Source organism: Urocitellus parryii, chromosome 5 (genome assembly GCF_045843805.1).
Source record: "Urocitellus parryii isolate mUroPar1 chromosome 5, mUroPar1.hap1, whole genome shotgun sequence".
Lineage (NCBI taxonomy): Eukaryota > Metazoa > Chordata > Mammalia > Rodentia > Sciuridae > Urocitellus > Urocitellus parryii.
Window position 1 is genome coordinate 120,315,754 of NC_135535.1, and position 56,013 is coordinate 120,371,766.

At 40.4% G+C, this 56,013-nt stretch overlaps 2 protein-coding genes and 1 non-coding gene across 4 annotated transcripts; all 3 read left to right on the forward strand.

The window, feature by feature from the left end:
• Positions 1-1,726: 1,726 nt before the first annotated feature.
• Pex26 (peroxisomal biogenesis factor 26) lies at positions 1,727-11,513 on the forward strand. The gene is made up of 6 exons (XM_077798711.1): positions 1,727-2,063; positions 2,170-2,538; positions 3,849-3,989; positions 4,423-4,718; positions 6,195-6,341; positions 8,589-11,513. The coding sequence occupies exons 2-6, from the start codon at positions 2,273-2,275 to the stop codon at positions 8,690-8,692; spliced, it is 954 nt and encodes a 317-aa protein (XP_077654837.1). The 5' UTR covers positions 1,727-2,063; positions 2,170-2,272; the 3' UTR covers positions 8,693-11,513.
• Positions 11,514-26,419: 14,906 nt separating this feature from the next.
• Tuba8 (tubulin alpha 8) lies at positions 26,420-48,810 on the forward strand. Of its 2 annotated transcripts, XM_026380147.2 has the most exons (5): positions 26,420-26,566; positions 41,975-42,197; positions 43,224-43,372; positions 45,206-45,886; positions 48,499-48,810. In XM_026380147.2, exons 1-5 carry the CDS (start codon positions 26,564-26,566, stop codon positions 48,790-48,792), a joined length of 1,350 nt encoding a protein of 449 aa, XP_026235932.1. In that variant the 5' UTR covers positions 26,420-26,563; the 3' UTR covers positions 48,793-48,810. The 2 variants fall into 2 exon arrangements, with proteins under 2 accessions (XP_026235932.1, XP_026235933.1); XM_026380148.1 differs by lacking the exons at positions 26,420-26,566; positions 43,224-43,372 and having other exon boundaries at positions 42,109-42,197.
• A 4,323-nt stretch (positions 48,811-53,133) lies between these two features.
• Trnai-uau (transfer RNA isoleucine (anticodon UAU)) lies at positions 53,134-53,206 on the forward strand. The gene has a single exon. It is a non-coding gene; the product is annotated as a tRNA-Ile (tRNA).
• Positions 53,207-56,013: the final 2,807 nt, after the last annotated feature.

A 56,013-nucleotide genomic window follows, 5' to 3' on the forward strand; every position in this document is an offset into this window, starting at 1 on the left:
TCTGCTGCTCTTTCTGCTTTCCTGTTTTTTTAATGGCAGACTCCTGAATTCAGTTCTGAGAAACAGTTCTGGTTTGGTGTGGCTGATTTTGTTGTTGTTTGTTTTTGTAGTTCCAGCCTACTAATTATATTATTACCTACAATCTTCATGATTTAATGTTAAGTCTGAGGCAGAACTGATTAAACATTTTGGCATGCTCAGTCTTAGAGTGACTCACACTTTCTAGGAATCTCTGCTTTTTCTCTAGAGTTTGCTGTGGGGGAATGAATATTGCCTGGTGAGGAAGAAGGACTACTCACAAAAATACTGAGAATTTGTTGGTTCTAGGGCAGTGTTCCAAAATGAATAGTGACTCCAATGATAGGGCTATTGTTGAGCACAAGGGACATATTTTCTTTCTATTGTGTCCTCACCCCTGAATTTACTATTAAAAATGAAATTAAATGCAGATACCATTTTTTATCTCCCCACTGTTATCACTTCCATTCTCTCCTCTCTATTTCATTTATTTCTCCTTTTCATATACCACCATTTGATATTATTCTTTCCCCTCCCTTTCTTCTTTCTTCCCTTTTTTTCTTTCTCTTGCACGTGTTAGTCAAGTGCTCTACCACTGAGCTATACTCCCAACCTTATTTATTTATTTTTTTGTTTTTTTTTTCTTCCATGATGGTGTAAGCTAAGTAAAAGAGACATTTTTGTTTCTTTTGTTCACTGTGGGATCCTCAGGGCCTAGAACAGTGCCTGCCACCTAGTATGTATTCAGAAAATATTTGTGGAATATTTATATTTGTGGCATTTTATATGGTCACAGTGTCCACACTTCTTTTTCCTGAGTCTGATGGACTTGATGTTTCTGCCTTATTACCTTTCTGCAGAGAGCTGTAAACCCAGAAGATGGATAAGTCTATACTCAGTGACAAAGGAAGGAAATATACATGTGAACAAACACTTACCCTGTGCCTGGCCTGTCTGATCTAATCAATAGGGGAGCAAATGATTCTAGGGACGTTTTGGAGAGCATTCAGAAGGTAGAAAACCCGGGAGAAACTGAAGCCAAGTGGTTCTAGTATAAATGTGGGAGGTTAGGCAAAGCCTGGGTGAAACACATACTATAATAATAGATGTAATTTGTGTAACTATTCAGATTAGATAGTTATTATAGCTACGATCTATCAAATATCTTTTCTGGTCTTAGCATTTCATCGTAAATTATATTACACACCGCATGACTTTGTTTTTCACCACATACTTAAATTATGTGGGCAACGAGGGTTCAAGGAACTTACCTAGCTTGTTTGTGTGATGACTGCATCCCCTGAATAGAAAGTATGGACTCAGTTCGGCTTCTGAACAACCGACAGTGGTTAAACACATGCCATCTACCCAAAGTGCCTTACTTTGACAGTATTTCTGTTACTTCCTAGTTGTGTAACCGTCAGCAAATTATTTAATAGGGTCCAATGTCCTCACCTGTAAAATGGGGAGGGAAGAATTAAACGATAGCACACAAAGAGTGTTGTACAATGTCAGGCCCATTTAAAACATTGAATGAACTGTGAGGTAGGTTTGGGAAGGCTGAACATATTCTGAAAAAGCCAGCTTTGCTGTTTTCTTTCAGTAATTTCCCTAGACTTCCTCCAGCAGTTCTATTTGCCACCCCAGGAGAAACTCAAGAGTTAGAAGCGTGCAGGTCGCTCCGCCTCCGTTAATGGAATTTCTTCCGTTTCGCCTCTGCCTAAACTGGCTAGCGAGGGTACCTCCCAAGACTGCTGTGGTTTTGCTAGTCGTCCATTTGCCCTGATTTCTCAACCCCTGGGCGCAGGTGTTTTCTCCCAGGACCGTGACAGCCGGCGCGTGGCGTGCTGGGAGTTGTAGTACAATCTTTTCCCCGTTTCTAGAGGGCGGTTCAGTCGAGCGCTGGAGACTACAACTCCCAGAGTCCCGGAGTCCGGAGCAGGCGCGTGTCCACACGACCGCCAAAGATGTCGGCCCTCGCTGCCCCATGCAGCTGCTGCCGGGCTCTGTGAGCCGGGAGAGCTCTCCGGAGTTAATCAGGCCAGGTATTCCATAGATGCAGCAATTCTGCAAACCTGACGTGTAGACTGGTTCTCAGAGTGCCAGGCTGTTGGCGAGCTTTTATCTTGCCCCCTCCTCTTCCTTCTCCAGAACCGACCTTCGGACAGGTTGTGGGGAAGGGAAGGAAGACTTTCCCCTCCTCTCCCAGGCAGACCCAGGATATCGCGGAGTCTCTGGAGAGGCGGTCCTTTTGATGTTTGAGGAGACAGGCTTTGAGCCGAGGCTGGCGATGAAGAGCGACATCTCGACCTCTGCAGCCCCTCTTAAGGGTCTCGGGGCCCCCTTGCGGAGCAGCGAGCCCGCGCGCTTGGTCCCGGCAGCGTCTCCCTCAGTGCATCTGCTGGAGGAGGCTGCCGACCTCCTGGTGGTACACCTAGACTTCCGCGCGGCACTGGAGACCTGCGAGCGGGCCTGGCAGAGCCTGGCCGACGACTCCTTGGCCGAAGAGCCCGCGGGCACGTACGTGCTGGGCTCGATTCTATTCTGGGTGCTCTTGGGGAGGGACTTTTCCTTCCTCCCTCCCTCCCTTCCTTCCTCCCTTCCTCCCTCCCAAATTGCACATCTGGCTTTCCTATGGGAGACTGTTTGTGCATCTTGGGCCCATGCTACAGAGGAAGAAACCGAGGCACTGCATAATGAAGATGCGGTGGTGTAATCGAACCTATTGGCAATCCTTACTCCTGGTTCCAGCGTAGAATGGCATGGTGGGGAGGTTGAATGTGTATCAGGTGTTCAATAGTTAGCTGGTTCAGTAATCAGGAAATCCTTCTTTAGGTACTTCCAGCCCCCATCCCACAATTGTTCACCCCAGACTGTGGCTGATCTTGGAAATGGTGGTGGTGGGGGGTGTCAAAGCAGGAGTAGTGTTCTGGTCCTGTTGAAGGATTGAAATAAAGAATTAATCTGGGGCTGGGATTGTGGCTCGGCAGTAGAGCGCTCGCTTAGCATGGGCGGGACCCGGTTCGATTCTCAGCACCACATTAAAAAAATAAAAAAAGGCATTGTGTTGTGTCCATCTACAAAAAAGATCCTCCCCCCCCTCTCCCCCCTCCCTCTCTCTCTCTCTCCCTCCCTCCCTCTCTCCAAAAGAAAAAAAATTAAAAAAAAAAAAAAGAATTAATCTGGAGAAGATCTTGGTTCTACATTGTTCTTTCTAATCCCACAGCCTACTCTGGCAGTTAAGGGCACCATTTCTCTATGGATTGTAAATTGGGGTTAGGGCACACTTGGAGGGTAGAAAGTCAAAGCTGACCTCAGAAAAGGATAAACTGTGGGACTCTGGTTGTGCTTTTAGGGAGCAAGAGAGTTTGTTTTAGTGAATGTTGAAGGCTTTGCTTCTGGACATCTGGAGGTACTTTACTAGGTAGTTCTCAAAGTCCAGTTGTGGAGTTCCTAAACCTATATGTAGCCAAAAGCTTTGCTCCAAGCCTATTTCTTCACTAAGCATACACTTAGTTCCAGCTCTCCTTAGATACACATGTCTGTGTTGAACCTTGATATTTTCCCCTCAGGATACCCTTTATGTTCATTCAAACTTGATTTCACCTCCATACAAAGATGCATGTTGGTCAACAGCTGATTTCCCTCTATAAAGTAATGAAGGGCAGGGAGGACCACCCATGAGACCAGTTGTGAATCCCCCAGGATGACTGGGATGGGAGAGGTAAATGGCTGTTAAGTTGGGAGCAGGAGAATAGTCCCAGGGTGTAGGTGGAAATGGAACTGAAGGGGAACTACTTCTAAACCAGAATTGGTCTTTCTGCTGACAGCTACTTGGAGGTGAAATGTTCTCTGTGTATTGTGGGGATCCAGGCCCTGGCAGAAATGGATCGGTGGCGGGAAGTCCTCTCCTGGGTCCTTCAATATTACCAGGTCCCTGAAAAGCTACCCCCGAAAGTCCTGGAGCTGTGGTAGGTCCTTTTTGTTGGCACTAGATCAGTACTGGAACAAGAGGATTTTTCTCTTCTCTCCTGAATCTGGATCTAATACTTCTTCTTTCTCCTTCCCTAACCATTTCCCTCCAAAGCTAATCCTCCCTGCTTTTGTCAGACCTCAAAATAGCAGTAAAGGATGAGGAAGGGGGATTTTAGGACTGGGATAGAGGAAAAGAAGAGGGGACAGGGAATAGGAGTGAGGTGGGATGACCAGTAGATAGAACTGAAGGAGCTGCTTGCTACTTCCTAGGAATTCCTAATTCTTTAACAATATCAGCATTCTATAGGGAATGGCTGGAGGACTTGGGAGGGGTTTGATAGGAGAAGCATAGTGGTTATGAGAAATAACCAACTATGGAGCACTGACTCTACTTTTTTGGGGGGGGAATTGTATTATTTGGGGATGCAGTATTCTTTTATACAGCAAAATGCAAGAGCCTGGAGCAGTGCTGAATGTAGTCTGTTCCTGGCTTCAAGACCCAGACAACCAGTGCCTTCCAGAATATGGAGCTTTGTGTGAACTCCACCTACAGCGGGTGCTACTGCCTCTGGGCCGCTTTTTGGAGGCTGAAAAGCTTGTGGTGGGCTCTGCAGCCTTTGGTGAGGAGCAGCGACTAAAAGTGCTCCAGACCATTCATGCAGCGATGCAACAGCAGAAACAGGAACATTCAAGCTCCCAGGAGGTCCAGAAACTAAACCAGGAAGGTAGGATTATACCTCTGTGGTCTCTATAGAGTGGAATTGCAGACTTTGCCTCCATCTTGAGTCCTTCAAGGCTTTCCTAAGACCTTGGGAGCAATTCTTTGTATGAATAACTCTTGAATCACAGAAACTTGATGAATTGCTTAAAAAGCCAACCAGACCCTCTAAAGTTTGCAATGAAATGAGACTCTCCATAAAGGGTTGGGGTTTATGGATCTCTGAATTGTGATTCTGGTCTTCTGAAGGTCACCTTCCTTTTGAGGGCTGATCAGTCATCATCTCCTTGAGGTCCTCTCATTAGATATCTTGCTTCTACCATAATAGCCTGGTGGGATGTCAGTCCTCCTTTAAATGCTGGCCCCAACACAGACAAATATGAGATGTACTCAGGATAGCTGAGAAACTAACATCATAATTTGGTAGCTTGACTTTATGAAGTAAGTATTACTTGTTTTCAGCTTTTGGTTCCTGCCCAATTCCAGTCTACCTTCACTTAACTAGAGCTTTTGAGTATTTCTATTTTCTTGAGGTCTAACTTGCTCATTTGGATGCAGTTTTACACAATGGCTTCTAGTTAGCATCATGCTAGGATCACCTACACAAAGGTGAGTGTGGGGACTGTTCTGTTACAAGAGAATTTAAAGGCCCTGTACTCCAGATCCTGCCCCTGATCCTTAAATCCTTTCATCTCCCTTTCCTTGAATTTTTGTGTGAATACTTGCAAAGATAGAAAATTCATTATCTCCTGAAACAGCACATTCCATCTCTAGACAGTTGAGCAGAAAAATTCTTTATTATGCTAAATTTAAAAATTTCATCTGGGAGTCTTTTTGTTGTTTTTTAATTAACAAAGGTCCTTCAGTTTAATTAGGAGACTGTAATCCTGTTCTCAAAAATATTATTCTTGGTGTGCTTAAAAGCATCAACCTGCTGAGGTAGAATCACTTCTTTGCAAGCAGGTTGCTGGCTTCAGGGATCATGTGTGGCTGCCTTGGCCCTCTACCCTGCACCTCCTGGGAGGGAGAGGGTGAGAAGATATGTTTGATGGCAAGTCCAGATTCTTCTTTCAGGACTGATACCGCTTGCCTTTGTGCTGGTAGTATTCAGCTTATATTCATAATCCAAGACTATTGAATTCTTCACTATATATATTAAGTGCCTTTCATTTCACTGTGTTAATATGATAGTCAGAATTGTGGGTCTGTGTTACTCTTATGTATGTGTCATAAGCCAGGCTATAAATAAGGCTATAAAATAATGAGACCATTAAAAGAAACACCGTATATGCTGGGCTTACTCAGCTAAGTAGGTGTTGTCTGCACATGACAGTCAGTTGGTGATGTAGTCTGTCCTCAAAACATTTTAGAAGCTTTTGGAATTTCCTTTTGAATAACTTCATGAGGTAACTCTTATAATTTAGCTCAGAACTGAACCTATTCTCCTAACTTACTCTGAAGTTACACTCTGTCCCCTGACCAGGCTCATTTTCCCACAAGTTCCTGTCACTACTGATGCTGCTTCGTCGGCTTTGGGACTGTGCTCTAAGCTACTTTCTTTCTCTATCCTTCAAGAAGAGCCTCCTTGCCACATTGATCCTTTGTCTCTTGGTGGTAAGGTTTGATCCAGGTAAGTGAGAACATTCCACACCCTCCTTCCTGGGGAAGGGGTCCTTGACAGTGATTGGGCCTGTGGGAACAGTTGCTTTTCTGTACTCCCATCAGAGCTCTGCTGGGGATGGAGCCATGGACTACAACATTGTTCCCTAAGCCTCTGCCACAATGAGGATTTAAGCAGAAGTCAGCCTTACCTGGAAGGAAAGACTAGCTATAGAGTCTATGGGAGCAGTTTGGAGAAAATCCACTCTGCAATTTGAGTGTTCTCCTGAACACTGATGGAGTCATGTAAATGTCTGCTTTATTTAGGGGTGAAATCTGACTAGCACCTCAGAATTAAAAACAAAACAAACCTTCTTCATTATGAATATTTAAAAGAGTGTTAATCTAAGTATAATGTCTAATTAATGTTTATAAAATTGTTAATGTTACAAATATTAAATTGTAAGTGAAATACTTTTACATTTTAGAAAAATGTGGAGATAGGCACAGTGGTACATGTCCATAATCCCAGCTACTTAGGAGCTGAGGCAGGAGAATCACAAATTCCAGACCAGCCTCAGCAATTTGCCCAAAATTAAAAAAATAAAAACAAGGCTGGGTACTATGACTCAGTTATAGAGTGTTCCTGGGTTAAATACCTATTACTGCTAAAGTGGGGAGGGGAGTGGAAAACAGAGAAAAGCATAAAGAAGAAGAAGAAAAAAAAATCACCTATGCTTACTATTGCAGTGGTTAAACTTGCAGTCATGGTTATGGATATGGTAGTATGGTAGGTAGTTTTATGTATCATAAGTATTCTTTTAAGCATGGCTTTAAATAGCCTAAATAATATTTCAATTTATAGAAATTCCCATAATTGATTTAAATATTCAACATTCTGATGACGATTCTGTTTTCTGTCTTACTACAAAGTAGAAAGTGATACTTTGGACACCATTGATTATTTCCTGAATTAACTGTTCAGATGTATAAACACTGGACCAAGATTAGACAAACATGTGTTTAGATTATTTTTTTCTGTTACTTTCTGTGAGTTATGATCTAATTTCCACTCTGTTTATTAACTCAGACTTAAAGTTATATGACTTTAACCCTTTTGCTGTATTCTGAGTAGAAATTTCCTCCAGAAAGTCCTATTTGCTGTACGAAGTCACTAGGTGGCTCTCAAAACTGGTAAGGATAGGGCTGGGATGTTAGATTGGTGGTGGAACACTTGCCTAGCTTGTGCAAGGCCCTGGATTTAATTCCTGGCACCACAAAAAAAAAAAAAAAAAAAAAAGCTAGTCTGTGTTCTTTCTTGTTATCTACCCTTTGACTTTCTACTTTGTACTAGAGACTTCATAAAAACTTAGAAATTCCTTATGGTTCCTCTAAGCCCTTTAGTCTCATAAATGCTGATCTGAATGGGGATAGCAGGCCATTTGAATTTGCTGTTTCCAAGGCTGCTCAGAGCTTCTTCAGAAGTGCCTTGGCCTAAAGGAGGAGAGGATCTGCAAGTGGACCACAGTTAGAACTGCTAGAAAGGATATAAGAACAGTTGACTATCAGTAGCTTTCAAAACAAAAAACATTTTTTAAGGGTGGAGGTTGAAGTTCAGTGGTACAGCATGTGCTCAGCATGATCAGAGTTCTGGGTTCCATCCCTAACGCCAGACAATTTTTTAAGTTTCTCTTTTCTTGTTTTGTTTTGTTTCATTTTTATATGTGGTCTCACCATGTTGCTCAAACTGTCCTTGAATCCCCGGACATAAATGATCCTCCTACCTCAGCCTCACAAGTATCTGGCCCATTTTTTTTTTCAAAGAAAAAAATGTATATTCCCTGTTAAATCAATCAGTAATTCAAACAAAGAAAAGAAAAAACCTGGTAGGTCTTATATTATTTTCAGTATAATTAACTTTTATAGTAAATTATCATGTGGCTTCAAATTTAAAAGGTACAGAAAGGTACAAAATGTAGTGAAAGATTATCCCCAAATTATTCTTCCAAAGACAGTCACTATTGCCAGTTTTTTTAATATTAAAAAGTTAGATTAAATCCAGATCTTTTTCTTAGAAAATTTAAGGTCATTGTAATTCAAGTGGAGAAACCATATCCCAGAGAAAGTGAGATTCCTTATTATTGAAGAAGATGCAAATAACATGAAGCACCAAGTACATATCCTCAGGTGGCAGAGCTCCTGAGGACCAAGTAATGGGTGGAGTGAAAAGGGGTGTGTGAGAAGGGACACTTACCAGAGTCTTTCCCTCTTCCTGCAGCGTCTCCTTCTTCCCTGCCCTTCCTCTACCAGCTGGCTCAGCTCTTCCACCGGATCCGGAAGGCCATGTTTGCTCGCCTCTACCAGCTTTCCCTCCATGACTGAGTAGTCTTCCACCTGCACCCTGGCCTCTCATTTTCCACCTTTGTAGGAGAATATTCTTTTCCCTGATGCCAGCCAGGCCCCTGTAGTAATGGGGCGAGCCTCATTCCAGGGGGAACATTCTGGATTGCTGCTCTTATGCCCTTCTCTCTGCACCCATTGCCTCTCCTTGGTGGAGAATGTGGAAACAAAGTGGGGCCAGAGCACACAGCTGTCAGAACTGCACCCTCTTATACTCAGGCCTCTTGGGAGGAAGGGGTTTGGGAACGGGGAATGTGTCCCTGAAACATTCCATTTTCTTGGCAAAGGCAGGGGGGTGAACTTCTAGGTCAGGGTGTTGACAGAGCAAAAAGTTCAGAAACATCCTAGTGGAACTTCCTTGAAAAACTTATTTCTGAATATCCTCTTACAGGGCAGCACCTTAATTAGAGTGAGTGATATCAGAGAGAACTTCTCTCTTTTCTCCTCTATTTCTCTCCACAGACCTGTTATAATTGTGAATCAAGTCATTGTTCCCCTGGTCCTACAGTGGGTGTGAAGGCCTCCTGACTCTTGAGGCCTCTCCCTGCTTGGAATGGGGCATGGCTTTCAGAATACCAAGGTGACCACTGAAAGCAAAGTGAGCCCACTCAGCCTTTATCACTGGGTAAAGTGATCTTGCTTGGTGCCTCTTGGTCTTCAGCTCACTTTTCCAACATGTCAGTGGCCAAACCCTGCTCAATTACATTCAGTGTCCTTGCCCACTCTTTCAGCCTGCCACTCTCTCTCTCCTTCCTGAAAACTGCCCCATAGTTGTTTATCTAGATTCTGTCTGTATCATTGTGACTTTGGTACATGCAGTGGCAGATCCTCCCCATCATGTCTGTCCTAATTATGTTCTATCGTTTGTATAATGCCCAAGTTTTTCTGCTTCTGTAGGCTTGAAAAGTAGGCCAGCCTCAGAGGCTGATGAGCCGAAAATGGAACTGGGTAATCAGGTGAGCTGGAAGGAATGTGTGGGGGGCTGGGCTGAGGTAAGATGTGGTCTTTGAAGGCAGTGAACAATAGGCTTTAGAGGAGGAAACACTGGAGCCTTGGCATTGAGGAGTTGAAACATTTCAGTTTTTGTTTTTTTTTTCTCCTTGGCCACAAAAATCGTACACGTTTCTTTGTAAGTAAATGTAGAGTACTACTGTGTGTCAGAATCATGAAAACTTTCAGCCAGGGCTGGCCTCTTCATCGAAGTCCAAGCAAGCTGCCCATACTGGGACCCCAGTCAACATTGATGCCAAGGATACTTACTAGCTTGTGTTGGTCCATTTTCAGGGTTTGTGAGTTAACAACTTCTCTTTAGAGAAAACAAACATCACAGACCCTTGGAATTAAATCTAAAACTCTAGGACATGGTCCAACTCTTTGCAAGAAGCAAATCTGTGCTTTGTATAATAGCCTTTAAATTGAACTTAGAACCCCAGAAAGACAAAGGGAATCAGGCGAAGTGTGAGATCCCTCCTTTGGAGTAAATTTTTCTTTGTTTTTGAGGTGGAGGTCTTGCAGTTTTGCCCAGGTTGGCCTTAAACTCCTGGGCTCAAGTGATCCTCCTGCTTCAGTCTCCTTAGTTACTGGGACTTATGTACCTGGCTTAGGATGATTTCTCAAAAATGAAAATCTGGTCCCATTCACAACCCTAGAGAAAATCTTTAGTGGTTTCCATGATCCCTAGGATAAAATCCAGATTCTTCATGTTTGTTAAGGCCTGGTAGGTGTAGGTTTCGGTGAAATACCTCCATGTGTCTGGGGCCTCTATTCCTTAGACATGCTGCTTCCAGCCACCAGGCAGTCAGGGTTTCTTCAGGCCTCTGTAGCTTGATGCTCCTGCTGGAAGGCCCTGTATTTGTTCTCTGTCTGGGGAGCTCCTCAACCTTCTAGTCTTGTTCCAGGGAGCCTCTAGGAATCCTTCCCCAAGTCCTCCGCTTCCAGGCCCTTGTTTCTTTTCTTTTTTCCCCTTGTTTCTTATCCCTTGTGCAGTCATGACCTATAGTTGCATAATTCCTCATTGCTTCTGGTGCGCTGAGCTGTTTGAGGCTGGGGAGTGTGACTGTGGTGGTTTTTAAGAGTAGGGCTCAGATCCTTTATGTAATCTTATCTTTCTCAACCTCAGGCTCTCATTTCTTAAGTTCTTATCCCACAAGGACTTTTGGATGAGTAAAGAGGTTGTTCATAAAGAAGCACTTAGCACATTCTGCCCTAGGGAGGAGCTCTTGTGAGTGATTGCAGTTATCAGGTCCAGCTGTATCCCAGGGCCCAGCAAGGAGCCTAGAAATGAGAAGGTGCTCAGAGGGGTTAATGAGTGGATTGATGTGACATAAGAGGGCTACATGCTTTTGGTAAGTTTGTGCAATTTTGTGTTGTGAAAACCCTGAACATAAAGACCTGATCATCCCCAACTCATTGTTTTGCTCTCCCTGAAGCTCCCCAGTGTCATTCAGCTTGCAGGTCTTTAAGGTCTCTGTTCTGAACTCTGCAGTGCTTGAGGGTACAGCCGCAGCTACCTGTCTAATCAGGTGAGGAACTATGGATGTAGACAGGTGCTCATATGGGTCTTCAATTCTGGGCTTAATGAGGTCAAGTGAAGAGAGGGCTTTCTTGTCAGACTTACTAAACCTGCACTATTCAATACTTTGGCCATTAGCCAAATGTAGCTTTTGAGCATTTGAAATGTGGCCAGTCCAAATTGAGACATTCTGTATATGTAAAATACACACTGGATTTTGAAGACCAAATTAAAAAAAACAAAAAACAGAAACTCAAAATTATTTTTATGTTGATTGCATGTTTAAATAATAATTTTGGATATATTAGATAAAATAAAATCTATTAAAACTAATTTCATCTGTTTCTTTGTATTTTTTGAACTGAGGCTCCTAGTCTGTTTAAAGTGACCTATGTGGCATGCACTAGGGTGGTGCTGTTCAACACATACAACACACACCAGCAATTTAGAGGGGGATCAGAGAAGTGCAGTGTATGGTGGGATTTGGAGGATGTTAGAAGTGGAAAGAGCCTCAGTGGCAGATCACATCTTATAACCCTCTTTTTTAGCTAAAGAAATTTAGACCCAGAAAGGTAAAGCCATTTGCTCCAAGTCACAGAGCCTCAATAAGACTTATTGTCTCTCAACTCTTGGGCCTGGTGTTCTCACTTGCTCTCCAAATCCTCACTGTCACTGCTGGTATAAAGTTCATTATAGGCAGATGTATCCGAAAGGGGAAAATTTAGCTAGAGTTAGTTGGTTAGTTCTATAGGGTTCTGAAGGAATGCAATATGGGAGAAAGATTTTTCACTTCGGGGGTGGTTAACAGGGGTATGGGGGTCTGAGAGGATGGAGTATAGTGGAGAAGAAAAATTAGGCTACTGTGGGAAATCATGGGGTGGAGGTGGGTAGGCAACAGAATAGCTAGTACCTGGAGGAGGATGTAGAATTCTTCTAAAAAGGTGATCAGAAAGAATGTCACTTCATGGCCTCATGCAAGTGATCCCCACTCTTGCATGTAAGTATCTGCATGTATGTATATGAAGACCATATAGGGTTTTATACATACGGTACAGAATGCAAAAAGGTACAAAATTTATGGAAAGGAAAGTTTATTTTTCTACCCTATTCATTCTGAATCCCCCATTTCCTGCCCAGAGGCAACCACTGCTTTGAGTCTGTTTCTCTTTCCAGACATAGTCTCAGATGTTAAGTTTCTCTTTCTCTTTAACAAATGATAGTATACTACACCCTTACACACAACTTTTTTTAAACTTAATTCGGAATCTTTGTTCCCTGTCAGCACATGTAGAACTTCTTAATTCTTCACTGCTAAGTCTTATTTCATTGTGGGCTAGGATCACAGAGCCTATCCCTTTTCTGTTTTTTTCTAATTGTAGAGATAGGTCTTACTATGTTGCCCAGGCTGGACTTGAACTCCTGGGTTCAAGTGATCCTTCTGCCTTTTCCTTCCAAGTAGCTGCCTTTTCCTTTTAAGTTTGCTGACATCTCTCATACATTTTTATTGTTACTTCTCTGTAAACACAAAGCAGGCTGCTCTAACTACCCAAACTGCATTGGATTCGGGAAGAACTTTTCACACTCTGAACATGCAACGTCCCCCCCCCCCCAAAAAAAATCTGCACTCAATCTGTCCTTCCCACCTGGTTAAAACAGCCAGAAGAAATAGCAGAGAGAAGTCCTGATCTGACTGCAAATAGGGTACTACCAAGAACCTCACCCTTGCTTCCCTCCTTGCTTGGAAAACCTCAGAGTTAATAGACTTTGACCTCAGCTGCTCAAAGGTGTGGTTGTAATTCTACTGATTTTACCTTAACCTTAGTTAAGCAGCTGCATGCAATCTGGCCAAGGTTGGCCTCCCTACCCTGCCCTAGCACCTTGTTAGAACTATACCACTTGGAGTGTTTACTAAAAAAATGTAGGGCCCTTTTGCTTCTCTCCCTTTGGAAACTAGTATTTAGGGCTGGAAAGAAACTAAATTAAAGGCCATGGGTGCACTGCTTCTCTTGGCAGCTTATCAGTCCCCTCTGTGTCCCTTCTTCTCCAGTGATGAAGAAAGGAGGAAGTAGGGGGTCCTGATACCATTTGAGTCTCTAGGCCTCTTGATAAAACAGTAAACAGTTTCTTTAAAAAAAAAAATTATATATATATATATATATATATGTAAATATATTTGACATAAGTATATAAAACAAATATATTTTAATTTTTTACTTTTTGCAGTCCTGGGGATGGAACCCAGGGCCTTGCTAATGCCAGGTACAAGCTCTATCACTGACCACATCCCCAGGTCTGTTTTGCTTTAAAGGAGTCCCCACCTATGCCGGGATTTGCTTTCCATAGTTTTAGTTTCCTGTGGTCCACACTGGGTAGTATTGAACCTTTATATAGTTACAGTAAGATTTTTTGAGAAATACCATATTCACATATCATTTATTACAGTTTATAATCGTTCTACATTATTTTTGGACATTGCTAATCTCTTCCTCTACCAACTTTATAAATTAAACTTTATCGAAGTTATGTGTGTATAGGAAAAAACATAGTAGACACAGGGTTTGCGATTTTCTCCAGTTCCCGGTACTAAATTCAGGGTCTTGAAGTATCCCCTTTGAATGAGGAGAGGAGGACTACTGTAATTATATTTTAGAAAATATTAAAAGTTAATGATTACATGACTAAAGATTCTGCAACATATACATTCAGAAAAATAAGAAATTATATTCCATTTATGATATCAAAGTGCATAAATGCATTCTACTGTCATGTGTAACTAATTAAAACAAAAAATTTAAATAAAAAAAGTTAAATAGAAGAAATATAGATAGGCCTTGTGGTTCCATTCATTGATGATCACTGTTAATATTGGTTGATTTTCTTTTTTAAATTTAAACACCCAATCCTGTAGACAGCCCTGACCTTTTGAGAATCTTGTGAAAATGGCAGTTTGCAGACAGAATGATTTGTGCATTTATAGGGACCAATAGGCAGCTACCCCAGGGAGAAAAGGTTATCTCAGAAAGGGAAGACTGGGGACAAGGAGCTGGGCAGAGTTGCTCTTCTCTGTGAAGCTGAACAGCTTGTGCTACACATGGAATCATGGCATGCCATTGCGTGCCTGCTCTTGCCAGTAGGCCAGATCCAAATACATGGCTGGGATTTTATGGCCCACTTCTAATTTTATTGCTACAGACCCAAGTTCATATTTAATTTTATTTCCCAGTTTATGTTTCCCAAAGTTTAGGAACTTTGAAACTTTTAATATCTCCTTATCACTTTGTACCATTTGAGGTGGAGGCAGGGGATCATTAGATTTGATGGAGACTGAAAATATAATGTTTAGAGACTTGATTGAAAACCCAAAGGAGTTTTGTGGAAAAGTGTTAGTTTGGGGGTGGGGGTGGGGCACTTTAACAATAATATCAATGCTATTTGTATGGAAAAGTTTCTTAGCCAGAAAACTGATTTGTAGAGCCCTTAGAACATAACCAATGGATTCTCACCTTCAGAGATCTTAAGTTCTGGGAAAAAAAGTCTTCAAATTTTATTTTACTTTACTTTTTATTGTCATGTTGGGGTTGGAACCCAGGGCTTCACACACACTAGGCAAGTACTCTACCAGTAAGCCACACCCTCAGCCCCTATATTTTTTACAAAAAGGCTTATTTTCAAGTGCAATAGAACACCATTCCTTGCTTGGCTCCTTGCTTCATCTGTAGCCTCATTGACTCCTCTTTCTCTATTTCGTTATATGGTTTCTCATTTTCTTTGGGCCTTCAAACTTGAAGTGAGTGAACCCTCAAGGTGCTTTTCTGTTTCTACATGTTATTTCTCTCGGAGAGGGTTTTTTTTTTTTTTTTTTTTTTACTTCCATGATTCAGCTGTTTCCTTTATCTGAATGTTTCCCCATCTTTAGCTCCATCCTTGACATCTCAGGGTTTGTCTAATTCCATATCCAATTGCAGAGAAAATTTGGACCCACACCCTTCTTGCCGTGTTCTCCATCTGGCCTCTTGGCCTTTGTTCTGGTTGTTGGTCAGCTTCATCCCCATACCCACTCAGGCTGTTCCCTGTATTTCATTTTTCCATACTCTGTTAGATATCAACTCACTACTTAGCTAGATTTCTGTGTAAGGCCTTTGCTGGCCACTATCATAATGATATTTCTCTTTCTAGTCATTCTCTTGCACTTATTAGTCAAGCCACTTATTTTATTAAGTCAGTAGATATTTGTTCTTAAACTGTTTTAATGGGTCATATCTTATCTCTCCAGCTGGATGGAAGTCTTTTAAGAGAGAGAAGGAGAGAGAAGAGAGAGAGAGAGAGAGAGAGAGAGAGAAATTTTTAATATTTATTTTTCAGTTTTTGGTGGATACAACATCTTTATTTTTATTTTTATGTGGTGCTGAGGATCGAACCCAGCGCCCCGAGCATGCCAGGTGAGTGCGTTACTGCTTGAGCCACATCCCTAGCCCCTTTTTCAAAGCACTTTACCTATATTAATGAATTGAATCTTATAATAAACCCATGAGGTAGGTATTATAATCTTTATTTTAGAGATGACAGAACAGACACAGAGGGGCTTAGTAACTTGCCCTGCATCCCACATTAAGTAGTAGAGCTGAGATTTTAACCTAGTTTGATTTTAACTTCTAGTTTCTGGCACTAGAAGTCTTTTTCTTGCCACCTCTGCAGCACCTAGAATGAACGCCATGTATGGAAAAGTCTATGTAATAAAGATGTGTTGAATGAACTTGAATTTGGGCTTTGGATATTAGAAGAAGGAAGAAATTGGGGAAAGAAGCAGCAAAAATTGGGGAGCAATAAGGTAAGCATCAGGGCTGATGGGTGAGGGTGGAGAGAAGGAGGGACAATGGCTTTGGCAACTGCTTTAGCAGTGGCATTCCTCAGCCCATCAGAGAGAAAGAGCAGCAGGTGTTCCTTTTCACATGTACCAGTGATGACAAAGACAGCCTGGCAGGCCACGTTCTGTAGATATAAATACAAGCTGATGGTTCCATTAGATGATTCACCGGATGAGTTAAGCTCCTGATTACCAGCTACTGTAGCTGAATTCAAACCAATAGGCTGTTTTCTCTGAAAGAAGCCTCTCTATTATCTCTGATCTTCTCCAAACAGTTGCCTGAGAGTTTTGCTCATCTTCACTAGTCTAGTGCCAAGCTGGAAGCTTATCACCCTGCAGGAGACACCCAGCCCATTCCCAGTCTTTCTGAGTCTTTGGACTTAGGCAATAGATGACAATCTCCTTCTAGCAGGTAGCCACTGCTCTGGAACATTCTGAGGGTCATACCCCTTCCCATTTTAGCGCTTATTTTGTATTCTATCTTATTCGTGAATTTCATGGTCTCCTAGGTGACATTTGCCTGTTTTCAGAGATGCTAAAAGACATGCCCCATTAATCCTCCCAAAAGACACATAAAGTCATTATAGGGCTTTGTTTTGTTTTGGTGCTGAGGGAATCTACGGCCTTGTGCATGCTATGCACTGAACTATATTACCAGACCCTGCAAGACTCCTTGAGAAATAAAGGCTAAACCCAAATGGAATACTCTTGCTATTCAAATGATGGGCAGTGTGAGACGGTATATAAAAATGTAGACTCTGAGTCCATAATGCTCAAGTTCAAATCTTGGCTCCCTTTCTTTGACCCTGGGCAAATCACCTTTTCTGTGCCTTAATTTCTTAATCTGTAAAATGAGGACAATATGGTATTTATAGATTTATTGAGAGAAATAAATGGTACTAAAACATATGAAACAATAAAAAATTGCATGAAGCTGGGCATGGTGGCACCCATCTGTAATACCAGCTATTCAGGAGCCTAAGGAAGGAGGAAAACAAGTTTGAGGCTAGCCTAGGCTGTCTCAAAATAAAATTAGAAGATAAAAGCATCTGGCATGTATTGAGGCCCTGGGTTTGATCCCCAGTACTTAAAAAAAAAAGTGCATGGTGTTCCATGAAGAGAAGATAGTAACTTATTTATTTATTTTGGTGGTGGTGGGGGGGTTGGTACCAGGGATTGAACTCAGGGGCACTCAACCACTGAGCCACATCTCCAGCCCTATTTTGTACAGGGTCTCACTTGAGTTGCTTAGTGCTTCACTTTTGCTGAGGCTGGCTTTGAACTTGCCATCCTCCTGCCTTGGCCTCCCGAGCTACTGGGATTACAAATATGTGCCGCCACGCCGGGCTAGTTATTATTGATGTTAAAGGAAGAGTGAGATGGGGAGGACTGAGCCAGTAGTGGTAGAACTCAGTATCAATACATATGCATCATAGCACAGGAAAGGGAACCTTTCTTTGATTCCTGATTCTCAGCATAGGAACTATGCTCTGCAGATGGCTTTACTTAAAGAAGTGCCAAACATTTTTTAGATGTTCATTTAAGAACATATTTATTTTTCTAAATATGCAATGCTTTCATATGGCCTTTTTAAAAGTATGAGGAGATGTTAGGGATATGAGTCAGAGGTAGACCACATGTATAGCATGGGTAAGGCCCTAGGTTCAACCCCTAGCACCCCCCTCCAAAACAACCTAAGAAATATGAAAAGATCTGTTGTGAAAAGCCCAAAATTCTTTCATTGAGCAAGTTCCCCCACCCCTGGGGAAAGCCACTGCTATTTGTTTCTATTTTATTCTTCCAAAGTTTCTTTATATGTACAAAACAAATATATCCTATTTTTTCCTTAAAAATAGAAAAAAAACAAAACATGGCTGGGTGCAGTGGTACATGCCTGTAATCCTAGTGGCTCGGGGCTGAGGCAGGAGGATCTCAAGTTCAAAGCCAGCCTCAGCAAAATTGAGGCACTAAGCAACTCAGTGAGATCCTGTCTCTAAATAAAATACAAAATAGGGCTGGGTTATGGTTCAGTGGTTGAGTGCCCCTGAGTTCAATCTCCAATACTGTTTTCCTTCAAAAACAAAAACAAAAACTACAATTTTAATATATTATGTACACACTATTTTTTTATTTATCTAAGAAGTGGCATGATTTTGATAATGGTAAAAGAAAATATGTACTAGCCTTCTAGACACAGGATTGTAAAGGTTTGATTCTGTCTCTGTTACTAAATTTCTGGAACATTCTGAGGATCCTATTCCCTGCCCTCTTAGTACTTGTTGGTATTCTATCCCATGTATGCATTTCTTGGTCTCCTAGGAGACGATTACTTGTTTCAGAGGCATGAACACAAAATCATTTAATTTTTTATACCTCTGATTCTTTTTTTGTTGCTGTTTTTGTAAACAATCACTTAATTTGGGGGGTTTTGGTTTCTTCACTTCACAGACTGGGAATGTAGCTCAGTGGTAGAGGATGTGCTTAGCAGGTAGAAGGCCCTTGGTTCCATCCCTAGCACTGCCACCAAAAAAATAAAGAAAAAAAAAGAAAGAAAGAAGATAAGTAGAGGCAAGAGGTATGCTTCCCCTACATGGAAGCATGTGCAGGTGGGTAAGATTTTGATGAGAACTTGAATTTTAAAATGTGGCTTTTGTGAGGCATAATAACTGGAATCAAAAACCAAAAATAAATAAATAAATAAATAAATAAATAAATAAATAAATAAATAAAATTGTCCAGAAAAATAGTGTGGGTGCTATCCTGGCTCTGCTTCACACAGGATGACTGGACTTAGGATAAGAAATGCTGTCAATTCACTCAAATAATCTTACTTAAAAAATAATCATAAAAATAAAATAGTCTAGATAGTCTCTTCAATGTACATGCATATGTACTCATTATAAACACATATCTACTATTTTGAGTTTTGCATCTTTTTCCATATACTAACATCCTCTATTTCACTTCCATCATTCTCTATGTCCTTACCATATATATTTATTTCCTAGGGCTGCAGCACTAAATCAAAAATTAATGGCTTAAAATAATAGACATTTGGGCTGGGGTTGTAGCTCATTGGTAGCGCACTTGCCTAGCATGTGTGAGGTGCTGGGTTTGATTCTCAGCACTGTATATAAATAAATAAAGTCTATTGACAACTAAAACAATATTAAAAGAAAAAAAAAACAGACATTTATTCTTCCACAGCTCTGGAGGCCAGAAATTCAAAACCAAGGTGTCTCTCACTGAAGGCTCTAGAGGAGAATCCTTCCTTGTTTCCTCCAGCTTCTGGTGGCTCTGTGTTCTTTGGCTTGGGTCAATATATTTCAGATCTCTGCCTCTATATTCATTCAGTTTTCTTCTGTTCTTTTATGTCTTCTTCTCTTTTTAAAGGAATCATGGTTTTGAATTGGACCCAAACTAATCCAACATGGTCTCATCTTGATATCCTTAATTAAATCCACAAAAACTCTTATTCCAAGTAATATTATATTGAGGTTTGGGGTAGACATATTTTTGGGGAGGGATTTATTTCAACCCACTAATCCATAGAAGTAACTTTCAGTTCTTTCCAACTTTTTGCTAATATGAACATAGCTCTAAACCGATAGCATATGAAAATACTATAAATCACTAAGTCCTGGGAAAACCAGTTAAGATGACAGTACTATTTTGTGGGGAAGGGGTATTTCTTGGGACAGTTTTCAAAAGTGGATTTACAACATTAATAGTGAAAGGAGTTTTTTTTTTTTTTTTTTTTTCTGTTCTTGTAATATACTGCCAGGGTGTGATCCAGAAAGATTAGATCATTTTGCAATACTCTATAGCAATATGTGAAATAACTGAAAGAAAAACAAAGGGAGACAATTTGACAAGTCACTTCAATATCTGATTGGAGAGAAATATTGAGAATGGTGAAAAATAAACTATACACCACGTATGTCAGAGAGAAGGAAAAACAATGACCTGACTGCCTTATCTTTCCTGTGTGCTACTTGATCCCACACAGACCTCTTGGTACTGTTTTCAGGGCTGGCAGCTGAAGAAGATGGTTACCTGAGTCTTAGATGAAGTGAGGGTAAGAGGTTAGGTTCTGGTGTCTAATCTACTTGAGCCAATTTGTGAAGGAGATAAGTTTTTTTCTTGGTCCCTGAACATTCTGTGCTTGGCAAGTCTGTCAAGTGCCTGAGCACATGGAGCTGGGAGTTAAGAGCAGATTAGTAATTTTCTTCTGCTGAGTTCTGTGTGAATGACTGGGGTCATTTTAAAGCCCTAGTCACCCTCCCCCCACCCTCCAGCAGGTTAACAGGAAGCAAAAGTTAAAATCTAAAGAATTTTAGAAAGTTGTAATTTCTGATATCAACCAGTTGGGAGGGGTGGGAACAGAGAAGAATCAGAGCCAGCAGGAAGATATAACCTTCTGTAACTTAAAACAAAACAACCCATCCCTCATCCCCTAAGGTTGGCTTTGATGGAGGAGAAGGGCCAGCTAAGACTGTGTGCTCCCATAGTTGTCCTGAGATTCATGTTTTCTTTGGTGATCTCTTGATTACTGATGCTGGATCCATGTATACGTCAAAAGGGAACTACTTTGTGATACTGTGACCAAAATATTTACCCTTTCCTTCCCTTAATGTCCTGTGATGTATACATCAGGACTCAAGGTTGGAATATTAACATTTAAATATGTGTATTCTTGGGGGCTGGGGATGTGGCTCAAGTGGTAGCGCTCTCATCTGGCAGGCGTGCGGCCAGGGTTCGATCCTCAGCACCACATACAAACAAAGATGTTGGGTCCGCCGAAAACTGAAAAATAAATATTAAAAAATCTCTCTCTCTCTCTCTTTAAAAAATAAATAAATAAATAAATATGTATATTCTTAAGGTGCTAGGGGATAACCAATTTAATTACATATGCCAAGTGCTTGAATCTAGATGATGGATGATAAGATATTATTTGCTCTCTGGAATTCACAGGCTAACCCCAGCAGTGTGGGTGCCTGGAAATTGATGGCTCTTCCTATGTCTTTTCCTTAGGGCTCCTAGGCTCCCTTTGCAGGGGGAACTCCATCTTTTATACCCTTCATCTGGCAGTACCATCCTAGATATTTGAACTCTCGAGGTCTAAGCTGAGAGAATAAAGAAGCCCTTTCTATCTAAGCTTTGCCCTTCCAGTTCTAGTTCATAGTAAATTATTAAATGTGAGTTCATCCTCTGCTGTCAGATCCCCAGGGTATAAACTCCTGCTCTGCCACTTATCAGTTGTATGATGAGGGGCAACAGTTAACATTTCTAAGCCTTAGATTCTTTTTTATTAGTTCAATATAGACATACATAATATTGGGAGTTCATTTTGACATATTTGTTCCAATTCAGTTCCAAGTACTTCCCCTTTTCCTCCCCACTTCCTTCTTCCTGCTCCCTTTCCTATACTGATCTTTTATTTATTTATAGATTTTTAAAATTGGTGCCTTGTGAATATAAATAAAGGTGAAATCACTGTGATATATTCATATATGTATACAGGAAAGTTTGGTCATATTCATTTTACTGTTCTTCCCTTTTTCCTTCCCACCTCCCTTCCCTTCCTCTATCCACTAATCTTCTATTTTCATGGGATACCCCCCACCTTTTTCTTTATTTTCCCTTATTTTGGTCTACACATATGAGAAAAAACATTCAACCCTTGACTTTCTGGGTTTGGCTTTTTCATTTAGTATGATATTCTCCAGTTCCATCTATTTGACACCAAATGCCATAATTTTGTTCTTCTTTAAGACAGAGTAAAACTCCATTGTGTATATATAGCATTTTCTTTATCCATTTGTCTGTTGATGGGCACCTAGGCTGTTTTATATATATATAAATATATATATATATAAATATATATATATATATATATATATATATATATATATAAAATAAATTGTGCTGCTATAGACATTGATATGGCTGAATCCCTATAGTACACTGATTTTAGATGTTTTGAGTTTATACTGAGGAGTGGAATAGTTGCATTGTATGGTGATTTCATTTCTAGTTGTTGTTGTTTTTTTTTTTTTTTGGAATCTCCATCCTGCTTTTTCAGAATAGATATACTAATTTGCAGTCCTACCAACAATGTATGAATATACCTTTTTCCCATATCCTTGCCAACATATATTATTATTTGTATTCTTGATAAAGCCTCAGATTCTTCATCCTAAAGTGAAGACAATAAACTTTTAATTTCAGAGGTTTTGTTGTGAGGAGTAGAAGAGAATGCACAGAAAATCCTTAGCATGACTTTTGGTATACAGAAGGTGATACAGAAGGTGCTCATATCAAGAAATTCTGTGTAATTATTATGCAAATGATACATGCTAAATATACATGTATTATGCTAAATACATAAATATTATGAAGACTCTTTTTCTTGGTAAATAATAGAAATTATCTTACCTTCTTATTCAAATGAATATGGCTCAAATTTTGGGGTCACCATTATAATTATTACATTGGATAGTATGACCTTACAGAACAAAAATTTATACAAGGAGAAATACATTCATACATCCTAACTGGATTTTAAAAAAAATATTTGTAACACTGGGGATTGAACCCACATTGCTAGGGAAACACTTTACCACCAGGGAAGCTACACCCTCAGTCTTATTATTATAAAGATTTGACTTATGCAATTATGAAGGCCAAGAAGCTATATGTTCTACAGTGAGCAGACTGGAGACTCAGAAGAGCTGATGGTGTAAGTACAAAGGCAAAAGAAGTCCAATGTCCTCGCTCCAACAGCCAGGCAGGAAGAAGTCCACTCCTATTCAGTCCTTTCATATAATTTTGTATTCAGTTGATTGGATGAGGCCCATTCACATGAAGGAATGCGATCTTCTTAATTTGGTGCACTGATTCAAAAGTTCATTTCATCCAGAAACACCCATACAGAAATCCCAGAAGAACATTTGATCAATGTTTGGGCACTCTGAGCCTCTGTTATATGGATACATAAAACTAAACATCAAGGGAATAAAAAATCATGTCCTTTTACTCTTCCAAACTTCTACTCAGGGAAAAAAGTGTAGGGTAGGGTGGGATGGGGGATATTTCAATAATAGATCTGGGATTTCACAAGTCAAATAATTTGAAGAAGGAGGGCTTAACAGAAAAGAGCTACATGTTTTTTAGGCCAAAGAATTGAAGGCCACTGTCTTAGTCTGCAAGGGCTGCCATAGAAAATACCACAGAATGGGCAGCTGAAACAACAGAAACTTAACTTTCTCATGTTTCTGTGGCTGGAAGTCCAAGATCAAGGTGCAGATAGGGCTGGTGTATCTTGAGGCCTCTTTCCTGGGTATGTAGATATTTGCCTTCTCTCTGTGTCCTCACATGACTTTTCATCTGTGTGAGCACACTCCTGATGTCTCTTCCTCTTCTTTTATGGATGTCAGTCTTTATGAGACCTTGTCTTTATGACTTCATTTAGTCTTTTAGGGCCTCATCCTCATTACTTCATTTAATTTCTTATTTTGGAGGTACTGGGGATTGAATGTGCTAGACAAGTGCTTTACCACTGAGCTACATCCCTAGCCTTTTTAATATTTTGAGATAGGGTTAAGTTGATGAAGCTGGCCTTGAACTTGTGATGTTCCTGCCTCAGTTTCCTGAGTCACTGGGATTATAGTTGTGCACCGACATATCAGGTACTTTTAAAAATCTTAATCATCTCTTGTAATCTTAAAGATTCCATCTTCAAATAATCACATTGGGGGTTAAGGCTTAACATATAAATTTGGGGTGTACAATTCAGTCTACAACTGGTAAACTTCTTTTTATCTCCTTGAAACCAAAAGATTCAGCTTTTATGGTGTAGTCATGGCTTACTCAAAACCCATTCAAGGTGTAGATAAGATGGTTTGATGATAATTTACTAAGTCCTCTATGTATCAGCAGGCAAATCATTATATTCTGGTACCCCTTCAGATGCAAAGATGATTAAACATGTGTCCTATCCTTAAGAAATGCATTAATTGGAAAATCTGTGAACAGTTGGTCAGCCAAACAAATTGTTATATGCATAAGGAAAAAAACTGTTTTTATTCTCTACTGGCCAGAGATAAGCGCCTCTTATGAGTGTCAGGAAAGTAAATATCATTTGTGCTTGGAGACTTGGAATCACTACATCCGGTCAAAGCAGCTCTATCAGCAGAGTAACAGAATTAGAAGCTGTTTTTGCTGAAAGTACCTTTGCTTGGCAGATGCCAATAGGTAACTAAAAGCAGGAAAATGCTTGGCATTTCTGTTTTTTTTTTTTTTTTTTTTTTTTGTATTTGTCTTTTTTATTACCTTAAAATTTGGGTCAGATTCCTGCTTAACACTGTATACAGTCATGTTAATCACTTAAAGAGTGTTCATCTGAAGCTGTTCATCTCCCTGCTTCCAGGCTAAAGACACCAAGATAAGAGTAATTAAAGTATTTTCAAGATTGGCAGGGACATTCATTTGCCAGCTTTTATAACATCCTGTTCTAGACCCCTTGGAATGGCATCTAGAAGTCTTCTGTTATTACTCTACAACTTCCAGGAACAATGGAACCTTGTAGGCAGATCAATGGTGAGACCACCCCCTCTCAGCAGGATTATTTGTTTCCTGGGAGCAGAATTGCCCTCTTTCCAGAATCATAGGTCTGATAGATAAAGGTCCTGAGCAGCAAGTGGAGATAGCTCCCTCAAATGATAAGAACTTACCTGGAGCTGTCTAGCGGAACCAGATCTGAAATAATGACCAATCAGACCACAGTTTGACCAAGACCGTTTGATCTTGGTCAAATCAGTACCCCAGAGACAGGACTGAGATGCTTGATCTCACCTCTCAACATGGCCATATTGATTATAGTTCCTTTCCTGCTTTTCATCATTATCTTTTCTGTTTGGATTTGAGGTAAGTGGTCAGACCTGTTCTTTTGGGGACCCCCCCCCAAGAGTTGTACCTCTGGCCCAGGACTCCCATAATGTCAATGTCTTCAGGAAAAAACAATATTGCTTGCAGTGACTTATTGGTCATCTGCATCTCAGTCCTGTCTCTGGATACTGATTTGACCAGATCAAACGGTCTTGGTCAAACTGTGGTCTGATTGGTCATTATTTCAGATCTGGTTCTGCTAGGTGGCTCCAGGTAAGTTCTTATCTCTTGAGGAGGCCATCTCCACTTGCTACTCAGGACCTTTATCAGACCCATGATTCTGAAGGAGGGCAATTCTGCGCCTAGGAAACAAATGGTCCTGCTGAGAGGGGGCTATTTCATCATCAATCTGCCTGCAAGGTTCCAGTTGCCTCAGGAATGTGGGAGGGGACAGAAGTTAGGTTACACCCTTCAGCATGAAGTGGCTCATGGTAGGGAATTTTGCAGTAAGACCAAGAAACAAGAACCATCCAACCACCCACTCAGTTTGGGGAGGCAAGGGGAAAGAAGAATGGGTTTGATGAAGTGACCAACATCTAAAGTGTACAGAGGGGCTCTTTAAGACCAAGTCCACTTCCTCGCATCTCTTCCCAACTAGAGGGCAAATAAATTCCCTTGCCCTTCAACATCATCTGTGGCCACAAAGAGGAGGTCCTACTATCCAGCAAAGAGGTAGCAGGAACCCTGTTATCTGGTATACTTAGGAAAGGTGAGAAGGGCATATTTGGTGCTTAAAAGTAGGAAGGTATCAGGTAGGAATGAATCAATTAGTTTTGAAAATAATAGTGTAGGGCTCCCCCACTATTGTGGATGTGGTAAAAATAGGAACATATATATTCTGGAGCACCTACTGTGTTACAGGAGCTGAATGCTTGTCATTTTGTTTAATTCTTCAATAACCAGGCGAGCCTTGGTGGAAGCACCATTAACAATCTGCCAAAGTACACACTGATAACAAGCAACTGGCCTGTGAGTCCTTCAAGATGCCTGATCACTCTTGGCCTCTCCTGAGTGAGGGTGACTGAGGTCAACGAAAACGGTGCTATTCTGCCTGGGCCAGCTAGTGCTGGCAGCAGGAAAAAAAGAGAGTTTGGGGAAAAAATAATATTCTCTCTTATGGAATTTTTACATTGCTTTACTGAGCAGCTAGAATTAAAATGGCTGATCTTCCAGAGTGTCTGTGGAGAATGAGTACACGTGCGCTTCGCTAATAGGACTGCCTCTCCAGCGGAGCGCAGAGGAACCCAACGCGTGCTGCACCCTAGAAGTCGGGGCAGGACCGCGGGACCAAGGAGTCCGGCTGAGCTGAAGCTGAGTCGCTGGTGGGCGGGGAAGTGCCATTATGACCTGCCCGGGTCCCTCCCCTCAGCTGGCACTATGATGCCGCAGGGCAGCTGCTGGCCCGGCATGTCTGTCCCCGGCCCCCTCCCGCCCAGTGTGTCACAACAGCGGAGACGGCTGTATCTGGAGCAGTTGGGGTGGGCAGGCCCAGCTGGGAAGCGAGCGGGTGAGAAGAGCGGCCGCGATGGTGAGCTTTCCCGGGGCTGGTGCCGGGCATCTGGGGTCGGGGACCGAGAGCCGGAGCGCGGGGCAAGTGCTGGGTCAAGAGCCGCGGATTCGTAGGGTGGGTTGGGACTGTGGATTCACCACTTCGGCCCGCGGAGCTAGTTGTCTCCTGCAGAGTGTCAGTTCAGGGTCAGGGGGCACACACCTTAAGGCGGGAGACACTTGGTGTCAGTACCTTTGTCTTGTGGGCGAAAGTGGAGAGCAGGGAGAGTTGCCCCTGAAGGAGCCCAAGGGAGATTTGTGCATGCAGATGAGAGGTGGCAGGCCACGGGGAGCCCGGTGGAGAACCAAGGGAGATTCCGAAGGATCCCAGATAGGCAGCTTATGGACCAGAGTGGGAAGAAAAATGGAGCCCAGGGGTTCCGGACCATTTGCTTTGTTCGGAGAGGCTCAGGGAGTGGTACAGTCAAGTCCCCAAATCCAACCAAATGTGAATAGGGTTCCAGAAAGTGATAAGGGACTTAGGGCATCACAGCTCCCCTACGTTGAGGTTGTTCTCGGCTTGTGTCCTTGGATTGAGTTTGGGGAACCCTCAAAGCCAGCATCGCTGGGTCCTCCAGGCGCAATCCGCTGCCCAGGCACCATCAGCTCCAGGCACCTAGCGCCGGTGCCATTTCGCCAGTTTTTCTAGCGGTCAAAGTCAGGGTCAGGACGCCTTTCGCACTCAGAAGTCTCCCTCCCAAGTCCAGCCTTTTGGTTTCTCATCCTACCCTGGCTTGGGGGGGGGGGGGACGACTCAGTGGCGGCTCCTTCCCCACCTACATCTCTATTGACAACTGCTTATCTTATTTGCCAGAGAGGCCCCCTACAAACTGTGTAGTTCCAGTCCCGCCGGGTTAAATTTGCTTCCAATCCTTTTGCCTGAATGTCTGGAAACCCAGGGATCTCTCCCAGAGCCCTGATATTTCAGCAGTAGAGAGGTGGTTCGGAAAGGTTCAGAGTGAAGGGTGCGGGCAGAATAAGCACATTTCATGGGCCAAGGTAGGTTCTCTGGTGACTCTTGCTCCAGGTGTCAGTGACAGAGGAGACCAGCAGAGAACCTCCCTTCCTCCCCCTCACCCTGCTGTTTTTGGAAAGAGCCCAGAGCTTTCTGGCTCTGGCCCTAGCAGTGCTTCTTCCAGCACCCTCCCTCTCCCCAGCAGGCTCTGTACTTCCTGGGAGTTTGAAGAATTTGGGAATAATGGCCAGAGGAACCTATTTCTGCCTGAGGCCCCTAGTGTGGGGCCATGGAAGGACCTCAGAAGCTAGAGTTCAAAAATTTGGCTCCTGGCTCTGCAGTTAACTGTGTGACTTCTAGAAAGTTACTTAACCTCTCTGAGATGGTTCTTCTCATCTATAAAATGAAGCGTTTTCAAACTTCTAAGGCTTCACGTAGATTTTATTCTTAAAAAACTTTTTATCAGGGACTGGAGTTGTGGCTCAGCAGTTGAATGCTCCCCTAGCATGTGTGAGGCCCTGGGTTCAATCCTCAGCACCAGATAAAAATAAATAAATAAAAATAAAGGTATTAAACAAAACAAAACAAAAACCCTTTTATCATTGAGAATTTCACACATATACAAAGGAGCAAGTATTATAATGAACTATTATATGCATCATCCAGTTTCAAGAAATACCAACCCTTTCCATTATTTCAAAGCAAATCCCAGGCCACATACTTTAAAATTTATATTTAATTTTCATAATGCCTAGCATGTAGCTATTGCTTTATAATTTTCAAAGTGCTGTCCTTTGCATGTTTTAAATTTGACTGAATGTCATAGTTACTTTCCAAGAAAAGCCTAAAGGAAGCATACAAGGGGTGCTGAGGATCATAATCCAGCCCTTGCACAAATTTCCATATGCATGCAATAGATGAATTTCTGAAAATATCTGGCAAATAAAAAACTTTAAAAACAGTAAAATCTTATTTTAAACATGCTTAAGAAATTTTGAAATGTGCTTAAGATTTTTTAAAAATACCAATGGTTGAATATTTCAAAAAGGCAGTATCTTTTACTTATTTTGAAACACTAAGATTTGTATAGTGGGTTCTATTGAAAGCATTTCCTTGTGTGCCAGCAAACATATGGGCAAACATTTTTTTTATTAAATACTTTCTACTCATAGAGCCTTAAAATGCTTTGGGGGCTGGGGTTATAGCTCAGTGGCAGAGTGCTTGCCTCCCACATGTGAGGCACTGGGTTCAATCCTCAGCACCACATAAAAATAAATAAAATAAATAAATAGGACTGAGGTTGTGGCTCAGTGGTAGAGTGCTCACCTAGCACATGCAAGGCTCTGTGTTTGATCCTCAGCACCACATATAAATAAATAAAATAAAGGTATTGTGTCCAACTACAACTAAAAAATAAATATTTAAAAAGAAATAAATATTTAAAAATAAATAAAGATATTGTGTCCATATTAAAAAGATATTTTAAAAAATAATGCTTTGACTCATCCCTCCCCTCCCTTTTTTGTGGTGGTGGGACTCAAGCCCTTGCTTCTGCTAGTCAAGTGCTCTACCTCTGAGCTATACCCACTGCCCCTGACTCATTCCTAAAAAGCTAGAATGATACATTTATACAACTTACCCCAAGAATCCCACCCTGTGGATTTCTTCCTCTAGTGGATTAAGTTTCAGGCAGCTGTCCCCCATATTCTCCTTTCTATTAGCCTTGGAATTTTTGTAGGTTCTGAATAAGAAATATATGACTAATCCCCATGCATATTTTTAAAAAGGCATTCCTGCAGTTACTAGACAGATGGACATTTTTGGTGTGTTTGTGAAACACTCCCCTTCTCCCTAGTCACCCACAACACCATACTACCAATATAATTTAGCATTTCCAAACTGGAGCCTCAAGCTGCACAGTTGGTAAGAAGACTCAAACCTAAACCCACTCAATTTCAGAGCCTCTGTTCTTAACTCTCAGATCAGCAGGATAATCCTACAGCTGAGTTTTCCCATCTGCTGCCTAGGCCCTCACCAGGCTTTAACATTCCCAGTTATCAGGATTGTAAGCATAACATTTAACTTTTAGTGTTACAGTTGTCCCTCCCCATAAGATACAGTTTAATAATTTAATGTCATCTGATCTTGCAAAATTTTTTTTACTAGTATGACCTCTGTGTCTAATAGAGAAACCTTTAATTCTGTTACTCAGGGCTGGATAATCATACTAGCAAACACGAAGCCTACCTGTGTAGGTTAGGAATATCTGTAGGCCTTAAACTAAAAACTTCTGTCTCTGGCAGCTCCTCTGATAGTCTCTTTTTATAGTTATCAGGCATTTCTGTCTGAGAATACTTCTTTGTAGCCTCCAGTCTTACTTATTTTGGGAGGCTAACATAAAGTGTATACCTTAAAATATTATTATTATTATTATTATTATTATTTAAAATGTCCAGGAATGGCTGTATTTTGGTTTTAATGTCTTTGCTAAGTGTTTAAGATGAAGCAGTCAAACTGACTTTTGTTTCTATCTATTGTTAACAGTCAGCTGAGCTTTTATGGGAGTCATTCCTGGGGAAACTTCTCAGTTCTGCTAGTGCCATTTGCGCTAGGATGGGTCTAGGTCTTGCTTGACCATGTGGCTTCCCTCGGAAGCACCAGGGATGTCTCCCTTCTCTGATGACTCTCCTCTTCATAGCAAAATGCACTGATTGGCTTTCTGTTCTCCAGTGGTCTCATTAGTCTCCCTGATCGGGAGGTTATGTGGCCCAGAGTTGCAAAGCTCTTTAGAGAAGTCCCCTGTTCCCTGGATTCAGACTGACTCAGAGGGCAAGAGTCAAATATTGGTTTTTCTGGCCCTTTTAATTTAACTTTGATTTAAAAACTTAATTTTAAACATCCAGCAAATAAATTTTAACAGCCTTATATTAAGAGTACTGGGCTTTAATGTCTATAACTTTATAATTATTTATCTTTTTATTAATTGGGATCTGTATTATCCTATCTGTCTTGTAGGTGATGGCTTATTATCTCGAACTAACCCATGTTGTGTTCTTAAAGCAACACTTCTGTAAAACACTAACAGGGAATCTTTAGATCACTTATAAGGAAATTACAAAATAAAATTAACAAGAGTAAAAACACTTAGTTCATGTAACAGCTACCCTGAATTTTTGGCTGAGTTATACATTATATCCCCTGTTTGAGATCCTAGTAATCTTGACAGGAAAAAACAACAAAAAAACAAACTTTTGAACATAACTTTAAATGAACTAAAATCTGGCCTACTGTTTTCATAGTCATTCTCACATGTAGTAAGATGGGACACAGAGCCTCATCTCAGGTAAGGCAGGGAGGGCTCTTTATAAATCTTAAGTGTTTTAGTTCTAAAGCTGATCTTTGTATTTTTAATTATCATTTTACAAAGTTTACATAAATTGTTTGAGGTCACATGAACATTAGCTAACACCATATGATATCACATTTAAAACATAAATTAAAGAAAGGCTGAAAGTTTTTAACCTTTACATAGATTAGGCTCTCATTAACTTAAGAATACATTTAAATTGTTCCCCAATGTAAGAAGTAACAAAACTTTACATATCTTATTGATAACAGGTAAATAAATCCCCAATATATTTTTTTACCATACAACTTCTGAACACCAACTTGATATAATGTTCTTTCAAAGTTTCTACCTTACAGACTTGTATACCTGGAAGATATGAGCACATTAATAGTATCACAATTACATTGATGTTTCTACATTAACCAAGTTTAGCTTTTAAAGAAATGGCAGTACAATGCTCTAAAATAACAGTTCTTATTTAACCAGTTGTTTAATTTTTATGGTTGCTTGCTCTAGGAAAAAAATAAAACTTAATAAACACAATGTTATTGGTAAACTTATGTTTTAACAAATTTTTGTCTCTTTAACACATGACTGATTTTTACAATCTTATACAGACCTTAGTACAATCTTATACAGATCTTAGTAAATCAATCAGATATCTAACAAAAGTACTCATGAATGAGTAATCCCATATCAAATTTACTTTACTTATTTTGTCAAAATATTAGACAAATGTATTGAACAGTGTAAACCATTTTTTTTTTTGTTGAAGGAAAAGTCCTAGAACCAAGGCATATTAGACATTTTATAGACATTAATATTTTATGAGTTTTTTTTAACACCTAGAAAAACTTGTAAGCTTAAATTTTAAAGACATTTATTTTTATCTGTTTATCCAATTTAAATTGAACCATTTAAATCACATGAATTAAAGATCTTTGGATCCATTTTTTTAAATTTGTTTTTATGAGCGCTCCTTATATATGTTAATTTGTATATCATATATATGATATATGGACATATGTATATATAGACATATAACACATAACACAAGTGTGCACACATAACAATAGTAAAGGCCTTAGTAACTTTTCGCAGGTGAAATCTCCATTGCAATGTTTCAAAAACTCCACAGTTGGTCAAAGATAGGACTGATCAGAAAAACATTAACCTAGGTCTGTAGGGTCAAAATCATGAGCTCAAAAAATACAGAATCTAAGGAAAAAAAAAAAACAAGAGTCCTAGTAAAAATGACTGGCCAGTAATTAGTAAATACCATACAATTTACTTTTTTTTTTTTTTCTTAGGTCTCAGATCAGTCTCCTACTGAGCTTGCAGGCTTCTTTCATTTGCATTTCAATATAAGTCCTGGCTGAGGTCTGAAGGAGCAGGGAAAAACTGCTATTTTGAGCAGACACCTCAGGCCTAAGGCATTTTAACCATAAGTCATAATTTTCAGGTTCTGATGTTGAAAATTATGATACAAGTTTAAGATACAATTCACAAAATTTTATATCTTTACATCTTGTTTTGTCAACAGACACCATACTATGATTTATTATCCTTGTCCAAATTAATGCACTGGTACACACAGTAGCATTTTCCCAGGCTACCCAATTCAAGATTGGTGAAAAAAAGACTGAATGATTAGGAAGTTACTTGCCAACTTGGAAGTAGAGTTCTTTAGTTTTTCATCCTAAGTATTTAAGTTCTCTGGCATGAATTATCTGAAATCATAAACTAAACAATTACCTAAACCCAACTTTTAACTGCAGCATTGTGCAATGCATCAAAAACCCATTCAGATACCACATTGTTACAATAAAACATCATCTTTTAGACACACATTCAGCCAAGATCATTCCCAAGAAACAATTTATAATATCAACACACTATTGCACATGTCTTAAAGGGCCAGAAACAAAGACACAGGACAGACAGAGAGGAGCTCCAGACTATGGCTGACAGACAGAAACCATTTAAAACAGAGCAGATAAGAGAAAAATCTCTTACACCAGTGGCACCATAGATGTCCCCACAAGGGGACCAGATGTTTTCACAGAGGGGCAACCTGAAATATAAAACCAAGGGTCTCCATGGCGACTTTACTGCATTAAGTGTCTCCTTTTTCTTTTTCTCTTTTCAAGAAGACAGAGGTGGCATAATCCTTACAGTACAGGGAAGGAAGGAAGGAATCCCCGAAGCAACAGGGTTTCGGCAGCTGCTGGGAGTCCCTCAGTCCCTCCTTTTACTTACAGGATTCCACCCCAAGCACACTCCATCTCTTAACATTTCAGTAGTCAGTTCTCAAAAAGTTCTGGGGGGGGGGCGGTGGTATCAAAATTTGTAACTGAAAGTTCGATTCCTGACCTTAGAGCCAATTAATGCCAATTTAATAATGAGGACAGGGTTTTGAGAAAAAGAAAAAGGGAGTTTTATTGCTTTGCTAACAAAGGAGAAACACCGGGGACTCTGCCCTAAGGTTGTGACTCTCTTGATCTGGAGGGACAAGGGGTTTTAAAGGAGTCTCACTTGTTAACCTGGGAGATACTCAGTTCTTAGGTCCCCAGCAGGCATTGCCCTCTGCACTGGAGGTGCTTCAAGCAGCCAGCTAGGGGCTTCTCTCCTCCTGCTTAACAAAGGGGGGTACGAAGTTCTTTAAAACACAGTCCAAAGGGGTGTCAGGCTGACTTGCTTTATTACCCATTTTCACATCCAATATCCTTAAGTTTTTACCACAGAAATCACACAACAAAACGCACAAAACAAACAAACAAAAAACATATAGAACACAGAACAAAATACAAGAAAACAGAAACCCGGCGCCAAAACAGAAAAACAGAAGAGCAATGCAACATCTTGCCAAAGCTCCGGGGTAGGAGCGCGTGCGTGCCCGTCGGCACCTCTCTACCCTTCCAGAGGAATTCCCTACAGAACAGAACAGAAGACAGAACGATTTCTCGTTACTGTCCGGACAGGAGTATATGTGAGCCTCGCCAGGCCACCTCTCTGTTATCAGAAGAGATCTCCCTTAACCGGATACCATATGTTATAAAGGCGCCACTTACCTATGGAGGCCTCCTCCCCCAGGTGCTTGCTGGTAGTTTTAGTGCGGCAGTTCACTGCAGTGCTCCGGGGACGAAGGCTCACTCCGAGGCCTTGGAACGTCTCAAGTTGCGCACCCCCTAGAGTGGCTCTCCAGCCCGGAGCCCTGGAGCGAAGGCCGGCTTCAGAATTTCCAGCAGTCTGCTCTTGTGGTCTGGTCGGGCAGGGTCATCTCGCTGGGGAACTCCAAAATGTTAGACCAGGACGCAAGAAAAGACCACTGACTCCAATTAAAAATCAAATTAAAGCAAGCCTTTTATTTCGACCGGCCGGGCTGCCTTTCCCTCCCAAAACAGTGGGAACAAGACAGCCCCGAGGCTTCTTTGTGGCCCAGTTTTATAGCCCAAAAAGTTACACAAAGTGGGGGTTACAGATAACAACACTCTGAGGAGCATAACACAAGTTTACATTTTTGCTGGCCCTGGCATCAGAATTTATGGAGATCTTAGAGACTCAGAGAGGGTCATTGTCCGGCCAGGGAAGGCCAGAATTTATGAGGCGTCACTAAGGTTTAGGAAAGGGTTGTTATCTGGTCAGGGAAAACCGGACCTGGGTGAGTTCAGGGCACGGGCAGGCATTCCAATCAGCTTTACAACATCAACTAATGGCCAGGCCATACAGACATCCTGATATTTTTACAGAAAACAGAAATGAATCCTTCATAACTTGTGACAAGCTGGCTTCTAATCTAATGAGATAACTAGGCTAGGTATATCAGTTTTAAACCATCCAATGCATGGCATTTTTTTTTTACAGTAGCCATAAGCAACCGATACATTCATTAAATTGGATCTTTTAGAAAATTGATTTTTAAAAAGTTTTTTCCAAGCTTTTAGTTCCCGATGTATGAATATCCATAGTTAATTCATATAAAACTTAATTCGAACATGTAGAAAAACTTATCATGTCAAACCCCAAACACAAATTCAATTTTTCCAATTTCATAAACCTGAGAAAAGTAATAGACAATACTAATTGGCTTCTTTTACAGAATTTTCAAATATTTGCAGCCCTGTTTTCCAGTAAGCCTATTATTATATTATTTAGATGATATTCTAATAAGGTATAATCCCATTTGTAGGTTTTGATAGGAAACCTCCAGGCTCAGGTAAGGCCCATGCAGAGCTGGAGTGTGAATGTGAGGTGCCCCTGAGTGACCTTGAAAAGAAAGTAAAAAGTTAAAAATAATTTCTGAGGAAGAACTAGCTGGTGAATACAAGACCAGTGATGGGGGAGGTTGGGAGGATGTAGTGGCTTAATGGGAGGAAGTGGATCAACTGCTCCCTTTCCCTGGGGCTGTCAAGGGACTGACAACACTATCTATGGCTTTGTGGTTAGCATTTCCTCGGTTAGTATCTCCATGTTAGGCTGTTCCCCAGTTAATGAGCTGTAGAAGAGAATTGGAACTTGCAGTGGGCAGTGCTTATTTCTCGCGTGACTCCTATGCTTGCCCCAAGGTCAGTTAAAACCCTTTTGACCTCGTAGGGTCTTTTGTGCTGGGAGTCTACTTACCAAACACCCCTGTCATCCTAAAGTAGGTCTTAGGTCAGTCCTATTGTTGCCTTAACTGCGGAGCCTATAATCTGAGCCCTTCTCCTGAGCCATCTCTTTATTCTTGCTGTTTCTTGCTTGCTATCTATTCTTTGTTCTTAATGGTTCCAGATAATTCTAATTGAAGGCTTCTGAGCAGAGACAATTTCATGAATTGTATTTGTTCTTACTTTAATTATCCTACTGGAACACTGGGGATCTACTTTTCTCTTGCTGTCTCTGACCTAGGTCCTAAAATATATTGATGTATTATTCTAGCCTGACAACTAGAAATAATTTGGTGTAATAATAGGCTTCCTAAAAGCAACTGAGGTATTTGAGCACACAAGTGGTCAGGGGACTGTGGAGTGGTTTCAGGTTTTCACATGCAAACACTGTTGGCTGTGTCAGTTCTTTTCCCATATAATATGCCAGTTTTACTGTTTCGTGATACTTTGAAGTGATTTTTTAAAGTATATATATATATATATATATATATATATATATATATTTTTTTTTTTTTTCATTGTAGTTGGACACAATACCTTTATTTTATTTGTTTATATTTATGTGGTGCTGAGGATCGAACCCAGGGCCTCGCACATGCTAGGTGAGCACTCTACCACTGAGCAATAACCCCAGGCTCTTTGAAATGATTTTTAAAGCTTCAAAGCCTTCTACTGAGGATAGTGATTAGTTTGTCTTAATCTTATGAGAACAGAGCAAAGAGAAATGGCATGTTAAAATGGAAAGCCAAATATTAAATAGAATTGGCATAGGGAAAGGTTTCTTGCAGTGAAATTCGAAAAGTCCTGCAAAGTTCTAGAATTTTCTTTTCTTTTTTCAATGTTCTGCAAAGTGTCTGCTCTCCTCTCCATGCAGCTTGGTCATAGGGGGCACAGATGTTTCATCTTCTCTGCCTTTCAGGGACCTATACCTCAGACAAATTGGGCAGTTGTGGCCATGGTCCCTGCCCTAAATTTTTCTGTCTCTTGTCACACTGCTCTTAAACTCTCTTAAATGCCCGCAGGTCATCTTGGCATTTGGCATGTCCCATGTCCCTGTGACTATTCCTTCTTGAGGAAATCAGGCCAGCAGTTGTCTTTTTCTCATTTGAACTCTTTTGAGCTTGATCTATGTACTTCTTGGGCACTGGCTACTCTCCTTATTAAATGGCATTTCCAATGAGGGTTTCTTATTCTAATCATCTCTAAATTCATTGAGTACCTGTTAACATTCAAGCACCGTGCTTTGTGCTGGGGATTGTGTTCCTTATCCCCATAGGGCTTAATCTCTGTACTAGAAAAGCCAGAAAATTGAAAAAGCAACTATATAATATGGTGTGAAAAACGCAGTGATGGGGAGGTAAAGGGGATTGTAGCAATTCACATCAGGGACTTGCCTACTACCTTTCAATGCCTTCTTGCATGTAACAGCACAAAAAACATTTGTCGTAGGAATGAAGAGAGTAGGTGACTTTGGTAGGTTTCTCAGAGCTAAGTCTGTGTGAGAGGATGTCATACTTTCCTTGAGGAAAGGACTCCCAGGTCTGTCCACTTCCTTATCTTCTTCACCTTCTGGATTGTTAGCTTCAGCAGCACAGAGGGGACTCCTCACTGGGACCCAGGAGAGCAGAGCTTGTCTGAGGCTCTGTAAGCCCAGATTCAAAATAAAACTTGAGAGAGAGAGAGAGAGAGAGAGAGAGAGAGAGAGAGAGAGAGAGAAGAGAAGAGAAGAGAAGAGAAGAGAAGAGAAGAGAAGAGAAGAGAAGGGAAGAGAAAACACTCCAATTGGCTAAAGAAGGAAACCTGAAATATGAGTTTGAAGCAAACATATGACTTAAATATCTTCTGCTGGGTCAGCTTACCCTTGCCCTAGTAACTCCTCCCCCTGCCAATGGCTGTGCACACTGGTTTGGAGAAACAGTCTCCTTGGTTCTGTCAAAATGATCCATTTCAACTAGGTTACTACCCTGATCCATTCTCAGTTTCTCTCTGCATTAGAATTTTTCCTGTTTGTAGTTTTGCTCTACAAGCTTGATCTTGGTGTCCACCATCAGGCTGGCCCTGATGTGAATGTGGGCACATCTCAAGGCCCTGGAAATTCAGAGTGAAAGTGAGGCAGGAGGTTGTTCAGTACAAAGGGAAGAATTCAGGATGGGGTCTGAAGTCGTAGATTCTGGTCCAGGATTTTTTGCTGCAGAGCTGTGAACTCGTGGATTTGTTACATACCTTTATGAACCCCAGCTTTTTTTTTTTTGTCTGAAAAATAATGGAGGGGGAATCATATTAGGTGAACATAAAGCCAATCCAGCACTAAAATCCTAAATATTTTGAAGCTAACATCACATCCTTGGTTATGAAAGGTGGCTGCCTTTTCTTGGGCAATGAGGATTGGTCTCCCAAGGACATCTGCACTGGGTCTGTTCTGTGTTTATGCAGAACTTCCAGGCAGAAAGATGCATAGGTGATCAGAGTGGTTGGAGGAGGCTAGGTCAGTGCCTGAGTTAGAGGAGTTCTGTGGCGGAGCTTTTAAATGTTCCTTGTTCCCCTAGGTGTTAGTAAGTTTTCTGTCACTATAATAAAAACCTGAGATAATTTTCTTATAAAGTGAAAGGGTTTACTTTGACTCATAGTTTTGTAGGTTTCAGTCCATGATTGGTTGACTCTGTGGCTTTTGGGCCTATGACGAGGCAGCATGTCATGGTGGGAACAAAATCACAACCCTCATGGCTACACAGGGGAAGAGAGGAAGAGCAAAAGACTGGGGTTCCACAATTCTTTCTGAGGGCAAATTCCCAGTGACCCAAAGTCCTCCCATGAGTCCTACCTCTGAATGTCTCCAATACCTCCAAATAGTGCCGATCCTTTAGAAAAGGATGGGCCTTTAGGAAACATTCCAGATCCAATCTATAGCACCTGACTAGAAGCAGGTGCAAAGGCCCAGAGGAAGGTTGAGCATGAGCACAGACCTCAGAGTTCCACAAAGCCTCAGACAACTTGTAATCTCACTTGTGATTTCTTCATGCAACTTTGAAATCACTATTTGACCTCACAAATTAAGGTCTTAATAAGTGTTAGTTCGATAAATGACGGTGTGAAGTGGGGCAAGAAGGACCTGGACCCTCAAAAGGTGCATGGAGTCCTTACTCCTACTCTTGTTTTATTTAGCTTTTTACTTTAAAAAATATCAAACATCCAGAAAGTAGATGAGTATAATGCCACCTATATATTTATCATTTAGACATAATATTAAGAATTATTTTTTTCCATATTTACTTATCTTCTGTGATAAAAGTATTTTAAAATAGGATTAGGGATGTAGCTCAGTGGTGTGCTTACCTTGTATGTGCCAGGCCCTTGGTTCAATCCTCAGCACCAGGATGGGAGCAGGTGGAGGAGAAGATCTTTTGGATCTTTTTTTTATATATCTTGTCTCAATAAAAAAATAATGGCATTACTTGATTGAAATAGAGTGTATAAAATATTCAAAAGAAATAATTTTTTTTTTGGTGGTACTAGGGATTTTACCCAAGGGTGCTCTACCACGGAGTTATACTTGCAACCTCATTTTTTTTTAAAAAACATCTATTTTGAGATAGGGCTTTGCCAAGTTGCTAAAGCTGTCCTCAAACTTTGCAATTCTTCTGCTTCAGTCTCTCAAGTTGTTGGGATTACAGGTGGGTTCCACCATGCCTGTCCTTCTCCTTCCCCCATGTCCCCACACTATTGGAGATGGAATTTAGGGCCTTGCCTTGCATATGTTAGTCAAGTACTCTACCATTGAGTTACATACCCACCCCTTCATTATTCTTTCTGGTTCTTGTCTTTGGCAGTGGGAGCCACTTCAAGTTGGCTTGACATCCCAGTCTTTGTTAGCTTCTGCGCTTTCAGGCTCTATAAAATACTTCAGACTTATCTGGTACATTCCTCAGTTCAGACCCAGAACTCTCTATTGCTTTAAGGTTCACTGGTCCTGTTAGTAAGGAATAATATTAAGAGACCTTCCTCTTTCCCCCTTTCTCTTTTTGTGTTAGTGAGAATTGAATCCAGGGTTTCACACTGAAATGCTCTACCACTGAGCTACATCCCTATCCCCCTTTTAAATTTTTATTTTGAGACAGGGTCTTACTAAATAAAACAGTTCTTAAGGGTGTGTTTGTGTGTGACAGAGCTGGGGGTGGATTTTATCTGTGAAAATGCATATTAACTGTATGAGATTAAAGAGGGCATCAAACAGAGTTTGATGTAAATGTCACATGTTAGTGGTTTCAGGTCCGCCAGATTCTTTACTCTTCATCCTGTGATCTTTGCTTTTCCTTATCTTCTGTGGAAAGACCCAGAGTATTCCAGAAGAGAGGTCAGCCCAGGGACCAGGCAGTCCCTGAGATAGGTTTAGAGGGTGGTTGGGGTATGGTAGTGAACAAGGTTCAGAAAGCTAAGGGTCAGGGCCATGAAGGATATTGTCACTTAGGAGAAGATATAGAATGAGGCTCCTTTCAAGCCTCTCTAATGTCCCCTAAGTTTTGAATATTTCTCTAGGAAGCCATGGCTGCTTGCTGAATGTGAGATGTGGTCTGGGTCAATAACACGCTGGTTTTGGGCTGGTTGATGTATACAAAATGTGCTTTTCTAAGTCCTGAATAGAGTCTTAAGATGGAGGTTGAGAACCGACCTCAAAATAAAGGAGTGAAGAATGGAAACCCCAGCTCTCCGACTTCCTATAGATGCTTCTTGCTTCCTATAGGTGGAGAAAAGAGCTATAAGAGAGTATAGCTGAAAATAATAATGGTAAAGACAAGAACAATAATAGCAATTATGGCTAACTTATTTTCAGATGAGGAGAGAGTAACTCAGTTAAGATTGCACAGCACACGGGACTGGGGATGTGGCTCAAGCGGTAGCGCGCTCACCTGGCATGCATGCGGCCCGGGTTCGATCCTCAGCACCACATACCAACAAAGATGTTGTATCTGCCGAAAACTAAAAAAACAAAAATAAATAAATATTAAAATTCTCTCTCTCTAAAAAAAAAAAAAAGATTGCACAGCACAGCAAGTAAATTGAGAAGGCAAGATTTCAACCTTGGAATGTGGGCAACCTTGTGAATGAAGCCTTTTCCCTGGACACTGGGGAACACAGCTGGGTTGGGTATTCTGTACAGGGTTGTGTTCCATACTGGCTGCTGTGAATGCCCATGCTCTTTTCTTCCCCAGGGCAAGTGGCACTCTCAGTCAGCTCTAGCACAGATAGGTGTAGAGTAGGGACTCAGCTGTAAAACTGAATAAGGGAGAAATGGGTCCTGACACCGTTGACCCTTTGAATGTTGCTATGCTTGGAGACTCTTCCAACTTCCCAGGAGTCCTGGATGTGGACTCTACTTGTTTTCATGCCCAGCCGTGTTCTCTGGAGGCTCTGTTCCTGGCTTGAATTACTTAGAGCTGGAAAATGACAAGTCAGGTCATGGTTAAGAATAGAAACCCACAGACCAAGCACATGCTTCCAGGTTGGGTTCTGGCGAGTGTCACATACACAGAGCTGTTATGTTGGCCACTGCTTCCCCACAGGCAGGATATGGGTAGGGAAAATGAGTTCATCTTCCTAATGAAACTTCATGGTGTGTTTCTAGTTAAGCACACACCTCCCCCATCTTAAGGCATTAAGTACTAAGATCAATCAGGTAATTGTGGCTTCATATTAGAGTAGCACAAAGATAAGAATACTCTAAAGGTTAGCTTTATTTAACACTTGGCCAGACATAGGCCAAGGTGGTAGATAATGGTGGCTCCAAAAAGAATTTTCCACTTTGTCAGAATTTGGTAAGAGCCTAATTTATGCCCCTCAACCTTCCCTTGATGGTGTACTGATCTCTTCTTATTTCTACATTTGTCACCATAACACCAATGACACTAATAATACTGCTCCAAACCATATTCCTTCCATAAGTATTCATCTGCTCTGTTAGTCTGAGTGTGTGTGTGTGTGTGTGTGTGTGTGTGTGTGTGTGTGTGATGTCAAGTCAAGGATTAGTATTAATGAATGTGAATGCTGCCGCTGGGTGTGGTAGTAAACTTAGGAATATTTTCTGCTATTCTCATGGGTTTCTTTGGTTTCAGAGTCTGAGGGTTTAGAATTAGCTCCTTGTTTCATCTCTGCAGTAGCTTTTTTTTTTTTTCCTTCCTGGTACAAAGAATTAACTATGGAAAGCAAACTTTAGAGAAAACCAAAGGGGGGGGGGGGAAACATGTCTTCTTTGGAGCCCAAGTTTTGGTCCATTTGCAGTTGTTCCCAGGCACTTGCAACCTCAGATACCACCTGATTACAGGGTGGCATGGATAGAGGGATGGGTGTCCTGAAGATTGAATACAGGAAGAGACAGGTCTGCAGATGTGGAGCCTCAATTTGTGGCCAGGGCTCTCTGACCCTGATATTGTCCTCTCCCCACAGCGGGAATGCATATCTGTCCACGTGGGTCAAGCTGGAGTTCAGATTGGCAATGCTTGTTGGGAGCTCTTCTGCCTAGAGCATGGCATCCAGGCAGATGGCACCTTTGGTGCTCAGGCCAGCAAGATCAACGACGATGACTCCTTCACCACGTTTTTCAGTGAGACTGGCAATGGGAAACACGTGCCCCGGGCTGTCATGGTGGACCTGGAACCTACTGTCGTAGGTGAGTATGGGTTAAGATTCCCTCCACAGAAAACAATACAAAACCTCAGAGGCTTTGGCTTAATGAAAGATAAGGAAGCTAAAAAGTGGGGGTGGCTCAACTAGAATCCACCAGCCCTTGTGACTTCTGTCAACTCTTTAGGGAATCTTGCAATAGGGATTGAGGATCCCTGTTAATCTTTACAATGTAAAGTGCCCCTTAAGCCTGCTGAGACAGTCTGAAATGAACAAGACTGTCACTAAATGCTAATAATTTAAAAAAACCTAAATAATTTTGGAAATTATAATAAGCCCCTAATTAGTCAATTTCCCACAGTGTAGGTTTCTGATTTTATAATAATTGCAGTCTATTCTCACAGGTCTGGTCTAACCTTGAAGTACCTTACATACAAAATGATAAAACAGCAAGCATATTCACAGCCGGGTGTTGCAGTTGTTTTAGAATAAATCTCATTCAGTTAGTTACACAGCAGAATTTCCTAAGCTTTAAGGCTGGTTCATCAAGCAAGGGGTAGACAGGTTGCACAGAGATATCTGGACAAATGCTTATAACACCTGAACAGTGGTTTCTAGAGGCAACGAATGACAGGTACTCTACCCTTTGGATGTTTTGTACAAATGCAAAATATGGGGGTCACCTTCCCAGGTGACTGCACACTTGAATGATTTCTCTGAAGGGGGAGTAGAGGAATCCCAAAGAGATGATGAGGGGAGGCGGATGAATCTTCATCTGCCTTGTGCCTAACCTGTGTGAATCCTTGGAGGTAAGCAGAGCCCCCTTGAAGGCCTCCCAAAGACTCCTGCTTTTCCACGACCCTGGAGTACAATTTTGCTTAAAAGCATTAAAAAATATGTCTTGGACTGGGTGTGTGGCTCAGTGGCAGAGTGTGTGCTCAGAACGCATGAGGTACTGGGCCTAATCTCCTACACCAAAGCCAGAAGGGTGTCACATGATAGTCTAATGGGGAGGGAGGCTTCTCCTCTGGAAACCAGGTGGTAAGACCTAATGGTCCCCCTCTCTTGGTAGATGAGGTTCGGGCAGGAACCTACCGCCAGCTCTTCCATCCAGAGCAGCTGATCACAGGAAAGGAAGATGCAGCTAATAACTATGCCCGGGGTCACTACACAGTGGGCAAGGAGAGCATCGATTTAGTGTTGGACCGCATACGGAAGCTGGTAAGCATCTGGGACAGAAGATTGGTGAGTTAGGCTAGAGTGAACAGGCTTGGATCTATATCTCTTGGATAAGGCTGGGTAGATGGAGCTATATATGACTTCTGGCTACAGGATAGAGCACTTAAGGTTTGGGAATTTTTTCCAGTGCTGGTGATTAAATTCAGGGCCTCATGGATGCTAAGCACACACTCTACCATGGAGCTATACCCTGGTTTTATATTTTGTAAAGGGCATTCCCAAGGATGATGCCTTTCCCCTACCTAGGTATCATGGACTATCCTACAGGCTGATGCCTGAAGGTACCTATCAATACTGTATGGTGGTATCTGGGGAAGATTCCAACTATAAGGAAGGCTAAGGCCTTGCTTATTGGAATAATGGTTTACAAATCATTAAGTTAGAAGAGGAGAGGAAGAAATTGTTACACATTTGAGGACTTGCAAATATTATACATATCAAGAACATTCCTTCATTTTTTTCTTAATAGTCATACAAAGGAGGTCTCTTCCCTGTACTTTACAGGTAAAGAAATTGAGGGCCAGGGTGGTTAAATAATTTAGCTTGGTTTACACAGATAGAAAGTTGGCAGAGTTAGGATTTGAACCAGGTTGATTTGACTAGAAAGCTCTGAGTTGTGGGCAAAGTCACTTTGTTTAAGCTCCTATTTCCTAATTTGTATGATGGAAAATGTTGGATGTAGTGAAGTTTTTTTCTTTTTTAACCTGGGTGCTTAGGATGTTACATTTTTGTATATGTTTACTTTTTTTGTTTAGAGGGTTCTCATAGAGGTCATCAGTCTCAAAGCCATCTGTAGTGTTACTAAGTTTTGAAGCACTGGATTAAATAATACATCATATTCAATGGAAAAATTCTATGACTCTGAATTATCTTTGTTCTGATAGACTAACATTGAATGCTTAATAAGCATCAGATTTTTACTCAAAACATTATGCTATCTCATTTAATTATCACAATAACCTTGTAAGATAAGGATTTTTTTTACAGGAAATCATAGTCTTTTAAAAAATTATAATTATTAACACATTAATTGTAGAAAATAATAGGTTTCACTATGTATTTCCATACTTACCTCTATCATGCTTTGATCATATCTACCCTCCCTTCTACTCTTACCCTCCCTTTTCTCTCTCCTTCCCTCTCCCCTTTTCCCTTCTCTAATTGTCTCAAGATGAGGATATTTTTCTTGTCTCCACTTTAATCAAGAACAAACAAAAGTTTGGAGAGGTTCAATAACTTGTTCAAGTTTTTACAACTGGGAAGCACATGGATGGGTTGGTTGGTTTGACTTGGTCATTCCACAGTGTATGTAAAAACTGTAATATCACTTTGTACCCCATAAATATGCACAGCTATAAATTTTCAATATAGAATAAAATAAAAAAGGAAACCTCAGGTTCCCTAACTCCTTTTCTTAAGTTGGTACTCTGACTTCCCTTTCAAGGTTGGGTTGAGAGGTATAGGTAAACAGTTCCTACAGAATCACAGGGCAAGGGTGGTGGGCAATTTGAGGCTCTCAAAATGCAAAGTCACTGATCATTGTGGCTCTGAAATTTTCATTCCTGTTTTAACTAAGCTTCTGGGATGAAACTTTCATGTTCCTAAAGGCATGTGTAGCTTGCTATCCCATAATTCAGCTACTCCTCCCAAGATCAAAACAACTGCCTTTGTGTTTCCTTATTTCTTCAAGGCTTTTGTGATTTCACTCATATAAAAATGTTGTCGGATGGGATGGGGCAGAGGGAAGGATTTGTTACCTGGGAGAATTCTCAGAACTTGTCTTCATGATTTCTTCTCGTTTCCTGCTTTCCCCAGACAGATGCTTGCTCTGGCTTGCAGGGCTTCCTGATCTTCCACAGTTTTGGTGGAGGCACTGGCTCTGGCTTCACTTCTCTGCTGATGGAACGCCTCTCCCTTGATTATGGCAAGAAGTCCAAGCTAGAGTTTGCTATCTACCCAGCACCCCAGGTCTCCACAGCAGTTGTTGAGCCCTACAACTCCATCCTGACAACCCACACCACACTGGAACACTCAGATTGTGCTTTCATGGTAGATAATGAAGCCATCTATGACATCTGCCGCAGGAACCTAGACATCGAGCGCCCCACCTATACCAACCTCAACCGCCTCATCAGCCAGATTGTGTCCTCAATCACAGCCTCTCTCCGCTTTGATGGGGCCCTCAACGTGGACCTCACTGAGTTCCAGACCAACCTGGTGCCCTATCCCCGCATTCACTTCCCCCTAGTCACCTATGCTCCCATCATCTCTGCTGAGAAAGCCTACCATGAACAGCTCTCTGTTGCTGAGATAACCAGCTCCTGCTTTGAGCCCAACAGCCAGATGGTGAAGTGTGACCCAAGGCATGGAAAGTACATGGCCTGCTGCATGCTCTACCGGGGAGATGTGGTGCCCAAGGATGTGAATGTTGCTATTGCCGCTATCAAGACCAAGAGGACTATCCAGTTTGTTGACTGGTGTCCCACAGGCTTCAAGGTGAGAGCTGATAAATTACAAAGGGGCTAGATAACCAGAAAAGTAGAAACAGAAGACAAAAAATGGTAGAATGAAGTCTTGGGAGCCTCAGGTTTTATGTATTGATATGGGGAGAGGAACTGAAACCACATGTAAAATTAATTTCATTCATCTTTGGTTGAGACACAAATGCTGTTGAAATTTTGTCTGCTTAAGTCATTTTAGAGCCAGGCATGGTGGTCCATGCCTGTAATCCCAATGATTTGGGTGGTGAAGCAAGAAGATCATACATTTGAGGCCAGCATGGACAATTTAATGAGACTTGTCTCAAAATAAAATTTTAAAAGGGATTGGGGACATAGTTCAGTGGTTAAGTGTCCCTGGGTTCTGGGTTCAATCCCTTATAAAAAAAATTTAGAAAACATGAATTTGAGAATATTTTAAATTGGTTTATTATCTTTGATTTTGTTTTAAAGCTGAGGAGCAAGTAATGATTTTGGAATGGACCTGAATCACAATGCTTTTGGAGATCATGATTCAGTTCAATTTATGTTAAATTCGTTTTAATAGACATTTTCCACTTCCAGGTATATTTTAATTTTAGAATTGACTAAGTTATTCTTGTTGTTAGAGAGGAATAATTTTCTCTTCTAACAAAAAATGTGTTCCCCCAGTTTATTTTGAGAAATTAAATACCTATTCTGTAAGACTTAATTAATTTGGAGAAATAGTGGGGCATATTTTGTTTATTACATGAGTCACTTATGTCATAAAGCCCTGACATTTTCCATTCCTGACAACCAAGATGTAACTGTTCTCTGTTAGAGCAAGGGAGTGTAGCACTCCTTCTCATTGTTCTACTCCTGGCTACATTTTTCATCTTCCTTCCCCAAGACTATGCCTGTTTTTATGTGGCTGTTCTGGTCATTCTTGCAAAAGTAGTCAAGGTCTTAAAAAATGGTATTCTTTTTCTTTTTTTTTTTTCAAATGGAAATAAACAACACAAGTTAGTAGGAGAATAAAGAGGGGGTAGAAAAATATACAGAGATGTTGGGATGGTGGGGGAAATGAGGACAGAAGGAGATGTCCTCCCATTCTCTCTCATTTATTTTAAACAGATAGAACATCTGTTCTGAGTTCATGTCCAGAAAGATAAATAAGGTGACATTAGCACTGCCAGGGGAGTGAATGTTGCTAAACTTCATCCTCTGACATTCTTTCTGAGGGTATTTGTCCACACCTGACTCCCATCAAGGGCTGGTACTGTTCAGAAAAGGGAAGAGTTGGCTCCAGGCACAAGTCTTATGCTGGTCAGGACCAGATGTGGCAAAATATTTGATGTTTATATTCATTATCTTTCTCCTACTCATTTTTGGTCCTTTGTCTTATCTTAGTTTGCCCTCTACCACAAAGATGCCACCGCATTTAAGAAGAATGATAAAACATTGTGAATTCAATTGAGGGGCTACCAATATTTACTACTTCCAGTTGCCACTTCCACCCCCTACAATCAAGAAGATATATATTTTAAAACAATGAATTTAATTGTCAATTTACGCATGGTGGCCTGAGCAGGAGCACAGTAGGTTTGGATAGTTCCTGGTTCTCAGTGTCCCTCATATTTTGCCATTTGTCACCTTTTTCCAGTTTCTTACAATTCTTGGTGTTGGCTTTGGTTTGGAATATCTGTGTGGGAAGGAGAGAGACTTCTAAAATGATAGCCCTACCATAAGATTGGGCTGGGGTTAGCTGGGAGGACCCTGACATGCCACCAGAACTTGGGAAGTTAGCTTACTCACAGGCAAGACCTTTAATTATCTTTGGAGGTCTTACTTTTCTTCTGAGAATTCCTGTTTTCCAGACATAACAAGGCCTGGTTTATATTAATGTAATCCCCAAGGACCTTTGGATTTTAAAATTTATTGTTCTGGAATATCCCTATGACTTCTTACACATCTCTTCACCCTTGGCAGAGAAACTTACCCAAATTTATTTGCACACAACTAAGAACTTCAGACATCATCTGGGAAGAATAACCTTCATGGGCTGGGGTTGTGGCTCAGTGGTAGAGCACTTGCCTGGCATGTTTGAGGCACTGGGTTCAATCCTCAACACCACATAAAAATAAATAAATAAAATAAAGGTATTGTTTTTGTCCATCTACAACTAAATATATAAATATAAAAATAAAAAAGAATAACTTCACAACAATTTCAATTCCAGTGATTAAAATTGAAGGTATTTCCAACCTTTTAGAGGCAAATCATATACTCTACCTCCCATGAAATAATAACTTTATTCATTGCTTTCCTTTGTCTTTTTTGTTATTTTCCACTCACATTTCTTTCTGGTACCAGCCCTCTCTTTTTCTTTTCCAGACTTTAAATCCTCCAGCCCTTGCTTTGGAATTTGCTTGTACCAATACCATTTACTTTTCTCTCTAGTGCCCACTTCTTTCTACCTGCTCACTCTCCCAACTTCTGGGTTCCTTCCTCTCACATTCCACCCTGCAGTCTGCTCTCCACACACAGGACCCTGACTCACTAACATACCTTGTTACAAGACATGCCCTATGAGTTATCTTTTGGCTGACTTGCATATTCTGCTGTTGCTCTTCCTCATTTGTTCCCCAGGTGGGCATCAATTACCAGCCACCCACCGTGGTGCCAGGAGGGGATCTGGCCAAAGTCCAGCGGGCTGTCTGCATGCTGAGCAACACCACAGCAATTGCGGAGGCCTGGGCCCGCCTTGACCATAAGTTTGACCTAATGTACGCCAAACGGGCCTTTGTGCATTGGTATGTTGGAGAAGGAATGGAAGAAGGAGAATTTTCTGAGGCCAGGGAGGATCTGGCTGCCCTGGAGAAGGATTATGAAGAAGTGGGGACCGATTCATTTGAAGAAGAAAATGAAGGGGAGGAATTTTAAATATACATCTTCCTCTTGGCTGTGTCTTTTTATTTATGCTGCTCCACTATACACATTTAACTAGTCAAGAGTAACAGACCATTCTCCCAACCCCAGCCTGATTCCTGTCTTACACAGGAGGAGGGCACCTGACTCTAGTACCCATGGGTGATGTGACTGGCCAAAAATAGATGCTGAATTATTTCAGACCCTTGTTTGAGCCAAGAGTAGATTTGTCACTAAAGAAAATGAAGGTTATTGTTTCTGGGTGAAGGTGAGGCCAAGTTACACATGTGAAGAGGCCTAATCAGTTATTTTAATTCTAGATTAGGCTGGGTCCACCCCACTTAACACTGTCTGACCTGATCTCATTCATTTATAGGTACTTATGAAGGCAGGAAATATGGGTCTGTTTATTACTAACTCTCTAGCTCTTAGGACAGCTAAGACAAAGGTGCACAAGGGACCCCTTGGAATCCTGCTGGACAAAGACTGAAGAAAGGAAAGATCTCTCCTGAAAGATTCCAGGGAGAGAGTGAACAGAAATTCACATTAATGGATCTGTAGCATGGCCTTGGCATCATCTGGACTTATCATACATTAATTCATTCATTAAATATTTGAGTACAGTCTTCTCTCTTATCTTAGGGCCCATTCCAAGATACCTACTAGATACCTGAAACTATGGAGAGTACCAAACTGAATAGTTAGTATTCTTTTTCCTGTGCACACATACCTATAATAAGGTTTTAATTTATAAATTAGTCACAGTAAAAGATTAATACTAACTACTAATGCAACAGAACAATTTCACAATAAAAGATTAATACTAACTACTAATGCAACAAAATACTGTAATCAAAATTATATGGGGGCTGGAGATATAAGAGATGGAATGTGCACTTAGCATGTGTGGAACTCTGGGTTCATGCTGCAGCAAAATACACAGAGTTATGTGAATGTGATCTCTCTTTCAAAATATCTTAGTGTAATTGTACTTACCCTTTTCCATGGGAAACTTAAACTACAGAAAGCAAAACTATGGATAAAGGGGCTTATTGTACATTTTCTGTTTTAGAGTTAGTGATAAGACACACATGCCTGTCTTCCTAAATACCTATAAATTAATGAGATTATATCAGATGGTATTAAATGATATTAAGTGAAAACAGTGATGAGAGAATGTTGAAGGAGTGCCTCTGTGGATAAGGAGGTCAGAAAAGACCCAGATGACATAAGGAGTCAGAGGACACCTCCCTACCCCCACCCTTGGCAAGTTCCTCTGGTGTCTGATAGGTGTCTGGTAGAGAATTTGGGTCAGGAGCTGTCAGCCCCATCTCAGGAAGGGGCATATTTTCTCTTGAAGGTAAGAGTCCTATTCATGGATTTGGATAAGTCTCAAAGAACTTCTGAATGTGTGAGTATGACCCCCTAGGCCAGGGTTTAATGCAGGGACAAATCACTTACATTCCTTATAGATTTATGTGAATTATGTTAAAATAAAAATGAATGATAAAGTCACAAAATTAATGTTAAAGGTATGTGCAATTGGGTGGGGCTGCAAGAAAGTTTGGGGGATTATATGTAAGGAATTTAGATGTATGTCCCTTGCCACCATATCTCTTCTTCCATTTTCCTCCTTTTGTTGAGTCCCTGTCCAGCCTCTAGGCCTACTCAGCCCTCAATCATGTTGAGATTCTTGCAGGGTTTGGAGGGGTGGTTAGATATTATGTATATATTCCTACCTTAAAACCTACCAAACACTTTTTGAGTGCCTATAGCACTGCTTAGCTTTTAGGCCCTGTTTAGAAGATAGAAATATCAAAGCACTGAGTTTAAGAATGGGACATAAGGGTGCCTAGTAAGAAAGTGGGCAAGGAGGTGGGTGACTCTCTGCCATTCCCCACACTGGCAGCTGTATCTGTCTTTCCCTAGTATGGGATTGGCTTGAGGCTTCTTAAACAGCAAAGCAGGGTTGGCAGACACTAGATAAATGATAAAGAATTGTGCAACACCCTTGGTAGGCTGCTTGTTTAGCTCACTGAGCTAACCAATTAGATAATTCAAACTCTTAAAACCCAGTGCTAGCTCTCTTAGGGATGCCCTAAAGTCATGTTTACCAAGATTTTAAAAAACATTTTTATATTTTATTCCTGGAATTCATAGTTAACACAATACTCCAGTGAAATCCTCTTTCACTTCCCACCTTAATTTATCAGATATATTTCTTGTTTATCTCTAGTTTGGGAGTATGGGCATTCATATATATTTTTTTATCACTCTAGTATTTGCATTCCTAAATCTCAACAATAGGGACAAACCTCCAGATTTGTTTTTGTTTTTGACAGAAATCAGCTTAGGTTCCAATGTTAATCTACTAAGGGGAAAGACAATACGTTTATTTTCTCTAAATTTGCTGGTTCTATCAGCAAATCTGAATTGATGCCAGTGGAATTACCTTTCCTACTATAATACACATCTATCAAAGGGATTGAAATGTTCTCCTTTTCCATTTTGTAAGCCCAAACTCTCCACAATGGTGTGTGTGGGGGGATAGTGTCATAGCTAGCTTTAAAAGCTCTTTTGGCAAATTTTCATTGGTTATTTTAAAAATTATGAGAGTGAGAGGGTGAGTGAGGATATTAATATGAACTAATTAAATTTTGTAGTGTTTCAACTATTCTTCTTTTCTTATGCAACAGGTTTTTCAAGGGTAAAGGTGAGACCTCACTTATCCATTTTTTTTTCATGAATATGCAGTACATATCCCTTATGGAAACTTATATACACGATGCTTGGAAATTAGGAACTAAAGTCTAAACTGTAAGACTGCTTTTTAGGCTTATGGTCAGAACATAGTCTCTCTAAGCAGGTTCCATTATCTTTCAGTGGGGAGGGGGAATAACAATACATAAAATAGTCTTACTTATAAATGTCAGTGCAAAAATAATTAGTAAAATATTAGTTAGTAGAATCCATACCACATTGAAAAATGACAGTCTGATCAAGAGAGATTTATTACAGGAATTCAACCATGGTTCAATATTAGAAATTCCACCTAAAAGTCATTATGCCAGTCAGGAAAACATTAGGGACATTGCAGTAAGATCAGGAATTATGGATGGTCTTGAATCTCAACTATCATTTAAATTGTACTTATAGTATTAGGTAGTGCAATTAAATAAGGAAAAGCCAGCAGAAGAAGAATAATTAAAAATGAAGATGAAAATCTCTGTCTTCTCTCTTTGTAGGTGATGTGACACACTATCTGGAAAATTCTATGGAATCAATGATAAGACTCAGACAAAATTTTGTGATTTTGTAAAGACAATAACCAGTTAGTAGAAGAGAATAGTAGAAGCTGGATGTAGAGGTCCATGCCTGTAATCCCAGCAACTCAGGAGGCTGAGGCAGGAGGATCACAAGTTCAAAGCTAGCCTCAGAAATTTAATGAGCCCCAAAGCATTAACAATAGGAAAAAAAGTTAAATACTTAGAAATAACAACTTAGGAAATATTAGAAGACCTTAGGAGAAAAACTCAGACACAAAAGTAGAGAAGTACATTTAAAGATATTTATTTTTAGATAGTATGTCTCAATGAAGCATACATGTTATTCTGAGTTACTTAATACATTTAACACAACCCAATAAAAGTACCCATAGCTTTCTTTTTAGTATGGGGGTACCAGGGATTGAACTCAGGGGTACTCAACCACTGAGCCACATCCCCAGCCCTATTTTATATTTTATTTAGAGACAGGATCTTACTGAGTTGCTTAGCATCTCGCTATTGCTGAGGCTGGCTTTGAACTCACAATCCTCCTGTCTAGCTTCCTGAGCCACTGGGATTATAGGCATGCACCACCATGCCCAGCAGTACCCACAACTTTTTTAAAAAAAGAAAAATTCTTTTGTTGTGAAATAATTATAGATCCATAAGATGTTGCAAAAATAGCAGCGAGATTGGGAGAATCCTTAACCCATTTCCTCCAGTGATTCCATTTTATGTAACATTAAAACCAAGAAAACAACAGTGATAATGTGTGTGTATCTCTACAACGTTTTATTACATGTGTAGATTTGTATAACCACTGCATCAATCAGGATAAGAAAGAAAGAAAAAAATTACTCATACTAGACCACCTCTACCACTGAAGTTTATCAGCTTTTAAAAGAACTAATACCAATGCTCCTTAAACTATTTCATGAAACAGAAAGGGGAAGAACCCTTTTGAAACTCATTCTACCAAGCTGGCATTACCCTGATACCAAAACCAGTTAAGGACACAGACAATAACAGTAAAAAGAAAAGTATAGACAGATATCCTTGATGACATACCTGCAAAAATCCTTGATAAAGGGCTGGGAATATAGCTCAGTTGGTAGAGCATTTGCTTTATGTGCACAAGGCCCTGGGTTCAATCCCCAGCAACACACACACACACACACACACACACACACACATCTCCAATAAATATTTGCAAATCAAATTAGATAGCATGTTTAAGAGATAATACACCATGGTCAAGTTGGTTTCATTCCAGGAATAGAAGGATGGTTCCATATATTCAAATCAATAAACAAAATAGAGCACATATATAGAATCAAGGGTAAAAATCACGTAATTATCTCAATAGAAGCAGAAAAATACTTTGATGAAGTTCAACACAACATCCTTCATGACAAAAACCCTGAGAAAACTAGATATAGAAAAATCTTATGTCAATCTAATAAAGGCTGTATATGACAAACTCTACCCAACATCATACTGACTGGGGAAAAACTAAAAGTATTTCTTTGAAATCAGGAATGGGGCAAGGGCATCCACTCTCATCACTCTTATAAACCATAGTACTTGAAATTTTAGCCAGTGCCATCAGGAAATAGAAAAGGATGCAAATAAAAAAGAAGAAAGTCACATTATCCCTGATTGAATAATACTTAGGAAACCCTAAAGACTTCACAAAAAAACCTCCTTAGAGGGCTGGGGATGTGGCTCCAGCGGTAGCGCGCTCACCTGGCATGCGTGCGTCTGGGTTAGATCCTCAGCACCACACACAAACAAAGATGTTGCGTCCGCCGAAAACTAAAAAATAAATATTAAAAAATTCTCTCTCTCTCTCTCTCTCTCTCTCTCTCTCTCTCTCTCTCTCTCTCTCTCCTCTCTCTCTCTCCTCTCTCTCAAAAAAAAAAAAAACCTCCTTAGAACTGATTAAAGTAGCAGGATACAAAATCAATGCATGAAAACCAGTAGATTTTTCTATACACCAATAATACACCCACAGAGAAAGAAATCCAAAAACAATCCCATTCATACATCCCTGCCCCCAAATATCTAGGAATAAATTTAACCCAAGAGGAGGAAGGCCTCCCAAAATGAAAATTACAAAACACTGAAGAAAGAAATTGAAGAAGACAGTAGGAAATAGAAAGATCACCCATTTTCGTGGATTGGGAGAATTAATATTGTTCAATGTCCAGATTCAATGTAATCCCCATCAATATACCAATGACATTCTTCACAGAAGTAGAAAAAACAATCCTAAGATTCACATGGAAGCACAAAAGATCACAACTAGCTAAGGTAATTCTGAGCAATTACTCAAAAAGAGTAACAAGGGAAGCATCACAATACCTAATTTCAAAAGATACTACAGAGCCATAATAAATAATACAGAATGGTACTGACATAAAAACAGACACATAGACCAATGGAATAGTATGGAAGACCCAGAAATAAACCCATGCATCTACAGTCATCTGATTTTCTACAAAGGTATTCAAAACATTCATTAGGGAAAAGACAGTCTCTTCAACAAATGGTGCTGGAAAAACTGGAAATCCACATGTAGAAGATTGAAATTAGATCACTATCTCTCATCCTGTACAATAATCAAGTAAAAATACATGAAAGACCTGAAACTTTGAAATGGCTAGAGAGAAATATAGGGGAAACACTTTAAAGTGAAGAGACAATCTAGAGGATGAGAGAAAATCTATGCCAGCTATTCATCTGACAGAGGATTAACATCTACAATATATAAAGAACTCAAAAGAACTAGCAATCCAATCAATAAATGGCCAAATGATCTAAACAAATACTCCTCCAAGAAGTCCAAATGGCCAGTAAAAATATGAAAAATGCTTAACGTCTTTATTCAACAGGGAAATACAAATCAAAAGTTCGCTGAGATGTCATCTTGACCCAGTCAGTATCAAACAAACAAACAAATAAATGAAATAATACTAGAGAGGATGTGGATAAAAATGAACACTCAAACACTGTTGGTGTGAATGTCCATTAGTACATACACTGTGAAAAACAATGGAGTTTCCTCAAAAAATTAAAAATAGATCTACTACACAATCTAGCTATATCACTCCTGGGTATATACCTGAAGGAAAATAAGTAAATATACAAAAGAAATACCTGCATACCTATGTTTGTTATGGTATTAGTCACAATAGCCAAGACCCATCAACAGATGAATAAAACTAGATACAAAAAAGTATTGTATATATGCACAATGGAGTTTTATTCAACCATAAAGAAGAATGAAATCGTCATTTGCAGGAAAATGGATATTATTATGTTAAGTAAAATTAGCCAGACACAGAAAGATAAATATTGTATGTTTTCTCTCAAACGTGGAAATTTAAAAAAATATTATAGGAAAATAGAAGGGTCCTGGGGACTGGTGGGGAGTGAGAGGGAGAGTAAGACAGAGTAGTAGGGAGGGTGAATACAATCAAAGCATGATATAGTCACGTATGGACATGTCACAGTGGAACCCATTAATTTGTACAATTAACATGGTTGAATTTTATAATAAAGAATAAATAAATTCATATGTACAAAAACGTTAATCATCACCAATTGTAAGACAAATTGAAATTAGGTGGCTCCTGAAGTGATGCGCAGAGAAAGACACAACATCATATAGAGAGTATTATTGTTAGAAGTGTGTAACCTGAATCAAATCATGAGGAAAAAAGCCAAACCCAAATTAGGGGTCATTTTAGGAAATGACATGGCTACATTCTTTACAAATGTGAATGTCATGTGAAAAAAAAAATAAGATCAAGGATTTGTTCCAGATGGAAGGAGACAAAAGCAACATTAAAATGAAATGAAGGGTTGGGGTTGTGGCTCAGTGGCAGAGTGCTTGCCTAGCATGTGTGAGGCACTGGTTTCAATTTTTAGGACCACATTAAAAAAATAAATAAATAAAATAAAGGTA

What these genes read in the sequence shown, in the direction of transcription:
- Tuba8 (XM_026380147.2), top strand. An exon ending in TGGACCGCATACGGAAGCTG is followed by an intron (nt 43,373 to 45,205) that starts GTAAGCATCTGG and finishes TGCTTTCCCCAG; the next exon opens with ACAGATGCTTGCTCTGGCTT. An exon ending in GGTGTCCCACAGGCTTCAAG is followed by an intron (nt 45,887 to 48,498) that starts GTGAGAGCTGAT and finishes TTTGTTCCCCAG; the next exon opens with GTGGGCATCAATTACCAGCC.
- Pex26 (XM_077798711.1), top strand. Translation starts at nt 2,273, where the DNA reads ATGTTTGAGGAGACAGGCTTTGAGCCGAGGCTGGCGATGAAGAGCGAC. An exon ending in GCCGAAGAGCCCGCGGGCAC is followed by an intron (nt 2,539 to 3,848) that starts GTACGTGCTGGG and finishes TTCTGCTGACAG; the next exon opens with CTACTTGGAGGTGAAATGTT. An exon ending in GGTGGTAAGGTTTGATCCAG is followed by an intron (nt 6,342 to 8,588) that starts GTAAGTGAGAAC and finishes CTCTTCCTGCAG; the next exon opens with CGTCTCCTTCTTCCCTGCCC.